The following is a 65,009-nucleotide window of genomic DNA, read 5'->3' on the forward strand; positions in this document are numbered from 1 at the left end:
CTGTGCAAGAGAGGACAGAGCCAACTATACTTCCTGAGAAGGCTGGCGTCCTTCAAAATCTGCAATAAGATGCTGCAGATGTTCTATCAGACAGTTGTGGTGAGCGCCCTCTTCTAAGCAGTGGTGTGCTGGGGAGGCAACATAAAGAAGAGGGACACCTCACGCCTGGACAAACTGGTGAGGAAGGCAGGCTCTATTGTAGGCATGGAGCAGGACAGTTTGACATCTGTGGCAGAGCGACGAGCACTGAGCAGGCTCCTGTCAATCATGGAGAGTCCACTGCCTCCACTAAACAGTATCATCTCCAGACAGAGGAGCAGCTTCAGCAACAGACTGCTGTCACTGTCCTGCTCCACTGACAGACTGAGGAGAACGTTCCTCCCCCACACTATGCGACTGTTCAATTCCACCCCAGGGGGGTAAACATTAACATTATACAAGTTATTGTCTGTTATACCTGCATTTTTATCACTGCTGCTGGAGTATGTGAATTTCCCAGTAGCTATTTATCTATCTATCTATCTATCTACCTATCTATCTATCTTTTATTCTGCCGGAATCCAGGCACTTCCAGGCAGGTGCCGCAAGTGCATTGAGAAGGGTGGAGACTACATTGAGAAATGACATTATCAGTTTTGTTAAGGTTCATTCCATTTTCTAATAAATCCCATTTTCTAACTATAGCTTGACTTACCCTCATATATGTATGTATATATATATATATATATATATATATATATATATATATATATATATATATATACACGTATATATATCAAACCTCAACTGTCCTCAGATGTCTGCATTCTACAGTTTTAAAGTAACAGAATCTCTATGATAGCTTATTCCTTCTATTTTGATGCATCTGTAGTGAAAATCACAATTTACCATACCTAATCAACATGTCAGTCGTGTCTATACAGATATGAGCAGAAAACTGGCATACCCAGAAAAACCCCAATACAGACAAAGAAAGGACATCGTTACTATACTCTTGAAAAAATAACCGACCATATGATTCAAACCAAGGATACTGGATCTGTAAGGCATCAGTGCTGATCGCCGTATCACTGTGCTGTCCACCTTTGTATTAACGAATGCATAATATAGACAATACAGATGACATCCACACTTTACACAGGTTCTTTCTGATGAAATAGAGATCATATTTTCAGTATGACCAAATATATGCATCATTTACTCTGCTCATACAAACAGAACATATCTGAATGTAGAGCCCAGTCATACTCAGCTTTTTGCATGTCTTAGCCACATCTTGAGGTGCCAACATCATCCTTGATCTTCCCGTTACCTGCCACACCGTAGGTAAGCCAATAATTAAAGCAGCAGTGTCACTTGTAAATGGAAATACAAATGTATCCCCAACCCTAAAGTCTTTCTCGCAATCTCAACTCTTTTTTTGGGAGAGTGTCCGTGGGATTATAGGGGTGCGTTGTATTCATTACATTCATAGTCTGAATGATGGGGAGTTGTGTCGGCTCAATGCGCGAATGACAGAAGAACATTCTGCTCTAGAATGTGTTATTGGTCCTTTTACCCAACAGTTGAGATATAGGGGCTCAGTAGAGATGGCTATGGCTCGAAGTAAAATTTGGTGGGAAAATACGTCGGTGATTATAATTACAAGAAAATAAAATAATGTGTACTCCTGAAAACATAACGCGCTTGAATGGAAAAAATACGAGCATTGTTTTTGACAGACATCGCAGGTAATGGCAAATTAGACTTCAATTAGGTAAAAGATTTAACTGAAACAATCACCTCTTGTTACGCCAGTATAAGGAATGTAGTCCTTCTGTGCCTCTTTCTGGCAACGCAGGCAACAAATTAAGGAGGCACATCTCGATGGCTCCTACCAAGGAACTGAAGTCTACAACTGAAGCCTTTTAGACTGAGGCAAAATGCGCACGTTTCCTGGTCACGTGACTACATGAGGTTACAGTCATATGATTTGAAAGTTGCAAAGGCTCGTTGACACTTTCATTTGTCTCGCTTTCTCCTCCTTTGCTTCATTTTAGCAAGAAATCCAGGCCGAATCGCGTCCAACGCTCCCGAAAAATATGCTCTGTTGCATTCTTTTGGGTTTCCTTGCGCCCTTCTTTATCCAAGTAGATGCGCTTTATGATCCCGACGAAGTGACATATCTTCCCGGACTGTCATTTAAGCCTAATTTCAGGCAGTGGTCGGGATATCTGCAGGCATCCCCTGGAAAGTACCTTCACTACTGGTAAGTTACGTTCTTTTATTTCAACACAACAAATCAATAACCGAAGGCTCGATTGAGCGCATTAAAAAAAGGAAGTAGCCGAGAACAATCATTGTGTCATTCTTAAGATGATATGTAACGACCTTAAAACTACATTACATTCGCCTAATTTGTTTTATTGTTGTACTTACACTTAACTCTTCAATGAAGTAGTCTGTTCTTGATTTTATGCTAGTTGTTTTTTTCCCAAACATAATTTGATTCATCCTGAAATCGAACTGTGTCTCTTGGGTTGACAGGGACTTGAGGGGCAACCAAACTAGCAGAAATTTGACGGTCTTCAGTATGCATTCTATCGTTGTTATCAATCAGTGTATATTGTTGTAAACAGTAAAAGTCGATTTAGACGTTATCCGCAAATTTTCAACGTTTTTGTTTGTCACTGAATTAACGAAAATTATTTGGGTATGTGATGTTACCCAATCCTGAGCTGGCTCCTCGTACCCAACGCTTCAGTGCTATCGGGATAGACTCTGCGCCCGCGCGGTCCTAAATTGCATTATTATGTTAGGTCACATAAGTTATGTAATAAATTTACTTAAATACTTTGTAATATTGTTTGTAAAAGGTTTTTAATTTTTGTATCAGGGAAGGCATTTTACAAAGTGTGTTGATCAGTTGGGCCCTTGAGCAAGGCCTTTAACCTGCAATTGCTCCGTCCTGGGTATGACGTTAACCTGCCTACAGCCCTTCTGCCAATGGAGTGCAATCACTTCTGGTATTTATGAGATTCGAACCGGCATCTTTCCCAACGCAAATCACTAGCCTCAGAGTTACCACCTTGGTGGGTAAGTCATCCATCCATCCATCCATCCGTCCATCCATCGTCCAACCCGCTGAATCCGAACACAGGGTCACGGGGGTCTGCTGGAGCCAATCCCAGCCAACACAGGGCACAAGGCAGGAACCAATCCCGGGCAGGGTGCCAACCCACCGCAGGACACACACAAACACACCCACACAGCAAGCACACACCAGGGCCAATTTAGAATCGCCAATCCACCTAACCTGCATGTCTTTGGACTGTGGGAGGAAACCGGAGCGCCTGGAGGGGACCCACGCAGACACGGGGAGAACATGCAAACTCCACGCAGGGAGGACCCGGGAAGCGTACCCAGGTTCCCAGATCTCCCAACTGCGAGGCAGCAGCGCTACCCACTGCGCCACCGTGCCGCCCGGTGGGTAAGTCATGATTTCTAAAATCAAGAGTTAATCATCCTCATTATAGATGTATCATTAAAACACATTTTCACGTAATCGTAAGTAACCACTTATTATAAAAACAATGAATGTTTGCAATAACCTTCCATCCATCCATCCATTTTCCAACCCGCTGAATCCGTACACAGGGTCACGGGGGTCTGCTGGAGCCAATCCCAGCCAACACAGGGCACAAGGCAGGGAACCAATCCTGGGCAGGGTGCCAACCCACCGCAGGACACACACAAACACACCCACACACCAAGCAGCCACTAGGGCCAATTTAGAATCACCAATCCACCTAAACTGCATGTCTTTGGACTGCGGGAGGAAACCGGAGTGCCCGGAGGAAACCCACGCAGACACGGGGAGAACATGCAAACTCCACGCAGGGAGGACCCGGGAAGCGTACCCAGGTTCCCAGGTCTCCCAATTGCGAGGCAGCAGCGCTACCCACTGCGCCACCGTGCCGCCCGGTGGGTAAGTCATGATTTCTAAAATCAAGAGTTAATCATCCTCATTATAGATGTATCATTAAAACACATTTTCACGTAATCGTAAGTAACCATTTATTATAAAAACAATGAATGTTTGCAATAACCTTATATACATTAAATAAAAAACGTTACTTATGTCAAAAATATATTTAGTAACTACAGCCTTTTACTAAGAAAACGACCAGCAGTAGATGCATGTGTTGATGGTCCAGAAAAATTCACTTACAGACATGAAAATTCTCAAATGACAGCAAGTTACAGGATGTAAGAGAATGCTTACAAATATATTAATTCTAATCACAATAGTCACACAATTTGTATAAGGGGCCCGACTGATTTGACAAGACATTCTCTTCTACTGCAGACTAAGGAAAAAATATTTTTTTACTAAAGAATGAATCTGATGGCCCTAATTCTCACAAAAATCCAACCTCATTGAAAAATTAATGTACTTAAAAAATGGCGAAAACCACAGTGATGTTCTACATTTAATGCTCTGAAAGGGAGACCTTAGTGCCAGTGTATGAAAGTTGCAGAAGAGCCCAGACAGAAGCATGAGCTGCACTATGGTTTGAGTCTCAAATGTACTTTTTATTATCTTGATCTCACTTATGTTTTCTATCCAAAAAAAGTATGTTGAAGAATAATAATCCATACTACTTAAGTGATATTTAAAATTAAAACATGGCTTATTTTTATAAAATTGTTTTTTTTACCAAGAGAAGAAATATTGTCCCACATTGTTCACACATTTTAAAAAATTTCTCACTATTCAAATTTCACTCTGCAATACCATTATTTATTTTCAGCTTTGCAAACATACCCCTAAGCCATGAATAAAATGTTTTCTCAAACTAGAAGCTTTGCTCCTTTTAAGTAAACATATTCTGAAAGTTTAAAATGTTTTATTTCACAAGTACACTGATGTCTCCTTAGTGTCCATTATAAGAACCTCAATTATACACAAAAGGACCAGAGCTTAAAATTACTTACCTGAGCAAAGCCACTGCTAATACTTACTAGTAAGTAATAAGAGAGCAACACTGCATTTTACTGAATGTTGACATTTACTGGACATAATAATACAGTCTAAGCTAAAGTACTTCTTTTGTGGCATTCTTTTTATTATATAATACCTACACTATCTTGGTTTCACAAACAAATAACCTCTACTTCAAAAACTATGAATCTTACTTAAAGATAAAAAACTATTGCCATATCCAGAATATAAAACATTGCTTTGAGTGATGGCCATCTTGCCAGAAAGAAATAAAGACTATTATTCTGATGTGGGAATTATTTCAATATTTGTATCCTTTAAAATTCTTTCTTTCTTTCTTTCTTTCTTTCTTTCTTTCTTTCTTTCTTTCTTTCTTTCTTTCTTTCTTTCTTTCTTTCTTTCTTTCTTTCTCAGGTTTGTAACATCACAGCGGGATCCAGAGAAAGATCCATTAGTACTGTGGTTGAATGGAGGACCTGGCTGCAGTTCATTGGATGGATTTTTGTCTGAAAATGGACCTTTCTATGTAAACATCTTATAGCATATATACTAACATGATATTGTAGAGAAGGGTAAAACGTGTTTGATGATTGATAAACAAAATTTAGGATATTTGTTAGAAAAAATGGAAATGTGCTTAAAGAAATATTAACCTGAAAGATTAATACATTGGATCATAAACATTTTTTTGGCTAGAGTACTGATATCCACTCAGCCCAACATAGCTTGTGTTGAGATGTAAGGCTCCTAAGGTCCTACTCTGGACTACACTAATTTATTCTATGTATCTAGAGTTATATGTGTGAAGAAGTATCTCATAACAATTGTGAAAAAAATTCTGTTATCCATCATCTATCATTATCTTCATGTTCTTGTTAAAACAAAAAAAGATTTTAAAGGAACTGATGTCATCGACTGTAGTTAATTGATCCATCCATCCATTTTCCAACCCGCTATATCCCAACTACAGGGTCACGGGGGTCTGCTGAAGCCAATCCCAGCCAACACAGGGCACAAGGCAGGAAACAAACCCCGGGCAGGGCGCCAGCCCACCGCAGGTAGTTAATTGATATATACATTTAAACATATCTGCGATCTCACCTCCAAATCACCTCCCTTTCTTTTCTTGTAAGTGATACTCTGCAATTCTAGAACTTGTGTAATAGTTTTTCTCCAGATTTTACATAAAACCATTTGTCCTCCTTATAAAATGGGGCCCAAAACTAGACAATAGCGTGTTTAAAGCTGCAATATAACTTTTTTAACTTGTACTCAACAAAGCATCCTAAATATACAACCCAATATCCTATTAGCCTTTTTAATGCTTCTGTAACACTGTCTGGCTATGGTAAAAGACAAATGTTGTGAGAATCGCCGGTATGATTCAATACATATTTAGACTCCCCACAATGTTGTAATTATAGTTTAGAGGTGCCATTTAGTTCTAGTAAATTCCACTTGCCTCATGTATGCTCACATTATTTCAGATCTACAACTCTTGATTTTTGAATAATTCATCATGTTTTCCCTCTGTGCTGATATCAAGAAGGTTGCCAGTTCAAATCCCATTACTGCCAGAAAAGATCCTACTTGAGCAAGGGCCCTTAACCTGAAAATTGCTCCAGGGGCGCTGTACAATTGCTGACCCTGTGCTATGACTTTCAAAGGTAATGCAAAAAATGATTTTCCCTTTGGGATTAACACAGTATATCAAATCAAATTAAAATCAAAAATTACAGATTCACTAAATTGTCACTCACATGCTTTATTATTATGTACTCCCCTTACTGAAAATGGCAGCTACACCAGCACTGATTACTCTGGGACCCACCTTTTGACCTAACCATAACCACCTTTGACCATAACCCACGATTTTCTGTGCCTAAACTTGTTCTACACTCCTTTGCACATTGAGCTTGTGATCTGTATATTCTGTAATTTGATATTTTACCTTATCCAAATCATTTTGAAAGTCAAGTTTAATTATATTATATGCTTTGTTACAATCAATTAGCCTTGTTCAAGATTTAATTGCATACTAGTGGCTATCTTTTAATGTGCTGAACCTAACTTTATAATTCACTTTTGAATCATATTTAATTGATTCCATTAATTTGTCTCTGATGTACACCACTGAAATATTTTGATATGTAAGCAGTCTCACATAGATTGGTGATAACAGAAAAACAAAATTGTAGTTGGTGGGACTGTAGTGCCAAATAAAAAAATATATTTGAATTGATCCAAGATTTAAGATTCAAGATTTCTTTGTTTGTCAGATACACAGTTATTCATATACAGCATACAGTGAAATGTGAACCTGGTTCACTACTCACATTATGCAAAACAGAATAATAAGATAAATATATAGGGGACTAGAAAGCAAGTAAGACTGAATAAAACAGCTTAAAAGTTAAATATAAAATGGCTGAATAGAAATATCAAGTGTTAAATATAAACTAACAATATCAGAATCAGATTCACAACTATTGGCCAAGTATGCTCGCATATAAGGACTTTGACTCTGTTTCTTGACAATTCCCCAAGTAGAGTTACATGGCAGACATTTGATAAGAACACACCTGAGATAAATACAATACAATATAATATTGTATATCCAAATCATAAATAATACTATGTGTAATTTATTAACCATAAATTATATTGGTATTCAATTACAGATTGACATGCTACAGGACATGCAGGTTGGATGTGTTGTTTAATGACCTGTCTAGGCTTGAGGGGACCAGTTAGTCTTTGAGGTTTTGTATTTCTTTAAACAAAGCAATGGGGTCTTCTATCCATTCTTTACCTTTGGGGTTTTACTAAAAATGTGCCTTTCTAAGTAATAAAGATGTCTATGATTTTTTTGGGATGTCTCGCTCTATATAAACAACATAAGAGTATAAAAAAATGGGAAATAATTTGACTTAATGTTCTAAATTTACATTAGAAGTGCTATCATAGCCTGTGTTGGTGTATTCCTATTTTGTAATTCGTACTATCATCAAAAATGCCTGACACACGTTTTCATTTTATGTGCTGGCAGGTCAGTGAGGATGGAGTCAACCTTTATATGAATCCATACAGCTGGAACAAAATAGCCAATGTGTTGTACCTGGAGTCTCCTGTGGGCGTAGGATTCTCATATTCAGATGATAAAAATTACAGCACCAATGATGATGAGGTACAATTACAACATTTTTGGACTGTAATATTCAGTGACCTGTTTACATAATATCTTCATGATTGGAAAATAATTTGAACTTTCTTTTGGAAGACAGCTCACCTCTTATATTTCATGTTTGATCTTTTGAGTTTTAATACCCTGCATAGTCAGTAATCTTGAAAGCAAGTGATTTTTACATTGGTCTGAAAGAGTAAAATTGAAATCTGTTAACAATGAACCCGTATTACAAACTGAAAGTAAATTCATAATAGTTTTGAATTAGGTGACTTGTAGCTCTGAGATCTATACTCAGAGTGAAGTCTGCAGGATTGCTAGTTTAGTTTATGGCACATTTAGTTTGTTGCTCACCCCTTTGATCATCATGCCGGCACTTTCCCCATAGAACTGTGGTGATTATCAATGCCCGGTCTTTTCCTATCTGGTGCCATCCAGAATGATGGCGTGTCAGTATTGCATTTCTACCATTTTGTTTTGAGAATGTCTTTGAAGCTGTTCCTCCACTGCATTTGCTTTGAGTGATTTGTGAGAGGAAAACTTAATTTTGACTTTTGCATCTGACTTCTGGACAGCTTGGTAGGTTCTGAAAAGCTGATTGTGTTGTAAGGAAGGGATATATTTTAATTTATGGAAAAAGTAAATAAATTCACACAGAGGATCAAATAAACCTATTTCACTTTCTCTCTTTTATGAAATAACAGAAACATGGTCACTTCAATAATCAAAATAATACAATGACTATATAAATGCAGGTATGAAAACAAGACAAACCATAAATTGAAGCTGACGTAGTTTCTCTATCTCTTTTTTTGTTACAAAGGGCTCAAAATTTTATGAATTATATTTCCACGTTTAACTCCAGATAGTGATTGCAGGATATATTGTTCACTGTGGCCAGGCTTTCAGATGCTCTTAAAAAATCTTTAATGTTATTGGTTTGTCATTGGTGGGGTCTTAAGGTGACCCAATTCCCCTTTGTACTCTTTACCATGCAGATCATAACAAAATGCCCCAAATCTCATACTCTTACCACACTGTCAGGATTAAGTCCTGCTGTAGTTCAGTACTTCCCCCCACTTTTTTACATTCTATAACCCAGGCGACTAAATAGAGTAGTAGAACAGGCAGGAGAAAAATTTACAAGTGTATTCATCAAGAGTGGACAAATCAGCAGTCTGGACACCCGAGACTACCAGTTTTTAAACTACAAACTTGCAAAGCCCAGCAGACTACCAGATGTTTTGGATACTTGGTCCATGCAATATTGTCTTAATCACAAACAATTTGATAAAAACAAAAGACTAATTCTTCATCTGCAATGGACTGCTGTAACCCCAGTCTAAATCCTGGTTTATATTTGACACGTCTATTTCGGTTCTGAAAGTAGCACAGCAAAAGTGACATCAGTCACAGTAACATGTGCTGGGTTTTCTGTCTGCGCTGAATTTTTTTCTAACTACACAGCGATGCGGGTGCTGTGCATGTACCTTAAATGGTGAATTCCGAGGAGAGGCTAGTTACATGTTTGCCCCAATGTTGAATGAAGGGCTGAATATAAAGCAACAGGTTATCAAAGTTATTCGAAGTGCTCATCAGTTCTGATGCTTGGCCTTCGATGAGCATCATATGTGGACCCTTGCCTTGGGAGAAAGTGTGCTATATGGGTTGCCTTTGACCCTGAGTGAGTGAAGTGAGATGGAGCTGGGTGGCGTGTATGAGCTTAGGAAGATACCTTTTAGGGCCACGTCCCAGCAGTCTGGCTTAATGCGGCTGGTTCCATTTCTCTTTCTCTCTCACCACAAGTCATTGCAATACATTTTAAGTCCACACCTAATACTACAGTGGTTTTGACATGAAAAGTTAATAATACTAGGAATAAAAGTCGTACATTGCAGTATATGTCAGTAGTGCATATTCTAGTACAATAAAAATAATGCCAATATCAAACATTTTTCAGAGCGGAGTGCTGTGGGCATCAAGTTATAGCTTCACTACCAACTACAAATACTGAAATATTGCTTGCCAATGCTTCCCAATTTGTTTACATTATTGCATGTTACTTCTTTCTGATTCGTTTTTGTGTATTGTATTTGTTTTTTGCGTTTTCTGGTTTATGTTTCAAATTTGTTTTTGTGCTTTCCGATTTCTTTCTGTTTCCAATTTCTTTTTGCATTTTCTGATTGTTTTTGCATATTCAATTTGTTTTGCATATTCCGATTGCCTTTTGTGTATTCAATTAGTTTTTGTGTTTCCAGTTTCTTATTGTGTTTTCTGATTTGTATTTGCATGATTTAATTTGTTTTTGCACATTGCACTTCAGGGCAACCGTAGTAATATGCCCAAAATTAAAAAAAATAAATGATTGTTGATGAAATAATAAAACCTGATAACATGCTACCAGATGGCTGTCTGCATTAATGTCTGTTAGGTTAATGTGGTCCAGCATGGCTCTTGATCCAGCATTGTGCCTGCATAGGACAGCAGAAATGGCTTTTCATCAGGATGGATTAATTCTTATATCAGCACTTAATTTAAAAGAAACCCGTGGCTTCTTCACACATCTCTTGAATCACAGCCCAAATTCTAGTCCAACCTTTCCTCATGGAGGGGGAAGGAGTGTCATAAATTTTAACTAACCAATGCCAGCCTGTTAATTGCCATTTATCTCAGCCCACCTGTATTGCCTCAGGCTTGCTGACCAGTATTCTCCACCCTTGCATCTACAAAAATGTTTATCATGCTAGATATTATCAATTTTTTCTTTGCTTGATTTGTAAACATCTCACAACCACATTTACTTAGTTTGCGTCTGAATATATTTTTGGATGATCTCATAGAAAGCACAGTACAGAGCTGAATTTAGCTTTTGTGAGCTTAATGAAAGGAGCTCATGCTCTTATTAGCTTAGTTTTCCTATTATATTTGGAGAAAGAAACTTCTCCAACATGCACACTTATTTTAAGCTAAAGTAACACCAAATACCATAAATACATATGCTGATATGTTTCCTGGCATTACACTAGAAGAAAGATTACAAGCAGTTTTTGCAATATTAGACTCAGAACCAAATACTTAGTCTTTGTCCATTTCCTGTCATCTGCTTTATTGTTAGATTTGACTGACACACATGGAAGCAGAGTGTATGTTGTAGTCTTTTGTTCGGATCTCTCCATTTAGTCATGGTTGGGGGGTCACGAGTCATGTGGCTTGATTAGTGAGGCTGGAGTTTGCATAGTGGAAGTTTCCTCATAGACGTCACAGACAGATTAACTAAGGCATACAAAATATGGGACCTATAGTCGCCTTCAAGAAGATGAAAAATTTCAGAAAAGTGTGTATTTGACAAGGAGCTGGCAGCAATGTAATCATCAAAATGAAATAGATCTTTTTTGGACTTTGGCTGTCAGTCATTGAATAGCTTTTCATCAAGAGATCCAGACTGCATTCAGAGTCCATTCTTTCATGAGGTTGTACCTGTCGTCTTATAAGATCAAAGAGGTCATTTATTGAGAAATTTCATCCACCTACTACCATGAAGAATGCAAAAGATGTTCAAAGATTTCACACAGCAACTATACTTCATGAACATCCTTCAGTGTATGTCATGACTGAACCATAGGCATTAGCCATGTCAAAAAGGCCCTGTTCACATGCCATGGGGTCAGACACAGGCATATTTATGGTCATGTTGCCTAATTTAAGGTTGACTCTGACCATGCCTACCACAATTGGATTATTTCAAGCCATTTTTTCCACTTTGATTTGTGTGGGACTGCAATCATTTGACAGTCAAAATGGCATCCAGTGACTACCAACTGGTATATTTAAACAGGCTTCTGACACCTTCAGTTATTGACCTCTTTTTTTTTTTAATCTCACTTAGTTCTTTTACTATCATGTTTTTCATGACATTTTTGGTTGTGTTTAAACTTTTGTATTTATAAACTATGCATGTGCTTTCGAAAATGTCCTTACCTACTTCTTGGGTTGGTTTACTTTTCTCATTCATCTAAGGATATTTTAGTCTTTTGAAGTTTTTCAACTTCCATGTTATTTAGGTGTTTCTATAAAATGGTCGATTATTTCTCCTATCTTGGTCTATTCTTTTGTTTGTTTTGGAATTAAGTGTAAATCGTGAGTATTTTCAATGGCCACTCATAAATGAGTATGCTTTCTATGCACTCTCCCCTTATTTAAACTAATAAAAATAACTTTTTTTTTTTGTTTCTATCTCTCTAAAGGTTGCAGAAAATAATTATAAAGCTCTGCAGAGTTTCTTCAACAAGTTCCCAAATTTTACTTTAAACGATTTCTTCATTTTTGGCGAGAGTTATGGAGGTATTTATGTACCAACCTTAAGTATGAAAATTGTAACTGGGAGTTCAAAGATCAACTTCAAGGTAATCCAAATTGATTTAACGCATATCATTTTTAGATGTTTAGTATTTTATAATCAGTTTGGAATCGACTTACTAACACTTTCTGCTTGCATGTTGAGCACATGCCAGTTATGAAGTTCACTATACTCTGTACACATGAAAATAATGACCCAAGAAACCCCATACACCAATAATAATGTCAAAAGGAATAATGGCACTGTTTTCACAGTTTGTTTAAGCAGAAACTGTTGTGTTAAAATATTAGCTGCATCTGAAGGTTTAATGGTTATGAAATATAACAAAAAGGGGACAATAATTGTTGTTTCAGTGTTTATGGTGTATGTTGGAGTCCTAATGCATGTATGATACAAGTGTATGGATTGATATTTATGAACATACAGTATGTGTATTATTATTTTTATGATCCTTTATTTTTTGACTGAATTAGGGATTTGGAGTTGGCAATGGATTAAGTAGCTATGATCTCAACGACCAGTCAGCCATCTACTTTGGATACTATCATGGCCTCTTTGGAGATGAGTAAGTATAATATTAAATTAACTCTAAAACACTCTTAAATAAATCTCTGAGCACTTTTTCACACTTATAAATCTGAAAAATCATGCAAAACCTTTACTTATTTTAAAAGATAAACCATATTTTGTTCCAATGTCATGTAAAATTCCTTTTATATATTGCAAATAAAAATAAAAAACTAATTGAGACTAAAGTTGCCTATGATGCATTCAGGGCAGGTGCCAGTCTTATGTCGATTGATGCTGAAGTAGGCTCTGGCTCCCTTTCACCCCAAAAGGTCGTCTTAACAAATATGGTGAAGAACAAAGTACCGATGACTTTCTCATGGCGTGGTGTGAATAGCTTTTGCCTTAACCTTTACCTTTATTATTCGTCAAGCAAATGTAAATAGTACCCAGTAACTATTTTTATGACGTTGCACAGCGATGCAATAGCTATTGCTGTAGGAAAAGTGAGAATTTAACTTGGTTAATTAAATATCAGCTTTGTCTTTGGCAGTGCCAGTAATTACCATAATTAAATAATTTGGTAAGGCTCTTACTTTATTTTATTTATCTTTCACTGTAGGAAGCAGCCTATAGCCGTTAGACTTGTATCAGGGTAACCGAAGCACACTCATCTTAAGAAACCTAATAATACAATTTATTGATAAACGCAATGATTACAGAAATAAGATAACTGCATGTATACAGTATAGTGACATATGAGATGCAACAAGGCAGACGAGACAAACAAACGTAACACAGTAGAAGCTGGCTGCTTAGAGGTTTAATTTATCTTGACACAGATAAACAGTTTTATAATACCAAGTCTATAAGGATGATGCCTGGTGTTACATGGAGCTGTTGCTGTTGCTGCGCCGGGTTCAAATGGAAGATTCTTCTTGCATTGGAGTGCATGCTTTCTCTTTGCAACATGGTCATTTGTACGTAATATGCTGTGCTTTTCTCAGTTAGGTTTTTTGCTGTGCCCCCTGCAATTTCATAGGGAAAAGTATTACTCTTTCTAGCGCAAGAGTTTAGATGAGGAAGTAGCCTTCTTGAAGTAATGGCTGCCCTTCTCAGCCCACTGGCAAAGGGCTTGGCTTGGCAGAGTTGATCTCAGGTTTCAGCTCGCCAAAGAGGGAGCTGCTCATCAGCTCTTAGGTTTCAGAGAGTGCAAGAGGTCATTTCAGAGAGTGCCCGCAGATTTTCTCCCCAGACAGATGAGTGCAGCTAGTTTTTGAAGGAAGTTGTAACATCTTGTGAGAAGATTAAAGTCACTTCCAGTTACAAAGTCAGTGCCTGCTCATCACTGCATTATTTTGACAATCACAGTTGTCACTTATTGAATTATAGCTCTTTGTTCAAACTTCAGTGTCCATTTAATGCCTTCTGGTTTGAAGGGGCCTCTGCAAAGATGCCAGTTCAAGACTGATTTACACCTTTGTTATCAGATGAAGTACAGGCTGACACTGGTACTGACTCCAGTTGAGCCACATACTTTGGAATATAAATGGGGATGCGGTGAAACTGCATCCTGTTATTTCTGTTGCTTTAACAGGCCTTGTATACCAGTAAAAAGCCAAGTAGAATGGGCAATGCCCACTTTGTCCTAGACTGTCTTTGCCTCATTGGTCTAGGTGACTGAATTTGAATGCAGTATTGGACACTCTCTGTGTGGAGTTTGCACTTTCTTCCTGCATGTGTTTTTTATTTTAGTATAAAGCCTCCCTATGTCTGTGAGTGTTTTCCCAGGGTACTGTGGTTTTCTTCTAACATTCCCAAAAATGTGTGCATTAGACTAATTGGTAGGTGTATTTTCACACTGTGTGAGTGTGTGGGTGTGTATATGGGTACTTTGGTGCTGTGGTGCCCTGCCCATGGCTGATTCCTGCCTTGCAGTTGATGCTGCCAGGATAATGTGAGCCTAAGCAGAATTTAGAATATTAATATTTAATCATACCATGTGACTCTGAAACTTAAAGTTGTTTGGCCAGGGGTTGGGTGGAGAGCTAGAATTAATCAGCCATTTTTTCAGTAGCATATGCAATATTATTACTGAAATAAATAATATTGCTTGAATTGTCTATCAAATTCATTCTTTTTAGGTTGTGGGCTAATTTGAATAAGTACTGCTGCAAAGATGGGATCTGCATTTTCTACAATAGTACCGTAAAAGAATGCATGGATTCGGTAGGTTCACTTTATATGTCAAGAATGAACAACAGTCTTTTAAAGTTTGTGCAATGCTATGGAAAAAATAGTGTTTATTATATTGTCCATTTAGGCACTTCCATCTCTTGGTGATCCAGTCAGCTTTAGCTTATCATATTTTTGCTTTGCGACTGTGTAATTCACTTTCTATTTATTTTTTTTAACTTTTCCAAGTGTCTGTGCATTCTCTAATGGGCTTTCTTTTGCCATAATGTAGCTATTTTATTAACTTTATCTAAGCTACACACAGTTACAAAATGCAGTTTGCCGTGACTGATTTGTCAGTCTTGTGGCCCATGGTATGCACAGTAATCCTTTTGTGCACCATAGCTCAGAAAGGAGTGCTTTTCATTGGCTCTAGTTTGTTAACAGTTCAGTAATATATATTATTGCTAACATGTTCTACATTATTTAGTTTTTGCTTGCACTCTGCTTTGTGAACTGCAGTAGAGTGTCCAATTTCCTAGTGTGCTATTGAGTCAGAATTGTTGATTATTTTGTTACTTAGGCAGTAGGACAGACTCCATTATAAAATCAGGGATGACTTATTCCTTCCTTGAGCTTTTGTTCATTTAATTGTAAACTGGAAGTGAATTCAGTTTTATTTAAGACTAACATGACTCCAATAATTTTTTGCATTCAGGTAATGCAGGGATTCAGCATTTTGTATGATAGTGGCCTAAACATGTATGCTCTCTACTTGGATTGTGCTGGCGGTGTTGGTCCATACATTCGCTACATTAGAGATATGGAGAATCTGTTTAGGAATTACAAATCTTACTGGACTAAAAAACAGGTAGGCATGACTTGCTTTTAATATACTGTAGAGAGTTAAAATTTCACATTATTATTTTAAATAAAACAACTGTATAGTTAACTAGTCAAAGATGGAGCTATTTGTGCTTTATTGTTAAAATATGTTACTTTTTAACATTATAGTGGTTAGTGCGTGTGCCTAAAAGTTCCAGACTCATGAATTTAAAGTTTGGGCCCAGGCAAGGCAAGTGCAGATTTTCCTTGTTCTCAGAAGTCTGCATATGGTTTTCCTAAAGACGTCCATGTTTGGTTAAGTGGCAGTTCAAAAAGAGCTTGGAGTGTGTGTGCCCTGTGAGGGACTGGTGTCCACACTGGTTCACTGGTACATGCAAACCTTCTGGGACATACTCCAGCCTCCAGTAACTCTAAACTAGGTAAGCTGACCAGAAAATAGATGTTTGGATAGTTGTACTGTAAGAATCTACACCAAAACATGGAATATGTGTTTTGTATGTACAAAAAACTTTGTTATAATTGACTGTTGTTCTGAATTCACCATTGACATGTTTTTGTCTCTCTACATCTATAGGCTAATGAAAAACGTCTAAAGTTAATCCCACCTTGCATCAATGCCACTGCCCAAACTAACTGGCTGAACAGAGGCGATGTACAAAAGGCTCTTCATATTCCAGATGTCCTTCCACCATGGGAGCTCTGCAGGTGATGACTTTTTCACAATGATATATGAGGCAGTAAGAATCTTTTTAAATTGAGATTTGTGTAGAAATGTTGCTTTGAAACAATCTGGTTGGAATCTTTACAGTCTTAAAAAAAATCTCAGTTCAGCTTGTATGGTACATATAATGTGATGAACATTAAACTCAACATAACAAGTGTTCATTCAAAAAGTCTTGTGTTTTTCTGACTGCAAATGTGTGGCAGAGGCATGCATTTTCCATTCTACATGTCACTCAAATAAAATGCCTATCTATCTATCTATCTATCTATCTATCTATCTATCTATCTATCTATCTATCTATCTATCTATCTATCTATCTATCTATCTATCTATCTATCTATCTATCTATCTATCTATCTATCAAGAAATCAGAGCATTCATTTTTGAAAGGTAAGTAATGCAGTGATTTGTCAGTGTACCTGATTTGCTTGGTAGAATTCAGAGAAAGTAGTACAACTTCAGTCCTTCTATGTACATTTTGTATCGAATGCCATCACAGTGCAAATTTTGAAAACTGGAAACAAGATAAAAAAAAAGCAAAGCCAAACTCCATTAGTGTAAAATACAGGAGTGTTGCAGGACACAGCAGTCTGCTTGAATGTTATTTGTATTATTATTATTATTATTGTTTCCATTTATTATGAGTATTATTTCTGTTTAGCATAAAATTTTATCTAAGCTAACTCTTAACAGGCCAAATATTAGAAGTTAAGTAGAGTTGTGCTTCTTAACTGTGGTTGCATTGTACAACTGGCCAGCAGGAGGCAGTGTGCCCTTGTTGTCTTCCTGTAGTCTATTTCATGAGCATGTCAGTCGAGAATAACTTGAAAACATAATAAATGAAAAATAAAAATGATCAATAATGATAAATAAAATTTAATTCATGAATGATTACCTATACAGTCACAGATAATAAAGGAATAAAAAGGTGTTTTTAAACATAAATATTGCTTCAAATTTGCCTTTGTTGTGCTATAAAATTGAAAATAACATTTTGCAGCCTTTGAATAAATATTTCTGTTCCCATGATAAAACTGTAGACCTTTAAAATAAAATTATAAGCAGTTTAAAAAATGTTAACCATATAAAAGATCAGGTGTTCCCAATTTGTTCAAGCATAATTAACAGAAGGACTCATATCAGGGATTGCTTTGCTTTTACATGTTAAATTTAGATTATAAGGTCTAATGTATAAAAGTAAAGCACAATGCATGTACAGTTATCCAGCCTTGGCTACCAGGAAGTATAAGCAGCTGACCTTTGGACCCTAGCATGACTCTGAACCTCACCCTTAGCAACGCCATAGCAACTGCTGCAACAAAACAAAATGGTGGCATTCAAGGTCAAACAAAATGGTTTAAGATGGGTTTTTAGGGGCATCTGTGATGTAAATTCATCAAACACGTAAAATAAAAATATTTCTGTTATGTTATTGAATGTAACTTACATTTTTTATAAAATTATTATTGTTTTATATCATACAATTATTGTGAATTAGGGCTGTTTTTTATACAGCTAATGCAGTGAGTAAATAACAATGGGTTTTGCATTGCAAGAAAAACAGTTACAAAGAGGCAGCATGTGGGTTAAGTGGTTGGCGGTGCTGATTTACAGCTCTAGAGTCATTGTACAAATGCTGAATCTGTGTGGTGCACTATCTGTGTAGTATTTTCATACTCTCTCTAGCTTTCTGTTCACTTCCTAAAAATATGCAGGTTAGTCTGATTAGTGATTTTAATTGTCTCACTAATAGTGATTGTTTTCAAGTACATTAGTGTGTCCTCAGATAGACAGAAACCATATACCAGGTTGGTTCCAGGCTTGGGCTCTCTGTTGACAGAATAAATAGAAATTTGTATAAGACTTGCAAACATATTATTGTTTTGTTTTCCCCCTCTGTTATTCTTTCTTCATTATGTAGTGACACTGTTGGAAGCCAATACGTGATAAATTACACAACTATGGGGGACTTCTACTTGAAATTGCTGGCCAAGGGCCTGAGAGTATTGGTATACAATGGAGACACTGACTTGACATGCAACTTCCTAGGGGACCAATGGTTTGTTGAGGGGCTCGACCTAAAGGTAGGAGAAGTTTATTTGAAGTAATGTTTCTGGACTTTAGACGTCATGATAATGTGTTATTCTGACAACAAAAAAACGATTCCATGAGAAAACTATTGAGGGATTATTTGATTACTCATACAGTGCAAGAAATGAAATTTAAGCAATTGAAAATTTTTCATATTAAGCTATCATATCTTTATTTCCTTATTGTAAGATGTATTGACTTATCAAGAATTTGCATTTAGGATTATTTAGCATGTTTTAAGAAATTGTGTCAAGTAAATTTTCCTTAATTAATTGGCAGATTGTTTTGCTAAATACTGGCAAAACAACTTCCATTTCAAGTTGTTTTTATTTTTTCTAGCTTTTGCAAATGCATTATTTGTAGTGTATATTCTAATTGAGACTTTCTAATGCTTAGTGAAATCCTAAGGGCAGACTGAATGGTGCACTTTTTCTTTTTTTCAGAATTTATTATGGATTATATTTACCTCACCAATATTTAAGATAATTTAACAGTAATGGTTATTTTAAAAAGTTCCACATGACCCATTTATATCCGTCTGATTCTCACTTTTACCCCCTGAGTTCTGAGTAGGTCCCCTTCTGGGTATTCAACAGGCTTATCATATTTTTTTAATTCATGGCTCTTGGGGATCACTTTTCAGTCTTTACCACTTTCAGTACTCATTTTATCTTTGAAATGTTTTACCAGAAGCCTAAATTGCTGCTCCACATTCATATTTGCCCAGCTACATGACAGTGCAGTCTAGTGGTGAGGACATTGGGACTGTAAATCATAAAAATGCCAGTTCAGTCCCAATTAATGTGTCACTTAAGCTGCTAGTGGACCAGTTAGAACTATCACAACTGTTGTACTGTTCACGTGTGAATTTTAGGTTACTTTGGAAAACTGATAGCAAGCACATCTTTCAACGTAGTGGACTAAGTGACACACTTTTGAGTTCTTGGCAGACATTTTGCATACAATACCAATAAAAATAGATTCATTACACCTGCATGTTTATTAGTATTTCAAAAGTAGGATTTCAGTATATAATAATACTGTATTTGTTCTATTTGTGAATTATACCAAATGCCTTTTCACTCGGCAGGGAAACTGATAATTTACTTTTTGAGATAAACCAGGAGATTTATGCCAAAGGCAAAACAAATAAAAATAAAATAAAACAAAGCCACCAAAATCCAGATGAGAGGCAAAAATCACAGTCAGTAATCGGGCAAGAAGTCGAAAACCATGCAAGACATGAAAATAACCATAAAGAAAATTCAAAAAAAGGATTAGATGGATTTACCCAGAGATAGGATAAAGCTCAGTACAAACGATGACCTTTTATCCTGTCTACTGATTAATTTGAGGTCATGACCCCAGATACCACTCCCCTAGAAACATGGGACGTGACCCTGACAACAGTATGCTCAATGGCTTCCATTATAGGAAAAGGCTGTTAGACCATAACATTCAGCCCTGATCATGACGTTTCTCCTATGTGAAAAAGAGATTTCTGGATGTGAAGGTGTTTGTGGTTCAGAACAAGTCCTGGAATAGTTTCTCATCTGTCTGTGTTTTTCTTGTTTTTCAGGAAACCACAAAATACCAGGTCTGGCTTTATGACAAACAGATTGCAGGCTATTATCAGCAGTTCGGAAACATCACCTTCCTGACTGTAAAGGTGATTGTCAAGGGCATTTTAATCGCTTGTATATAGCATTATTTATTGTTACAAAGTGTTTTTAATTTTTTTTAATTTATTTTTTTTAAATATTTTTATCGTCACGACAGTGACATCATTGTGTCACCATTTTGTGTATCCGTTTTTTATCAGCACTGCAATTTTGTGTGTCTTTTTGTTATAATGTGTGGTTCCTAGGCATGTCATGAATGTACCATGTAACCTATGACATCATGGTGGCCATGATATATAGGATGAACTTTAAGAATTTAAAAAGAAGAAGATTGCTCCAGAGTGCTCTACAATGACTGACCCTGGGCTCAGACCCCCAAAGATCATTCGAAAAGACAATTTCCTCTTGGCATTAATAAAGTATATCAAATCAAAATACTTTACAGGAGATTAGTGCTCATGCAATCAAACTGGCTTATTAGGGAAAGGTGCTGGTTTTGAATTTATTTTCACTTTGGTTTTGTCCTTTCAGTTTTAGTGAAAGATCCAGTCACTGGCTTGTATTTACTCTCGCTAACTACAGTAACATTTCTATGTTTTTGTCCTCAGAGACAAACCTTCTTCGCTCTCTGCCACTCACTATAACAAACTATCGGCATACATACTTCCTTTGTCCAATATGAGCAAGTTGGAAATTGGAGGAATGTGAATATTTTTTTAAATGGTATTACATATATGAATATGCTCAATATATTTTATATTAAATTTTGTAATTTAATATGTTTAATTTATGTTATATATAAAATTATTTTTGTAGTTTTTTATATATTGAATATAGTACAATACAGTATATTTAGATTTATTAAAGATTTGCCTTATTTATTCCTATAATCACTCATTTCACAGTAATCAGCATCTCCAAGTTATTAGTCCAAATAAGCCAAACCCATTGGTCCACTTTTCCTAGAAATACAATAAAACCTTTAGCAATGCATACTGTATGGCTGATGCCAAAAGCATGCTGAAACTTTAGTAAATAGTCTTCTAGTATTTAAGTTTGCTATCAAAAAAAAAAACTTTTTTTAATTATATTATCTTTACACATGAATAATAAGGACTATTTTCTGTGGCAACATGAAATGAGCCAGGCACACAGAAGAAAATCTTCAAGCTTTGTTTTTGATAGGCTGTAGCACACAGTTGTCCTGTGTCATAAAGGTGGACTGACTCCATTAGAACAGCTTTAAGAGCACACTGCACAGACTCCCAGAGTCAAGTAAAAACTCTGCTAATGGAAATATAGGTTATTTTCTTTTTCAATGTCACAAATTTAAATATTTATTATTTACATAATGCAGTTATCCAAAAATGTACAAAGGATTTTTTTTTTTAAGAATTACACTAGATAGTGTTGTCAGTTGGTCATTTTCTAACTTGCTTAGTCCTGAAAGGGGTCATTTTTTTCATGGTTGGGTTGCTGGAGCCTGTCCCAGCTACCATAGGGCAGAAGGCAGGAACAATTTCAGGACAGGGCACCAATCCATTGCAGGACGAGCACACACACTCCTCAGCTTCACACTAGAACCAGTTTAGTATCACCAATCCACTTAACCCACTTGTCTTTGGACTTTCAGGTGAAAAACACGGGAGAACATGCAAGCTCCATGTAGGGAGAACCTTGGACACAAACCCAGGTCTCCTTACTGTGAGGCACTTATAATGTTTCATTGCTATTTTGAAAGCTGTGGTAATTTAGAGGTGTCTGTTACTGTCTTCACCTATGAACATTAAATGGTCAAGAGGCTGTGATAGGCTGTGGATTAGTTAAGAAAATCAATAAATAGATATTCTAAAGATGAGCTTCTCACTATTGCTTTTTCATTGTGTTTTATTTTTTTTTCAGGGTGCAGGACATATGGTGCCACAGTGGGCACCGGGCCCAGCATTGAAAATGTTCCAGTCATTCCTAACAAATTCTCCCTACTGATCAGAGCTACTTCTTGGAACTTACATCAATTAACTTAGCAACATGAGAATCTAAATTAACTCAAGCTATTTTTGTATTGTTACTAAGTAACTTGATTCTGCATTTCTGTATATTTACTTTTCAAAGCAGCTCTTAAAATTCACTTCTGTAACAATAGCTACTCACACTGTAATCGTTTTGCGGAAATTGCAAGCTTTGCTCAATTCACAGCTCAGCTGGACACTGTCTGTGGTGTGCACATTCTCCCGGTGTGTGAATATTTCCAAGTATTCCCATTTTCTTACACTTCCCAAACCCTGCTGGTTAATTTTAATTTGATTTTTTTTAAATTGACCCAGTATGAATGTTTGTGAGTGTGAGTATTAGTACTGTATATCATTTCCTGTACTTGTGTCTAGTTCAGGAATGGCTTCTGCTTTTTGACCAGAACTGTTGGAATAAGGTATAGTGTCCTGTACCCTCATAATGGATCATACAGGCTTGGGAAAAAGGGATGAATGCATGTAAAGAATGCATTGGTAAGTGCCTTAAGTGAACTGCAATCCTAGTTCTAAGGAAATGTTGTAAAGCAATGAATTTAACTCTGGAAGTAAGAATTAATTTTAATAAATGTAACAATATAGTGAATTTTAAAGAAATTTAGGAAAGGAGTAAAAAAAGGAAATCTAGAATTTTCTTCTGTAATTATTCCTTACATCTACAAATTTTGCATGTTTGACACAGTAACATAACGTGTAATTAATGCAGTTTTTAATTTTAGGTAATACCGGATTAATCTTCTATATTTATAAATTATACATTTTTTTTACTAAAGACACATGTCCTCCATGACTGTTGAGTACTTGAATGTTAAAGTAAAAGTTAAGAAAGAAAACTATTTTTTTACTTCAAATTAAAGAATATTTACTGCCTGTATGATTTTAATAATTTCTATATTTTGATGATTGAATTTATAATCTACTGTATGTGGTCTATCTCATCCTTTTCCTCTTTGTGCCATTATTGAATGGACAGTAGTTATATAATGTAATATTACCACATTTGGCATATAATTTGTTGCTTCTATGTTATGGAAAATGTATTCTGAGGTTTCTCAAGTAAGGCAGACAGAAGTTTAGCGGTAAAATAATTATATTCGCTAATCATGGCACCAGAGAATGGTGATGTGTTGCATGTTGATTAGCACATACAAGTAAGAATTTCATTATACTCTGTACACAGGACAATAATTACCCTACAAACCTATATGTATGATTTATTATGATTATTATTAGTTAATTTATTTATAAATCAAGGGTTGAATTATAAAACAACAAAAGAGGCTGTCATAATCCCCTTGTCAAACTAGCACTTTAGCTAGCATTACATGCTGCCTTGTTTCTTCTCAAGAGTCCAGAGTGTATAATACATTTAATGAAAGAGGATTTTCTCACTGTAGTGCATTGATAATAAACTAGCAGTAAAACCTGAGAAGACATATAAGATGAAATAATGTATGTAGATGTGCTACATAAATAAATATATTTCACAGTTTAAAATAAACAGCTCCCCGTGACCCTGAATTAGACAAAGTGGGTTTGAGAATTATATGCTACTAATCATTCTCACCACATTTTGAAAAGTTTGTAGTCAGTGTGCTGCTAATGACTGTGAACTGATCCGCTGTAAACAGAAATATAGGAAACTGTAAATCAGAATCATTTAACATTCTCAGAGTTCAGGTGAGCTCAGCCTTGTTCTGTGCACATTATAGCTGCATTACTTGTTTGGGGTTTTTAAACCATGAGAGAAATTTGTTTCAGCAATATGGCCTAATGGCACAAACTTGCATGTTCAGTCCCTAGGTTTAACACATAACAATTGATAAATCGCTTTATCTGCTTGTGTTCTAGCTGTAGTTTTCTTGAAATGAAAATTCCAATGTTTGTAAATTGCTTTGAAATGTTCAATAAAATGAATTCTGTTTTCCATTTTAACTTCTAAGCTATTCCACTCTTTTTAGGCTGTGTGGTTGCTGGTGGAAAACACAATTATCTTTCATTCTTTTCTAAGATGAACCAGATTTTTCCATCCATCTGTCTATTTTGTAAACCCACTTATCCAGAACAGGGTTGTGGGAAAGATGAAGCCTGCCCTAGTAAGTTTTGGGAATAAATTAGAAAAAAATCGCTGGATATGGCGGCAGTCCATTGCAGAGTAAACACGCACAAACACACCTCATCCAACCAATTTAGCATCAGCATTCCACCAAACCTACATGTCTTTGGACTGTTAGAGGAAACCAGTGCACCCGGAGGAAATCCACGCTGACATGAGGAGAACATTCAAACTCCACACAAAGAGCTTGAACCCTGGACTTGACAATATGCTTCTCCCACTATTATTTATATTGTGAATACTGTTACAGGGTGCACTGTTTTGGTTTACATAAGATACATTTGTTTTTCCAGTTGTATTATTTGTTATCTGCTTTTGGTAACAATTTTCTTTTGCTGAGAGTCAAAAGGTAATGTATAGTACACACACACCAACTCATTTTGTACCAGTTCCTAACAACTCAACAGCATGTCAGTGGGTTGTAGAAGGAGGCCAAAGGCCACAGGGTGAAAACTCAGGCTCTGCCCAGAAGAAAATCAAAATGGGAACAATTGTCTATGAGACCTCCACACCATGAAAATGCCTAGCACCTCATTTTGAGGAGAGCACAAACATTACCACTGCTGCCCAAGTCTTAAATTTAAATCTGTATGCATTTAGAGTTTACAGGGAGGTAATTTGGTTTCCTTTCACATCCCAAAATGTGCCCTAAATTGGCACATGTAAGTGAGTGGAGTGAGCTCCCTTCCTGCTTGCCATCCAGTGTTGCTAGACTCATTCCCTGACATACATGAACACTCAATTTGGATGGCCCGCCTAGTCTAAGCTGATCTTAATGATTAGCTTGACTGTGCTCTCCTGTATACAGTATTCCATGTCCCTGATAACTTGTATTATCCATTCCCTGATCTGTGCCTTTCCACCACTTTACACTTAAGCGATTTCAGAAGCTCTTTGGCCACACAAGGATACACAAGGTATCATTTCTTTAAATATATTGTTTAGATGTGGGCCCTGAAATCACATACACTCCATCAGGTACTTAAGGAAACAGTTCACATCTAAGCTTAAGACCATCGTAGCAGGTGCATGAATAAACCTCTGCAATAATTAAAACATCATATGCTTTATTTTGTCTTCTCACTCTGAAAACATAGAGTTGCTTTACTGTGTTCTGCATGACACAGAAAAAAATGCATTCACCCCACAAAATGTCAGGGAGCCCTGGCATATCCTAGCAGTATTTGATGCTTACACACTCTAAAAAATAATGGTTCTTTAATGGTAATTTGGTGGGTTGTGTGGTTTCTCATAGAGCCATTGCTTGACAAATAATTATTTAATTCAGGGGAGATTCCTTTGCATACAACATTAGTTCTTTGGGCTATGAAAAGGTTGAAAATAGACATCTTTACTGTACAGTACTGTAGATGTATGAGTCATGTTTTAACCTTTTCAAATAACATAATTCAGAGAAAAGGCTAAGGCCTGAAAGACTTGTCAAGCTGGATAGCAGTGAACTGTGTTCTGGGAAAGCTGAAATGCAAAGCAGGAACTTAAAATGTTTTTGTAGTCCATCTGTTTAGTGCAGCTTTTGATTCCTACCTTGAGTTTGTGTGATAACCTTTTTGTGTTTTGGGAAACTGTACAAGTGATAGTTGCTTTGCTAGCGGATACTAAGCCAGGTGTGTACACTTAATTTGAATGAGAAGAAGGTAAAAGAGCGTTTTTCGATAAAAGTCTCAGTTCAGCTTTTAGTTCAGTTTGTAGTTTAGTTCATTTGGTGTTTTGTTGCAAGAATGCAGTGTTTGGTTCAATTCCTCCCCTTCTGACACTTTGAGAGAAGCCATGGAAATTTAAATGGAGCTAGCACTCTTCTTAGCTACTGGACACTTCCCAAGAAGCTCTATCTCCAGCAGAAAAAAATTCTTTTCACTTTTCAATTAAGGATATGTACTCTATAATCTAAAGAACTGGACCATCAGGGAATTGCCATCTGGGACTGAATGAAGACTGCATAAACCCATACAGATTGTATAATTCTTTGTATTGCTTATACAGTTAGGTCCATAAATATTTGGACAGAGACAACTTTTTTCCAATTTTGGTTCTATACATTACCACAATGAATTTTAAATTGAACAACTCAGATGTAGTTGAAGTGCAGACTTTCAGCTTTAATTCAGTGGGGTGAACAAAACGATTGCATAAAAATGTTTTGCAACTAAAGCATTTTTTTAACACAATCCCTTCATTTCAGGGGCTCAAAAGTAATTGGAGAAATTAAATAACTGGAAATAAAATGTTAATTTCTAATACTTGGTTGAAAACCCTTTGCTGGCAATGACAGCCTGAAGTCTTGAACTCATGGACATCACCAGATGCTGGGTTTCCTCCTTTTTAATGCTCTGCCAGGCCTTTACTGCAGCGGCTTTCAGTTGCTGTTTGTTTGTGGGCCTTTCTGTCTGAAGTTAAGTCTTCAACAAATGAAATGCATGCTCAATTGGGTTAAGTCAGGTGACTGACTTGGCCATTCAAGAATTTTCCACTTCTTTGCTTTAATAAGCTCCTTGGTTTCTTTGGCTGTATGTTTTGGGTCATTGTCCATCTGTATCATGAAACGCCACCCAATCAATTTGACTGCATTTAGCTGGATTTGAGCAGACAGCATGTCTCTGAACACCTCAGAATTCATTCGGCTGCTTCTGTCCTGTGTCACATCATCAATAAACACTAGTGTCCCAGTGCCACTGGCAGCCATGCACGTCCAAGCCACCACACTGCCTCCACCGTGTTTTACAGATGATGTGGTATGCTTTGGATAATGAGCTGTTCTACGCCTTCTCCATACTTTTTTCTTGCCATCATTCTGGTAGAGGTTATCTTGGTTGCATCTGTCCAAAGAGTGTTTTTTCAGAACTGTGCTGGCTTTTTTAGATGTTCTTTAGCAAAGTCCAATCTAGCCTTTCTATTCTTGAGGCTTATGAGTGGCTTGCACCTTGCAGTGCACCCTCTGTATTTACTTTCATGCAGTCTTCTCTTTATGGTAGACTTGGATATCGATACACCCACCTACCCCCTGGAGAGTGTTGTTCACTTGGTTGGCTGTTGTGAAGGGGGTTCTCTTCACCATGGAAATGATTCTGCGATAATCCACCACTGTTGTCTTCCGTGGACGTCCAGGTCTTTTTGCGTTGCTAAGTTCACCAGCGCTTGCTTTCTTTCTCAGGATGTACCAAACTGAAGATTTTGCAACTCGTAATATTGAAGCAATTTCTTGGATGGGTTTTTTCTGTTTTCGTAGCTTAAGGATGGCTTCTTTCACCTGCATGGAGAGTTCCTTTGACCGCATGTTGTCTGTTCACAGCAAAATCTTCCACATGCAAGCACCACACCTCAAATCAACTCCAGGCCTTTTATCTGCTTAATTGATTAAGACATAACGACGGACTTGCCCACACCTCCCCATGAAATAGCCTTTGAGTCAATTGTCCAATTACTTTTGAGCCCCTGAAATGAAGGGATTGTGTTAAAAAAATGCTTTAGTTGCCTCACATTTTTATGCAATCATTTTGTTCACCCCACTGAATTAAAGCTGAAAGTCTGCACTTCAACTGCATCTGAGTTGTTTCATTTAAAATTCATTGTGGTAATGTACAGAACCAAAATTAGAAAAAAGTTGTCTCTGTCCAAATATTTATGGGCCTAACTGTATTTGTAATTATTAGTCATTATTCAAATAAAATGATATAAGCAAAAGCTTAAACTCAATGTCTCTGATTATTGATTATTAGTGTTGCAGAGTGCTAAGATTGTTCATTTCTTGTCTAGCTATAGTTCCTTAAGAGCATGAAGGACACTTTGTGGAATCCCCTGTTGATGGCAAACTGAGTTGAAGTAAAGGAATGAAAATAAAAGACAGTCCCAGTCAGCAAGCAGCCTGCCAATTGAGGTCCCTAGATTTGAAAATGTGGGCTACAATATGGACAGTGAGACAGGTAAGAGGTTACAGATAACAGTTACATAGCTTTGACGCTTCTTTATATCACCATTTAGAAAAGAACCTAAGAGGTTAGTTGGCACCTTTCATGTTAGGAGCATGTCACAGATAACATAATGAAACAGTAGGCCACCTAGCGGGATACTACTAGGTAGTAGTACCCTGCTACATAGAACCATTCTCCACATGCCCTTGTATTTCATAGGTAAAAGATAGATTAAAAATCAGCACTCAAATATTAATACAATCCTTGAAAACCTGAACTTAGCCTGTGATTGTTCTTTTAAAATCAGGAACCCACTGGTATTCCACAAATCTGTTACCATCTATTCATGGTTATTTTTTGAGCCTGTTATGGATTTAATAAATGGTTCTTTCTGGAATCTTCAAGTGGAGGGTTCTTTTGGAGACCAAAAATGTTTCCCCTATGGCATCGCTCTAATGGACTACTTTGGCTCCTTTATTTTAAAAGTATAGGTGCAATCCCTGGATGAGGTGACAGTCTATTGCATAGCACACACTTATACTCACTCCATAAAAAATAGTCCCCATAGGAAAAAACCTGCAAGTGTGAAGAGATAACACAGGGCACCAAGGAACTGGACCGGGGTCCAAGCTCTCCAAGGAAGCAACGGCATCTGCTGCACCACCATAATAAATACATGAAATGCTAACTGTGACTCCATTGATATATTAGCAACAACAGCATGTGGTCTAATGATTATAAATAACTGACACTAATGAAAAAAGTGAATATTTTAATAAATTGATAAAATGCATAAATGTACAGTACATGCTCAGATGATTTTCACTAAATTATACTGAGCAATCAGTCACCACTCTAATATTATGATATTTGGAACAATTTAATTTACAACATAATTAATAATAGCATTGCTGTTACACTATGTACAGGCATTAACATGTACAAAATTAAATTCCTAATGAAGAACAGAGTTGGCTTGGTTATGCTTACACTGGCCATATTTATAAAATTCCGTGATGTATTTACGAGTATTTATTTTGGAGGAAAGACTCAAACAACTGCAGGGCAGGTCCGGGTTTATACTGGGGGACCATGTGACCAGCACCCTGTGGAACAAAGAGAAGAGAATCAATGAATACAGAGGGATGTCACTAACAGATATTCTCTGTTAGTTTGTTCAGTGTCTTGTATGCAAATGTTTGGATGCCCTAGTCAAATGTCATGCTTCACAACATGTGCAGGGCCCAGATTTACTTCTACTTGTTTTAATGTACAACCAGTATTGTTTGCTACATTTACCAAAATATAAAATAAAATAATGAGTGTGACTCTATCATAGGAGGCCACCTTTGCTACAAGTCAGTACTTGAAATTTCTACTCTGCTAGATCTACCGCAGTCAACTGTAAGTACTATTATTGTGAAGTGGAAGCATCAAAGAGGAAAAACAGCTCAGACACAAAGAGACAGACCACATAAACTCACAGAGCAGGGCCACCAAGTGCTGAAGCACATAGCGTGTAAAAATCACATATCCTCTGTTGCATCCCTCAGAACAGAGTTACAAACTGCCTCTGGAAGCAACATCAGCACAAGAACTGTGCACTGGACGCTTCATGAAATGGGTCCATGGCTAAGTATCTGCACTCATGCCTAAAATAACTATGTGCAATGAAAAGCATTAGATGGAGTGGTGTAAAGCATGCTGCCTTTGGACTCTGCAGCATTGAAAATGTGTTCTCTGGGGTGAAGAATCATGCTCACTCTCTGACACTCTGATGGACCAAGCTGGGTTTGCTAATAACAGGAGAACTCTCCCTTCTGGATTGCATAGTGCCTACTGTAAAATTTGGTGGAGGAGTATTAATGATCTGAGGTTGTTGTTAGGATTTGGGTTAAACCCCTTGATTCCATTGAAGGTTACTGTTAATGCTACAACATACAAAGACATTTTAGATAATTGTGCTCTTCCAACTTTGTGCTAAGAGTTTGGCAAAGGTTTTTCTCTGTTCCAACATGATTGTGCACAAAGCCAGATAGATTTGATGAGTTTGGTGTGGAGGAACTTGAGTGACCTGCACAGAGCCATGACCCTCAACCCTTTGGAACAGTTTTGGGATGAATTGGAATGCCAATTGTGTACCAGGTCTTCTTACTCAGCATCAGCACCTGACCTCAGAAATGTTGTTTTGACTGAGTGAACACAAATTCCCACTGACATATCTAAAGTCATGGGAAAAGCCTTCCAAGAAGAGCAGAGGCTGCTATTGTCACAAATGAGTAGGCCAAATCCATACTAATGCCCTTGGTTTTGGAATGGGATTTCCAACAAGCTCATGTAGGTTTGGTGGTAAGGTGACCACAAATGTTTCACCATATACTGTATCTTCTGAGATGTTCAAAATGTGATTGTTCTAATAGTGCATGTTAACTGTGATGAAATGTCCTGCTAAACACAAATTCAAAATATGGCATACTGTAGGTTTAGAGGGTTATTATTGCAACATGTACAGGGAACATAAAAGAGATATCTCTAAAAGCCAAACAAAAATGCACTGTAAAAGTAGTTTACAACAATTCCCCCCCAAAAATTGTATCATTTATAACATTATTGCACTCCAACCCACATCCACAAGCACCAAAAAAGCAGCAAGGTCAGACCGTGTATTACAAAATATTAAAACAGGTTGAAACAGGAAAAAAACAGCAAAATGAACGGTGGGCTTCGGAATTTATGACCTTTAGAAATATACATGAAATAAAAGGTGGCAGGCACAAAGATTTATGGAGCACTGGTAATAAATATATTTTTTCATCCATAGTTTTTTTTCAACAAACCAATGTCAGAATGATGGCTTCAAAAAAAGATACATTCAGAAGTCAAACTGTATATGGTAAATATTAAAAACAAGCATTTTTAGGCAGTTTGCAAGACTCACCTTAACAGTAAGGAAAGTGATACCGTTGTACTGTTCATAGTAACCCGCAATCTGGTTTTGGTAATACCACGGCTGGTAGTCACTCACAAGCTAAAATGCAAAACCAGTCAAATTATTGAAGTTGCAAAGATTTTATCCTCTTCAGGCGTAGGAAATCTAACTTGAACGTTTATAACAAGCTGCACTAGAGCAAATCTTAAAGGATATCTTCATCTAAATGGGTATAAAAGTTATTATATTTATGACCTAGAAATTTTATCAATCTATTTTCAGTACCTACTTTGTCCTACTCAAGGTGGTAGGGACCAAAGCTTATTGTAGTTGCCTGGTGTGGGTATGAGTCCATTTCAGAGTACACTGCATACACACGCCACACATCAAACTCACTTTTTTGGTGCCAATTTAGAGGCTCCAACTACAGTGATTTAACATACATATGTTTGAAATGTGAAAGAAAACCTGGAGTGCCCTAAGGAAAACTTGCTCAGCCTTTGTGAGAACACGAAAACAACATGCATGAGTTCTTTAAAGGTTTAATGGGTCATGATCATTTGAAAATGGCAGGTTATAAATCTGGACACTGAGATATCTTAAGCTGAAAAGCTACAAGCCTAACATCAAGTGTCATGGTCTCACACACCTGTTGATTCAGAGCCTCTACAAACCACTTGCTCCCAATGAAGTTGCAGGCCATGTCTGTGTCTCCGTTGTAAACCAGAATGCGCACATTCGCCCCAAGCAGGTACTTGTAGAAGGGGGTCATGTCGTGGTAGGTCCTCTGGTACAGTTTACGCACTGTAGGACTGCAAGAAAAGGGACAGGAAATCAGTATGCCTTTAGGTATAGACCCCCATCTGTAATACAGTCTTGGCTGAAATAATAGCATTTATAAAAATAAATTATAAGAAAACCTTTTAGTAATTTGTCAAAATCAATAATAGATATAGTTTTTCAATAAAAGTATTCCTGGCTTCCATATCATATGACTCAGAAAATGCTGCATTATCTGTGCTAGGAATGTTATATGTTTCAATTAATTTAGAATTGGCAATTCGCTATAAACTCATGTTCAGAGAGTGAAGGAGGTAATGGAGGAGGAAAGACACATGAAAATATTATCATGTCATGCCTTACCTTAAATCTCCAATTGTAACCTAAAGGATGGCTTACCATTGACAAAAATGAATCATAGAGATCAGTTGACAACAAAGTGAAACTCTTGTTAAATAGCCTGGACACAGACAGAATATTCACACTGGTATTTGGTTGTATCTTTGGCCAGTGGGGTGTGATTCCCAGTATCTACCCCAAGTGGACAGCCCCTTGAGCTCCTGTATGCGTGGCTAGGACTTGGGGTGTGTAGTGGTACATCAAGTAGAGCATTGACTTGTCTCCAGGGCTTTGACCTGAATGAAGTGTCTGAATAGAGTGTAAACAGGCTTTCACTAGCTCAGGGTGGACAAGATGGACTGATTGTTAAGAGCACAAGTCCCAATGTGGGACGAAGAGGAATTTGAGCACACAGTGGACATGATATTTATGAAACACGTCTACCTCTTTGAACGTGAACTTCTCATAGAATACTGAAAGAACCATTTAAGGTTAAATCACACATTGGCAACGATAGTCTACTCAACAAATGTGTACAATGAAATTGAAAATAAATAATGTGGACTGGCTGCGGTGGGTTGACACCCTGCCCGGGGTTGTTTCCTGCCTTGTGCCCTAAGTTGGCTGGGATTGGCTCCAGCAGACCCCCGTGACCCTGTGTTCGGATTCAGCGGGTTGGATAATGGATGGATGGATGGAATGTGGACTGGACTTATTAGCTTTGAGAATGTTATGTGATATGTGCACATTGTGATTGCATATTTTTTCAATCTCAGGTATTAACAATTTCAAAGAGATCAAAGCTATTCAAACATATGTTTTCTTGAATAAAACGCAACAGGCTATATTTCAACAATTCTAAAATACACAAAGCAACTGAAAGTCTCACCTGCACAGCTCCCAGGTCTGCACTGTGACTGGGATGTGCAACGCTTCCCTTACCTCTGGATCATTCAGCCAGGTGTACATTGCTGTGCCATTGAGACAGGCAGGAACTCCAGGAATGGTGGCATCAATCTGAAGGGTGTAACACACAGATCACATTTAAACTGTTTATGGCATAATTTTATTGAATATTTGTCTCATGTCTGTATCATTTCCTGCATAGAAGCACCAGCTTCAGGGGTGTGTCAACTTAGCCAACTTCTAAATAAAATCATATTAGCTACATCTGAAAAGAACAATAAATTACATGTAAAACAATAATTTTACCCAAGTATAGTAAAGTACCCTTAACCATGGATAAGAAATTGAATGCTTCCTTTTACAACATTTGCCTGAGAAGTTTTTTCATCTGCAGCTTAAGTGACAGAAATAGGTGGATGCCTTTCATGAAATAAACTGCCTAATTTAGACTATGACAGTGAGTTCACATTGAAGAGGCCATATGGCCAAAGAGGAAGCACCATGTACTGCAGGAGCAGGTGTGGAGAAGAAACGGTCCACAATTCTTTCAGTACAGAGGACACCAGAACTTGTATAATAAACATTAGAAAATTCTGGTCTCCTGTGTCTTAGTTTGGACCACTCCCCTCAAACATATTCTTGATAATACATCTGGTCACCTAAAATGATTGTTGTATCTTGAAATTATAGTATATTTTACGTATGGAACAAAAAAGCAGTACTGCTTGACTTTTCCGATAAACTCTTGCTCTTACTTTAACTCTGCAGCATACAACACTATTCTGAAGTCCTAAGTATTAGGTGAGGTGATATGTGAAACACTCTGGCTACATTAATTTATGTTTTCTTTTCCACAAAATTAAGTTTATCATGGCACTGGGGAGTGATGATGTAATCATGTTGGGGAGACGTAAGTAAGAGTTCTACTGTACTCTATACAGATGACATTACTACTACAACTACCAGGAGAATGTTATGCTAAGTCACTTCTTACCTCCAAGCTTAATATACCACACATAGCGAGTCCTTAAAAGTGTACCTTTAATAACGTCTGGGTTCAGGAACCCCCTGAAAGTACTGAGGCTGTTCTACCAGAGGTCTGTCTTCCAGACCTAAGTACCCTTGCAATACTGAACCCAAACACATGATAAAAAGGTAGGCGACTTTGATGTTTCTGATGCTCTCCTCCCTCAATAATATGCAGCAGTGCCTTAGCTACTCCATTTGAGAGCCCTCCATCACAACCTGATAATTTCAGGGAGTTATCCAGGCCTTTTGCTTTTACCTCATGACCTCTCTTTTATTTCAGTGCCCACAGAGTAATTACATCTGGATCACACTTAGAACATATACTTCCTATTGTCCTCTGGTATCTATTTACCTACATTGGCACTTGGAGGGGCTGTCCAGTTACTTTTTTGTACTCCTGTTTGAAAGGACAGAGCCTACCAGGCCTGTCCACAGTTGTGTTTCTAAGTTATTCCATTTCTGCCTTTGAAACCTCAATAAAATATAACATAATATCAAAACTGCTCCAATCCAAGGCTATAAGAGTTCAGGGCTGATCCTGGAAACATCAGGCTTAAGGCCTGAACTAGTCTTAGATGCAGATTCAGCCTTTTATGTTGTCCATTGGCACACACACACAGGACAAATTTGGAATCAGAAATTTACCTTACATGCTAGTGTTTGGGAATGTGAGAAGTAAACTGCACAAGCCACACAAACACAGAGACAATAAATGGGTGTGGCCTTGGAATTCAAAACATTGGACCTTTGAGGCAGCAGTGCCACCCTCTCATAACATATCTGTGCATGTGCATACTGTATGCAGCACACATCTAGGTGTCACAAGCAAAGACACATTTATAGTAACACAAACCAGAGATCTGGATACTGAAGTATAGGCAATGAAGCAGTTTAGAGGTATCCAAAATGAACATAAGATGAAAGAATGTGAAGAGTAGTCAATGACGGATATTTTTGAAGACAATTTTACACCAGAAAAACAAAATCATATATAACCATTTTTTGATGAGGAAACAGGTTGTAAGAAGTAGTTAAGGGTTGTTTAAAAGAAACAAAGAAATGAAAATTGCAGACTGGTACTCACAGGAGCAGGGATGTCAAAGTTATACTGCCGGAAAAGATTGGAAACATCAGCTAAGTAACGACTTTGATAGGCCACTCCTCCCCAGCACTCTGAGTACAGGGAGTAGATGTTCAGACCAATGTCCTCAATCAGGTAAGTAGCTTGAGAAACCTAACAAAAGAAATACATTTCAGCTTAATATGAAATATATTTTCAAATGTTCATCACTTTATATGAATTTTTCTTAAATAGGTCATTTCACCTGACTCCTCTGAAAATACTTACAACATAAATGCAGTTGCCATCACTATTGTTATAGAAGTTGCAAGATCCTTCAGAGCAGCAATACTGGTTTAACTGGGCCCACATGCTAGAGAAAATATAAAAGTAAAGAAACACTCAATCTGTATTTGATAGCGTGCTCCATTATAAAATGCAAGAGCAGGCTAGTTATTTTTTAAAACATATAAAATATGCTTCACTTTAAAATGCAATTTCATGTGGCAAATTAACATAACATGATTGAGAAAAAATAACTGACTTGAAAAATACTGAACTTATCATTTAAGATGCTAGCACTCATTGTAAGTTTACACAAGCCAGTATTCGATAGAGCGCTTTCCAAAGAATACATCATCACAACTAGATCTTCTCTTGGCACTGTTTGATATGCTACTGCTGCTTCCTGCGTTCTTCAGATTAGAATAGACAGCCCTGCAGTTGAGGACTTTAAAACAAAGAGCTGCCACCAGTGAACCTCATCTTAGCCACTAACTCTGTGTGAATGTGATCCATATTGCTCCCGCTAACTAATCATCAATAAACGTGATTAATCCAGTTTAGTGTCATAAAGGTTGAGGGCTATGCTTGTAACATTAGGAGTAATGCAGGCACCAACATCTTGTCAAGGAGACAGTCCATTATTAAGGCACACATGCATTCTCTCAAATTGGGCCTGTTTATTAATTATTTATTATTTTTATATACTTGAAGCATTGTGTATTTGTGAAACTCCATCCAAGGCAAATTGCATGATCAGCACTCATTTCATTTACTTTCATTTGTCTTATGGCAGGGGTGTTGAACTCCGGGCCTGGAGGGCCTCAGTGGCTGCAGGTTTTCATTCTAACCCTTTTCCTAATCAGTGACCAGTTTTCACTGCTAATTAACCCCTTTCTCCTTCATTTTCATAGCCCTGTTTTTAAGGATTCAGTCCTCTGAATTGATTCGTTTCTTCCAGAAATGAGATGTGAAACAAGCCAACAGATGACCAGCTAAATTGGAATGTCAGACTCCAGCCAATTTTAATCCAACCAGTTTCTTAATGAGAAGCCAGTTCTTACTGTTAATTAAAGCCATTATTGAATATCAGGACTTGTTGCTGCTCTCATTCTGCCACAGCATACTGTTGATTTTCTGTTTTTTGTAAGATCTCCATCAAGATGTTTTGGTGACCTGAGCAGACCAACATGACCGAAACCTTCACCTTTCGTTATTTTCAGGTGAGCTGGGGCCTCATGTATAAACGGTGCATACGCACAAAAATGTTGCGTAAGCCTGTTTCCACACTCAAATCGCAATGTATAAAACCTAAACTTGGCGTAAAGCCATGTACATTTCCACGGTAGCTCCAACCCTGGCGTATGCAAGTTTTCCGCTTGGTTTTGAAAACTGGTGACACCCAGCGTCAAAGCAGTGCTGCTATTCCCGGATGGTTTCCCGGGTGGTTTCCCGGATCTGGCGCTCTGTTCATGGATCGTTTCTGCCTCGCGCTGTATTCTTGCTGGTGCTGGCGCGACACTGGATGGATAGATGGATGGAATAATTAAACATGTACTACGAAGATATTTCAATGTTCCTTAAAAGTTTTGAAGAATCAGAGTTATAAGCTTACAGATGGCTTAACATATATTACAGAGCTGATTGTGTGGTGATTGGTTATTTGGAGAAAGAAAAGGAAGGACAGGAATTGGAGGTTAGTACGTTTGAAAGAGACAGTACTGCTGCAATAGATTATTTCACCGAAGGTTGCGCACGGCGTAGCAAGCATCTTACGTGAGGCAGGAACAATCTGTGGACGAGGCACCTGCTCGTCACTATCACTGCGCCACCGTGTTCCCATGTTTAATAGCATGCTTTAATTCCTATCATCATGAAAATGATATCAAGTATACATCTCAGTATTTGAATTATTCAGAGAGCTGTAATATCACGAATATAATGGATTCTGTGTCCTGAAGATAAAGTCCGTTTAAGAAGCATGTAGTGATTCACACACATAGAGCACATAGAAGATCAAATACAAAACAAAGCATTTAACGTGCTAGTTTAGTTATGATGGGATTGAGAAACTAGTAAATTAAACAATTTTAAGATGAAGTTTATGATGTTCTACTTTAATTTCAAAATAACCTACGTGATTAAATTGGAAATTTTGAGATTAAAGTTGGCATTTCGAGCTTTTTTCTCACTGTGTTCCTATTTTTTTTTCTCTGTACCCTAATAAGCTTTCATATGACACTCAGACGGTGGGCTATGACTCGCCTTTTCACGGCGACTTTGACATCTGACAACTTCTTTTTTATTTCGGCACTGTGCATCTTTGTGAACTTGAGCTTTCGAGTTTCTCCGACACTCTGTCACTCGATCAACTTCCTTTTGTTGTTTATACCACTGTTTAAACCAACAAATAGTACACTTTTCCTTGCCTCCACTTGGTATTCACTGAAATTCTCCTGTTTTCCCCCATGCTTTTGCCATTGTCTTTTCACAGAAGGCTGAGCTCATGGGCTATTTATATTGATTTGCATATTCAAAGAGGTGTAATTCTAGGAGGAGTTGGGGCGGGACAGCAGGCGCGTGCACGTGCGTTACTTTTCATGCTTAACGGATTTATGTAGCGGAAAAACGTGGAAGTTGGCAATCGCACAGATTTATGCATTTGGATTTTTTTGCATATGAACATTTCCGCTTTTGTCTGTACACCATGTTATAGTGTGAATTTTACGCACGGTGTTATACATGAGGCCCCTGGTCATCTGGTGGCTTGTTTCGTGTCTTGTTATTGTTTGGCTGCTCATTAAGGAAAAAGAAACAGCTAAGGGGTCTGTGTCACGTCAATTAAGGCAAAACAAGTGAATCGGCAGCAAAAAACACTCACTACTTAAGAAGATGGTTAGAATGAAAACCTGCAGCCAATGCGGCCCTCCAGGACTAGATTACGACACCCCTGTCTTATGGGACCACAAGCCGGTGAAGTGAGTTGGTCAGAGTCATGCAGTGCAACAGGGGCAAGAATTGAACTGGCAGCCTTGTGGTTTAAAGTGCAATGCCTCACTCCCTACACAATACTGTCAGAGTTAATACAAAGCCAATGTTCAGCATGAAAAGAATCAGTTGAATATTGGTTATAATGACTTAAAAGGTGTAAGTGAAAACTTTTCTGTGATTTTTTTTATCATGTTTTACAGTTCTTTAATATTTTATGTAAATAATGCATATTAAAATGTAACAGAAGCTTAACATAATAAACATTATGGTGTTGCAAAAGATTGTGCTGTGGCCTTATGGATCTAACATCCTTTGTTTAGATCCCATGCCCTTTAATTGCCTGTGTGAAGTTTGCATACTCCCCATGTTTCTGTATGGATCTTTCTCGGGGTTTCCATATTTTACTCCCATACCCAAAGATGAGTATGTTTAGTGAATTGGAGATCCTAGAGTGGCTCTTGCATATGGGTAAGTGGGCCCGTGGACCAGTGCTTTGTCCAGGGTTGGTTCTTGTCTGTCTTATGCTGCTCAACTCCAGTCTTTGTACTTTATAAAATGACAAGTACAAACTGTTATTCACTTCAGAATCATTGGAGAACAGTCAACTGAAAGGAAGAAAGTAATCTGTTAGGAATTCTAGTCCTTCACAAGAAACACATAAGCACAATCAAAACTCTACAAGGTCAAAGTGTTTTATATAGTTATGTTTATATAAGGAAACATAAAAGTTTCCCTCTTAGATGCATCCAATAACAGAAAAAAGTAAAACACTTGGAGACAAAGAAGTTAACAGTTAGCTAAAAGTTCTGAAACATTCACAAAAAAAACAGAAATATGTTAATTGATTCTAAGAATTAGGCAGTAAGTTTTTACCTAAACAAATACATACCAAAAAGTCTACTGTGATAGAATTTTTATTATCTTTAATATTCCTTATTAAAAGGCCGAATGGGACTAGGAAGAAAGGAATTTCTGGAGCGATTTGTAAGGAACCTTTAACAGCAACTATCCTCTCTAATTTATTGAAGACAAGTTCTGCATTTAATGGGTGTCTATCATCAGTTTGAGATGATCTCCAGTTTTATTTTAAACATTGCTCTCTGAACAATACTTACAAAATCATCTGCATTATTTTTCAGTAGTTTTGGCAGCATGCTTGGTGATCTGCTGGACCTTTTTCAAGTTTTATAATACAATCAGCTCTGCTGCTAGGCTTAGGTATCAAGGCCTCAAGGGACTTGGCCTTATGTATACTATAAAATACTTAATATGTTAAGTAGGATAATCATATGCCAGTTTACAAAATGTATTAAGGACATGTCAATAAAAGCCACTAAGAAGCAACTGAATTTGACTTACTTGTCTCCAAACAGGCCATGGTAGTATCCAAAATACATCAGTGAATCGTCATTCAAGTTATAACTGGCCATCCCATTTCCAATCCCCATTCCCTATAAGAAATTAGCAAGTAGAGAAGATAAAAACTAAAAGTTTTGCTTGTCTTTAGAATACAATTTTCCAAAAGAATAACGGTTGCATTTTACATGGATGTCCGCATCTTCATGGTCTTGTCCTTACTGCTCTTTCACTGAATTACCTTGAAATTAAATGTGGTTGACCCACTGACAATTTTCTCACTGAGTGTTGGTGCATAAATTCCTCCATAACTTTCTGCAAAGATGTAGAAATCATTGCTGGTGAACGAGGGAAACTTGGCAAAGAAATTCAGGAGAGCCTGGTAGTTATCTTCGGCAACCTAGAATAGAAAAAGCATTGCTATTTCACAGACAAAGAGGTATGTTGTGGCAGGTGGTCCTGCAGGAAACGTGTCTACTAATATATATTTTTTTGGTATTTGGTACATTGTATTAATCCCCATAGGGAAACTATCTTTCGCAAGGCCTTTTCAGTACGCTATGCAAAAATACACTTTTCAAGTTCATTCTCATATGTCCACAGTGTAATTACAGTGTACATTATTACTTGCATGTTAGCAAACACAAATCGAAATATCAGGGCTCTCTGTAGACATCAGAGAAATTACAAACATTGGTAAGACTTCTTGATGCTAGCCAGGATGTCACAAGTGAGTATGACTCCAAGAAATTCAAACCTACTGACCCTCTCCAAAACATCCCTTCAAACATGAGAGGGTAGAGTGGCCTGCCTCTTGCTGCCTGATTGAGTATACTGACATTAAGGGAAAGACGGTTGTGCTGGCACCACTGCAACAGAACACAAACCATTTCTCTATAAAGGAGGGCATGCACAAGTAGATTTTCTCACATGTTATGACATTGGGAGATTGAGTGCTCTCTCAGACCTAATGACTCATATCTGGTCAGAAGCAGGCATACACTGTGCTATATTACAAGCCTACACATGGCTGGGGAGCTTTTGAGCAATTTTTCCAGATCGCATGGCAAGACTTTACAAGACCTTAGCAATCTGACACTGTGAAGTATGTTTTTTCTTGTAGCAAATTTAAGTGAATCCAAAAAAAAGAAGAAAAGACCAATGTTATTCCAAACTGTTAAAAATAAAAACACGCACCACTTCCAGAAATTTGTAGTTATGCTGGTCAATATTCCTCAATATTTCTTCTTTCAGGACCCAATCATAATATTTTATGTAAGAAATATGTTACAGTGGATGGTTTGTTTTCCTCATCCTGACCAGTTTGTCCTGCTTCTCACACATCCACAAACACTTTGTGCCCATGCTTCCAAAAGATTCAATACCATCACTGAGTACATTTTAATTGGCCACTTGAAACTGAAATGCAGAATCAGGTCACAAGACCTCTAACATCTGACAAATCAAGCTGATAGAACCTACATTTATTATTTTTACATGCTGAGCGCCTGGAAGGCATTCAGATCATATCTCATACATTATGAGCAGCAACTTTATAACTGTGTGAGTGCTATGCTGCACCCATTCCTGGTCAGGACGCCGTAATGGAGGGATGGTATGGAAGGAGGATGGAACTGAAGCAGCATCCCATTCAAAGAATAAATTAATGGATAATGTGGGGGAGTTGGTGTATCCAGGGTAGTTCCTCCCCGAGTATAATAGATGGCAGTGCACAGGTGGCGTGGACCCAGTAGGGACGCCCACAGAGGTGTATGGAAGTTATAGTTCCAAGGGACAATCCTTTCCGGGTCCTCGTTTGCTGCCAGAGGGTACTGCAGGGAGAGGAATTTCCTACTTCAGGAAGTTTTTGTCTGATCTGTAAGTGCTCTCATCGTGCTATACCCAGGTACCAGAAGTAGTCCCAGGTCTGACATAAAAATGAGCCGTCCACCCTCCTCCGGTGAGTCAGAGTCAGGAGGCAGAAGGCAAAGCTGGCTTGGAGGAGGAAAGGGAGGATTGTGGATTGGAAGATTGTGCATTGATCTGTGCTTGAGGTATTTTGTAAGAGTAAAAACCTTTAATTTGCACCTGGGATTGAGTAGTGTGTTGTATCTGGGGTTTTGGGGCTCGCCTGTCTTTTATACTGTCAATGACTTTCCAGTGATTTTGAGCTGATGGGAATGGAAGATTATTCGTGCCAAAATGAAATGCAATTCAACGTGCATTGGTACCTTTAATTTTGGCACTGTTTTATTGTGTCATAATTAAAAACACATCATCCAATTTATCGATTACTTCTCACTATGACATGGAATGTTCGTGCCAGTCGCAAGCATATTGCATTTTCATTCAAGTCCTTAGATCATATGTCACAACCAAAAGCAAAGCAAACATGCTGCATTTCGCTTAGCAGCAGCTTGAGTGTATTGAATTTCGATTTGTGACCATGCTTTTTTTGTGCCAAATCTAAATGTAATCAAATAACGAATCAGTGCCAAAAAGGGTTACAAGGCGTATCAGCAGTTGGGGTAAGAGTGTGTTCAACCAGAGCTAAAGAAGGCAAATGGGGCAGGGGACCTGCTGTCTCATTGAACAGGTGTAATTTGGTGATGTAAATGACATTTTCATTCCCTTCTGTGTTAATATCTGGGTTACACAGACAGTGTACTGCACTGTAACTGCACAGCTTATTTTAAAATGTATAAAAAGAAAACAACTTTAGACAACTTAACATAAGAGTTTTCAACATTTTGGTCAATAACTCCACAATCCACACTGGCAAAACTTATGCCTGCGGTTCTGCCAGAACACAGAAAAATTTAGAAGTGGAATGCCTCTTATCACAGCTGTTGACATCCCTTTCCCCACCTTTTGATTGGTCTGATTGGTGATTTGATTGCTATTCAGTTTTGGCATGATTAAAGTGTGGTCACAAATTGAAATGCAATAACCTCAAGCAGCTGCTAAATGAAATGCAATACATTTGCTTTGCTTTTAGTTATGACACACGATCTATGGACAGGATTGAAAATGCAATACACTTTTTTATTGTATTTTTAAATTGACACAAAAATTGCATGGTTTAGTGAAAAGCAATTGATTATTTGGTTGATATGTTTTTACATATGACACAATAAAACCACGCCAAAATGAAATGCACCACATGCAAATGCATTACATTTCAACCTAGTTAACATGCTGGATTGCCTTTAATTTTGGCACAAATAATCTTCCATACTTGTCAGCTCAGAAGTTGGCTAAAAGTGCAAAATGTATGCCCACTTTAAGCAGTCTCCTAATTGTTGGTGATCAGCCCCATGATGCTGATATCATGAGCAAATTCAATGACAGAGCTTTGTTTGCTCACATTGTAATAAGTGAACAAGGAGTATGGAGTGCACTACACTGTAGGGTGTGTGAGTTTAGGATCAGTGTGTGGAAAATAATGCTACCAATCCACATATACCGATTCAAACAGTTTGGCAGGCGAAAAATTACAGTTGCAGAGGAGCCAGGCCTAGTAGCTTGGTCATCTGTTTTATGGGCCATTGTCACTTAGCTGGAGTGAAGTTAATCAACTCTTATGAACCACACTAATCTGTCTGACACCGTGGAAAACTAAAGTGCACCAACCTTGTGGAACATGAACCCTGAATTATGTAACTGGGAATCTTCTGCTAATGGAACTCAGCTTATTTATATGGCTTCTTTGCACTGTGAAGCAGAAACACACATTGTCCATTGAGTGGGATAGTGTGGACCAAGGAATGTTTGTCATCAAGTAAAACAAAATCTGCAAACTATGCAATATTGGTGAAATTTGTTCTTCACAAACTCAATGAAGGACCCTAAATGACATGCCAAGCATGTAATCACACTGAATATCCTGATGGACAGTAATCAATGTCCTATATGCCTTACATCACCACACTGTTCACCTCTCATCCTCATTGATTCTAGTGTTTTCAACCTTGGATGCTGAACCTGCATTCTCTTCTGCTACCATATAACATGTCAGTAAAAAAAAAAAGTTGTTTCCAACACAAAATCCCAGTGGCTACTCTACCCTATTGTTTGATCATACAAACCTGTGGGTCATTGATCTGGTAGTTCTGACTTGTTGAGTATGAGAATCCCACACCAGCTGGAGACTCCAAATACAACATATTGGCTACCTTGTTCCAGCTATATTCATTCATGGAGAGGGTTACTTCATCGTTAAGCTGAGAAAGAGATGAAAAAAAAAATAAATGGCAAAGCTGGCATTTACAAACCACAGTACATCACTCTGATGTACCGTACAGTTCTTTTAGTAATCTTTCACCTTAGCAAGGAAGGCCTCTTTCCCTGGACATTGAGTCCTGCCTCCCAGGTTATGCCAAACCATGTATGTTTTAAACAGAAATTTCCATTCCAGTTCAATAAAATGCTATGTCATGATGAAAAGAACTGGATGTTGGACTTTTGTCACTAGGGTAGGCCTGACTACTCTAGTTCTGGTAGGATGAGTGTCACCTGCCGCATTATTAGTGTCCGACATGTTGGAATGTATTCAGTACAGGCTGGATTATTATTATTCTGATGTGTGCCACGTTTTCATGATAATGACTGCTTTGTTGAGGAGTGCTTTGCACTTAAAAAATAGTCATTATTATCTATTCCTCATTGTTTACATATTTTATTGTTACCATATTCTGTGTTTTCAGCATTAACATTGAATGGCGAGATACATGATGCCCATATTATGCATTGTAGGATGTTCTTTTGCGAGCATTATAAAACATGAACATGCTTTATAGAGAGATGGTGGTGGGGCAACTGCAGCGCAGAAAGAAACTGTGAGAACAAACACAGATAACAAGATCTGAGCCAGTTTCTTGGTTCTGTGAGACTGCAAGGCGACACACAATGTCTATAGGCCACCCGAATGCAGTATACACATTAAACTAGAGATGATGGCCAAATTCCAATCATCCACCACACCATACCTTGAACTAGAAGAAGGAAATAAAAGCCATTATATTTAGAGATGTGATATCCTTTGCCACTCAGGTACCTCATCACATCTTGTATATATTCTAGCCCCTCTACCCCTTGAATTTACGTGTCCAGCATGACATATGCACTAAATATTTGTACCCGATCACAAGGACCATAATTTAAGTTTTTGTTAGAAATATGTCAAATCTTGTTACTGATCATTACATAAACGAAAAACTAACCAGTTGTAGGGAGAAGCCATAGTTAGTTTGTTTGTTACCAGCTGATAGGAGCTTTGCTGGGTACAAACCTATACTAAATGAATATTAACCCATTCTGGTTACCTTCTCAGTGTTCTGACCTGGAGGGGCGGTACTCTCACATTGACCAAGCAACAGGTGACAGGAGGACATAGGATCACCATTTGTAGACACAAACATCTTAAGATTCAATTATAATCAAGGAGAGAGGTTTGTACCTCAGTACATTGTAGGCTATCCAAGGTAGAGTTGACCAGCCCTTTGACTTTTCTGCAAGGACTGCTGGTCCCCAGAGATCAACGTATCTTTCTTTGTAGCAACGAAGCTCTTTATTTGGAAATTGTCTCTTGTTTATGGATTGCTTTTGAATGCTAATGTTTAACTTCTGTGTTCCTTTCACTTGCTGAGCAAGTCGAGTTCTTTTATAATGTTTTGTTTCCAAAAGAAAAGAATTACATTTAAAAATTGCTTTCTAATATGTAAAGCTGAATGTGTGTTTGTCTGGTGTATAAATATCCATCAAGTGTTAAGCAGATTTCTCATACATACAGTGAAAGATCACAGACTATGTTTCAACCCCACATCTTTCTCCTTGGGGAGGTTTATTTGGTGGCCACACCTGCACTTTATTACAGATGTGTCTTTAGGGGTATTTCTGAGACTTGGCACAGGTATGCAAAGTTGGTAGCTACAGTAGATTTAGGCAGTGAAATGTTTGTTTGGGGCCAAAATATTTTTCTCAACGGAATTAATTTAGTGTCTGCACCTGTACTTTATTCCACTCCATGCAGCACTAGGTACCCACGTTAATAAAATAAAAGACTAATTGATAATTAATGAGGATGTAAGTAGAGGACTTAGGGTAGAATGGCACAAATAAAAAGCAACGCTCTAAAACACTGAAGACAAGCTGTGACATACAGTACTTTTGGTTTCTGCTACAAACTCATCAGAGTGATGATTATTCTGTTAAAAATGAAGAAAAAAAAATAAAATAAAAATACACATGTAGGATAAACTATCACATGACTTCTGGTAGAAAATGCAACAGGTGTGAACCTCTAAAGGCAGATTGAGGATACCATGTGGAGGAATATTCTCAGTTCTTAATTATTTTGAGTCAGTTTATAAACAAATGTAGCCCCCCTTACATGAAGGACAACAAACCCAAGAATAACACACAGCTGGGCACTTTGGTGCTCAATTTTGCTTGAGACAAATGACCCATTCCTGACAATAAAGATTTAATTTGAACAAAATGAGAGTTGTGTATCACAATTCAGGGTCAGGCCTTAACATTAAGCTTACTTTTTCAAGGTTCAGGTTTTGCATTTATTAATAAAAAACAAATATTTTCATTCAGAGGAGTGACTCTGTATGAGAGCACTGCATTTTTATAGAACTCACAAGAAAAGGTCCATTTTCTGCAAGAAGGCCTTCCAGCGAACTACACCCTGGCCCCCCGTTAAGCCAAAGCACCAGGGGATCAGTGGCAGGGTTATTCTGAGACTCCACAAACCTAAAATCAGAGAAAGACGTTGAAAAGTTTGGAATCATGTCCTGCATACCTGAATACAGAGGCTGAAGTCCTCTGGGATGGACATGAAAAGACATTCCAAGTTACTATCACATAGCAACTGCATTTTACAACAGAATTCAGGCTTCTATTTGGCAGTGGCCCTTTATAACTTGAAATACTTACCTCCGTTTTAAATGGATATGTGAGAAGCTTTCATTATAACACTGTGTTATCCATGTTGAATCAAGGCACCTATCCACAACATGCACCTTCTAAACGTCCCTAAAAATGCCTCCACATCATAATGTTCAAATTTCAGGTTTCACAGTAAATTAAACACAGAAGAGATCCCATAAAGAAACAGAGTTTTTGAAATGTTGGTGCAATCAGATGGGATAATAGTTTCCCAAGTTGTTGTCTTTCTTTAAAAACTCTCTAAATAGAAGTACTAAAATCTTTTTGCTCAAAAAGTTCAAAAATATCTACAATAATGTTTTAACATTTTTATTACTGTTGCCTGTAGCAGTACTTGCATATGTGTGGTTGATCTTTGCCTGTCTAAGTTACTGTAACAGAAGTCCAAACAAGTCCCGTTAACTGTTAACATGGCCGCTCTCCTTTCCATATTCAGCAAAGCAGATGACTATACTGTTGGTGGGCTGAAGGTGTATTTACCTCAGCAAATTGTCTGAAGGAAGACCATAGGTCCATAGCCACTGCAGCTGACAATATTGAACATGCCCATGACATGGTTTTGGTAACTGCTGGACTAAGTATGTTAATAACCTTGGAGACTTTGTCAAAAAATGATGCTCAAATAAACTCTTGCTCTCTTAATTATAATAATAGTTCATTATTATTCGTTACATTTATATAACACTTTTCTCACTACTCAGAGTGCTTTACATAGTGAGTGGGGAGCCACTTCAACCATCACTAATGTGTAGCATCCACCTCTGCACCAGTGCGTTCACTACACATTAGCTATTAGGTGGTGAAGTGTTGTGAGAAAGTTATCTAATTAGAGACAAGCGATGATTAGGGGCTCAGAATGACTAGGTTGTAATGAGCAATTAGGCTAAGACAGGATACCAAAGATGCTCAGGATCAGTCTGGACCTTGGTTTTATGTTCCATCCAACTGACAGCGCCATTTTTATGACACAGTTTCGGTGTCACTGCACTGGGGTATTGGGACCCACACAGAGACCACAGGGTAACTTCTTCCTGATGGCCTCACCAACACCTCTTCCAGCAGCAAGTAAACATTTCTTGGTTGGTCTCCTATCCAAGTACTTGCCGGGCCCAAACATGCTTAGTTTCAGGTGGATTACTTGTTCTGAACTACATGTGGTATCGTTGTTGACATACTCTGCACTCCTCTGCTCTTCACTTTATACAGGCTTGGAGCAACCTTGTGAGTAATCTTGTGAGTGTGATCTGTTTCTGAACTTCTGACTTAATAGAAAGTGGGCAAAAGACACTAAAATTAATCTATTTCTTTAGGTGAGTAGGTAGGTAAGTAAGTATGTCCAGCAACTTTGTATCAACTAGTTGATGCACACACCATTTGTGGTTTCCAGAGGGTGCTATTGAGCTAAACTCAAATGATTCCTATATCGTGAATATAAGTAAAAAAAATGTATTCTGCGTGGTGCAGCGGTAGCACTGCTGCCTTGCAGTAAGGAGACCATGGTTTGCCTCCCAGGTCGTTTCTGCATGGAGCTTGTCCGTTCTCCCCATGTCTGTGTGGGTTTCTTCTGGGTTGTTTAATTTCCACCCACTGTTCAAAGACGTGCCAGTTAGGTAAATTTAGGACGCTAAATTGGCTCTAGTGTGTTGCTGGTGTGTGTGTTGAGCACCCTGTGATGGACTGGCACCTTGTCCAGGGTTTGTTTCTGCTTTGTTCTACCATGATGTACTAAGAAGCGCTTTTGAGGGTCTTTTCTGCCCACTGCTATCAGGCAATTCAATGCTTCCTCCCAATGCCACAAACCAAATGCTGATATTCTTTAAGTTCATTTAACTGTTTTAAATTAATTTTGAAATTTGTGCACAACATAACTTATTTATTGATTTATTGATTGATTGGCTAGCTGTATTATTTGTTCTGTGAATCCTTGTTTTTTATGTTTCGGTTATCATCTAAATTTCCCTATGGGACTAATAAAGTTTCTCTAATCTAATCTAATCAAAAATAATCTATTTCTGAAAAAAGTAAAACTTTTTCCTAAAATAACACCACCTCTACTTCTAGTCCCATTCCCTCAGTGTTCCCTTTTCTGGGTAATTGTTTGGAATTAGTTGACATCTCCACGGCATGTGACTCTAGAAGCAGTACACTTTATGAATGCTAATCAAGATATATATCTCAGAATTCAACAGTCATATATTCATATGTTAAATTTCACTCCAAAAATTAACTTAACTTTCTAATTTACAGAGCTCATTTACAAACAAACATATAAAAAAAAAGCAAATAATTTCTTGAGTGGCACTGGAGCGCAGTGGTTGGTGGTACTGCTTGATAATTCTGGTTCCTTGGGTTTGAATTCCATGCTAAGTTGTGTCTGTGTGGAGTCTTTACGTTTTCCCAGTATGTATGGGTCCCCCAACACCTCCAAAGACGTGTGTTTCTAATTGATAGAGTTGTGTGTATTTGGAACAAACTACAGAGTCATGTATTTGAAGCAGAAACCTTGACAATCTTGAACTATCTGGATGAGATATTAGGACAATTTAGCTGTTAGCTAAACAAAAGAGCCTGACGGACTGAATGAGCTCCTCTCATTTGTCAAATTTCTTATGTTCCTTAAATTAGCCATGTGTGCGTGACTGGGCCATGTGATGCTCTTTTTCCTGCCCAGTGCTGCTAGGATAGTCAGCTTGTGACCTGGAGTTGACTTAACCAGATTTGAAAACATACTGTTTGTGTGCAAACTGCCACTGTACTCTGTCATTTTGGTGGCTACACTGGAGCAGGAATACAGTGTACTTTATTACCAAACTTCCTGGAACAGACACTCTTCTCAGAATTGTAATGCTGCCAGTACTTACTGCCCTTGGCAGTATTAAACGTTTCTTGTTACATTTTTTCTCGTTCATCTTTTCCAAAGACACATAGACCAGGTAAGCACAGCATATCTGAACTGCCACTTTTCTCTCTGTCATCTAACAATAACCATTAAAAGAAAAAAGGTTCAGCATTTAACACTGCTATTTTATACATTTATAGAGCAAATTGATGTTGTCATGAGAAATGACCAAAAGTGTAATCTTCACTTCAAAAGACAAGCACATAGTTGGGACTTGCAAAAGCAGAAATCTTTAATGTCTAGTAAGCTACCAGGCATGATAACAATAAATAAAGAGAACCTGAATTTAGCTTATGAGATTGTCTGCAGCAAAGGTCTTTTTAAAAAAAAAAGAAACAAATTTTGATTTTTATAAATCTGTTATCATCTATTCATGGCTATTTATGGGACCTGTAACAAATCCAAATAAATAAAGATTCTTTATGAAAAGTGGTTCTCCTAGGGCATCACTTGAAAGAATCACTCTAGTAGCTTTCTTTATGAGTATACTTACAGATGGCTTCTTTGCAGAGGTCCCCTAATATTCTTTCTTGCTTTTAAGTGGAAAGAATATTAAAAGTCATTGTCCTTATCTCAAGAAAATGAATGATTATGTACTGAGGATCTCCACAAGGAATAGCTTTTAATGGTTTGTTTTTTCTTCCAGCAAAGACACAAAGACACATGAAATAAACTGGCAAGTACTGTGGCGAAGAGCAGGACTTTAGGGACCTTAAAATCTCAACTTGGTGTTATTTTGTAGAATCTAGTTGATCTTGTTGGGCTGAATGGCCTGTTCTTATCACGGTTGTTCTAATGTAAGTCAAATACTGCCACTGCTCATTTTTAATTTCACTATTAAGCTAAATGGAAAGTGGCACAGAAGTTAGCACTGCCTTCTCAAACCTTTAGCTTCAAGGAATTGTGTTCAAATGCAGGCCTGTTGACTATCTGTTTGTAGTTTGCACTTTCTGTCCACATTTGTGTGGGTATTCCTCCCCAATCCCAAAGACAAGTTAATTGACCACTCAAAATGGGTGAGTATGACGGACAGATGCATTAAAATTTTATAAATGATGATAGCACATTAGAAAAAATGTGAAAATCTTACCAGTAGTATAAATACGTCCCAGGGCTTGCCTCCAGATATCCAGACCACTGCCTAAAACTGAGAGTCTCTGTGAGTCCAGGGAGTGAAGTGATCTGGTCAGGAGCGTATTGACACCAGCTGCCTGTTAGGCAGACGGCTGAAATGAGCAAGCTGAATCTCCACATGGTCACAGTGTGGCAGTAAGATGTGGTTGTGTACCACAGGTACTTACTTATACATACACTGCAAGCTCTTTATCTGCTCTGTGATAAAGGGCTGAATGATACCATATCTTTGGTTGCCATATTTCCATCTAGGAAACTGAAGTGCTTCCAGAAATCTTATTTACTTTTTCAATGAAATGATTTGAAACATTAGACTGCTGTCATGTTTAACAATAGAACTTGCACATGCCTTTGAAAAACATTATATAATCCATGCATACAGTACATAATTCTTTAGAGGTGCAGACCTTCACAAGGGTATCATGGTTTCAGTTTATGCAGGCAAGTTTAGAATAAGAAAACAAGTCACTTAGAGTAGAAAGATGCAAATTACATATTTTGACTAGAGCCCAGGTAGTTTGAGAAAACATGAATAGCTGATTATGATTACAGTAGAGCTCACAATACAAATGATTACAAACATGCATATCACATTCTACCTTGTAACAGAACCTCCGTGTCTGTGATTTGGCCATAGTGTCCTGGTGTTATCCCGATGTAATTGGCAGAATAAATCAGAACAGTCCTAGGGAACAGTTGGAATGCCAACTGGGTCATGCTGTTTATTTTTTGAACTAAAGAAAATAAGTTCTTGTTGACAGAACAGAAGCAATAAAAAGTCAACTTTAAAAGTAGTTGCCTCAGTAGGCTGTTCTTTGGCAAACAAGCTCATATTCAGAGCAGGTCAGATTAGCAACTTCATCCTGATGCAGGCAAAGGTTCGAGAATTCTCTGGGAGCAACATATGCCCTCATTGGGCATCCTCTTGGATTTGCTAAGAGAGGAAACAGTTAGTGACAGTGCCTCCTCGTGTCCCAGAGTGGTATTACATGCCTGGATTGAGTTATGAAGGTGATCCTCAGACACCCATGCATGGCATTGGATAAAGTAGCAGGCGGAAATGGTATGTAGGTTCAGAAAAGACAGCATCAATGTTTGACACGCATACAATAGGCTTTACTGTCCCAACATTGGGCTTGTCCTTCATTCTTGACAAATTTTAAAGCAGTTGGCATCTATACTATGATTTTTTTTTTCGCAGTGATCAAAATTAGGCAAGCAGGGTATCCAATAACTAGTGTTGATCAGAGACATTCGCAAAAGAGCTTTTTACAGTGAATCGGTTACCTTGTTTGGCAAATTACTGTCTGAAAATTCGCTATGCAACCATCTTAGGCAAATTTTTTTCCTAGTGTCCCATGATGCTTTGCAAGACCAGCGTGACATCACAGAACTGTAGCAGTTAAATTTTGGATGAGGATTTCACATCTGCAGTATGTGCTTGGGCTTTGTCACATGTGTCTAGAACTTTAACGCATGCATACTGTAAGCGTACTCCACCTTGTATTTTACAGCGCTGCCCAGTCTGCTGTGTGCATGCGTGAATAGTTTATGGCATACAGTCATATGAAAAAGGTTGGGAATCCATCTCAGCCTGCATAATAATTTACTATACTTTCAACAAAAAAGATAACAGTGGTATGTCTTTCATTTCCTAGGAACATCTGAGTACTGGGGTGTTTTCCAAACAAAGATTTTTAGTGAAGCAGTATTTAGTTGTATGAAATTAAGTCAAATGTGAAGAAAAATGGCTGTGCAAAAATTTGGGTCCCCTTGTAATTTTGTTGATTTGAATGCGTGTAACTGCTCAATACTGATTACTTGCAACACCAAATTGGTTGGATTAGCTCGTTAAGTCTTGAACTTCACGGACAGGTGTGTCCAATCATGAGAAAAGGTATTTAAGGTGGTCAATTGCAAGTTGTGCTTCCCTTTGACTCTCCTCTAAAGAGTGACAGCATGGGATCCTAAAAGCAACTCTCCAAAGATCTGAAAACAAAGATTGTTCAGTATCATGGTTTAAGGGAAGGCTACAAAAAGCTATCTCAGAGGTTTAAACTGTCAGTTTCAACTGTAAGGAATGGAATCAGGAAATGGAAGGCCACAGGCACAGTTGCTGTTAAACCCAGCAGGTCTGGCAGGCCAAGAAAAAAACAGGAGTGGCAAATGTGCAGGATTGTGAGAATGGTTACAGAAAACCCACACATCACCTACAAAGACCTGCAAGAACATCTTGCTGCAGATGGTGTATCTGTACATCGTTCTACAATTCAGCACAATTTGCACAAACAACATCTGTATGGCAGGATGATGAGAAAGAAGCCCTTTCTGCACTCATGCCACAAACAGAGTCGCTTGTTGTATGCGAATGCTCATTTAGACAAGACAGATTCATTTTGGAACAAAGTGCTTTGCATGATGAGACAAGAACTGAGTTATTTGGTCATAACAAAAAGTGCTTTGCATGGCAGAAGAACACCACATTCCAAGAAAAACACCTGCTAACTACTGTGAAATTTGGTGGAGGTTCCATCATGCTGTGGGGCTGTGTGGCTACTTCAGGGACTGGGGCCCTTGTTAAAGTTGAGGGTCGGATGAATTCAACCCAATATCAACAAATTCTTCAGGATAATGCTCAAGCATCAGTCACAAAGTTGAAGTTATGCAGGGGTTGGATATTCCAACAAGACAATGATCCAAAATGCAGTTCGAAATCTACAAAGGCAATCATGCAGAGGGAGAAGTACAATGTTCTGGAATGGCCGTCACAGTCCCCTGACTTGAATATCATCGAAAATCTATGGAATGATTTGAAGCAGGCTGTCCATGCTCGGCAGCCATCAAATTTAACTGAACTGGAGAGATTTTGTATGGAAGAATGATCAAAAATGCCTCCATCCAGAATCCAGACACTCATCAAAGGCTATAGGAGGCGTCTAGAGGCTGTTATAATTGCAAAAGGAGGCTCAACTAAGTATTGATGTAATATCTCTGTTGGGGTGCCCAAATTTATGCACCTGTCTAATTTTGTTATGATGCATATTGCATATTTTCTGTTAATCCAATAAACTTAATGTCACTGCTGAAATACTACTGTTTCCATAAGGCATGTCATATATTAAAAGGAAGTTGCTACTTTGAAAGTTCAGCCAATGATAAACAAAAATCCAAAGAATTAAGAGAGGTTCCCAAACTTTTTCATATGACTGTATATACAGATCCATGATGTCACTATTCAATCGGTACTCCAGCTGGATTAGCACCCCAGCAAACTTGCAGTATTTTCATTTGAGGGGTACATTAGCTGACCGTAATAAGAATATTATGAAAATACTTTGTTGTCCATTTTATGTTGTATCTTCACAGCTGAATTAAACTTGTTATGCTTCTTACTATTGTGGCAAGCGGCCGGGTCAACATATGTTCCATTGGAGCAACCATGGGCCACTCAGGACCTTCCCCAGGACGCTTGGTAGCAACCTCCCTGGCTGACGATGGTGCCTCAGTTTCCTGCAGGGCTCCATGGGAGATGGATTTCTCCACAGCCCTGTTGGGATCCGGGGTGGCCGCCAGGGGGTGCTGCGTGGGTCCCTGAGCCTGCATGGATGACTCTGCATCCCCGAAGTGCAATCGGAAACAGGTCATCAAGCACCTGGAGCACTTCCGGGTGGGCTATAAAACGGGCCAGCAACCACTACTCAATGGCCAGAGTCAGGTGGAGGTGGACAAGGTTGCACGGGAGGAGTGGTGGTGCTAAGAAGGAAAAGAAGAAAGTGTATTGTGTGCTTTACTGTGAGTGCTTTTGGAACTGTGTTGTGCCTGTGGGGTTCACAGGGAAGATGTGCCCCACAGGTGAAGAAGAAAATAAAAGTCTTTGTGTGTTTTTACACGTGCCTCAGTGTGAGTTTGTGCCGGGTCTGGCGCAATATATCTTTATTCACACTATGTAGTTTAGATTAATTAAGTAGTGACAGGGATGGCCACTCAAATATACAGTGGTGTGAAAAACTATTTGCCCCCTTCCTGATTTCTTATTCTTTTGCATGTTTGTCACACAAAATGTTTCTGATCATCAAACACATTTAACCATTAGTCAAATATAACACAAGTAAACACAAAATGCAGTTTTTAAATGATGGTGTTTATTATTTAGGGAGAAAAAAAATCCAAACCTACATGGCCCTGTGTGAAAAAGTAATTGCCCCCTTGTTAAAAAATAACCTAACTGTGGTGTATCACACCTGAGTTCAATTTCCGTAGCCACCCCCAGGCCTGATTACTGCCACACCTGTTTCAATCAAGAAATCACTTAAATAGGAGCTGCCTGACACAGAGAAGTAGACCAAAAGCACCTCAAAATCTAGACATCATGCCAAGATCCAAAGAAATTCAGGAACAAATGAGAACAGAAGTAATTGAGATCTATCAGTCTGGTAAAGGTTATAAAGCCATTTCTAAAGCTTTGGGACTCCAGCGAACCACAGTGAGAGCCATTATCCACAAATGGCAAAAACATGGAACAGTGGTGAACCTTCCCAGGAGTGGCCGGCCGACCAAAATTACCCCAAGAGCGCAGAGACGACTCATCCGAGAGGTCACAAAAGACCCCAGGACAACGTCTAAAGAACTGCAGGCCTCACTTGCCTCAATTAAGGTCAGTGTTCACGACTCCACCATAAGAAAGAGACTGGGCAAAAACGGCCTGCATGGCAGATTTCCAAGACGCAAACCACTGTTAAGCAAAAAGAACATTAGGGCTCGTCTCAATTTTGCTAAGAAACATCTCAATGATTGCCAAGACTTTTGGGAAAATACCTTGTGGACTGATGAGTCAAAAGTTGAACTTTTTGGAAGGCAAATGTCCCGTTACTTCTGGAGTAAAAGGAACACAGCATTTCAGAAAAAGAACATCATACCAACAGTAAAATATGGTGGTGGTAGTGTGATGGTCTGGGGTTGTTTTGCTGCTTCAGGACCTGGAAGGCTTGCTGTGATAGATGGAACCATGAATTCTACTGTCTACCAAAAAATCCTGAAGGAGAATGTCCGGCCATCTGTTCGTCAACTCAAGCTGAAGCGATCTTGGGTGCTGCAACAGGACAATGACCCAAAACACACCAGCAAATCCACCTCTGAATGGCTGAAGAAAAACAAAATGAAGACTTTGGAGTGGCCTAGTCAAAGTCCTGACCTGAATCCAATTGAGATGCTATGGCATGACCTTAAAAAGGCGGTTCATGCTAGAAAAACCCTCAAATAAAGCTGAATTACAACAATTTTGCAAAGATGAGTGGGCCAAAATTCCTCCAGAGCGCTGTAAAAGACTCATTGCAAGTTATCACAAACGCTTGATTGCAGTTATTGCTGCTAAGGGTGGCCCAACCAGTTATTAGGTTCGGGGGCAATTACTTTTTCACACAGGGCCATGTAGGTTTGGATTTTTTTTTCTCCCTAAATAATAAAAACCACCATTTACAAACTGCATTTTGTGTTTACTTGTGTTATATTTGACTAATGGTTAAATGTGTTTGATGATCAGAAACATTTTGTGTGACAAACATGCAAAAGAATAAGAAATCAGGAAGGGGGCAAATAGTTTTTCACACCACTGTATAATGCTGATCACTTGCTTCACAGGCTCTGTGAGTGTTAGTTAGTTATAGTTAAAGGAGCTTGAGAGATGCCGAGAGACAAAGGACTCAGAGTATTGTGGACTCTGAGCATCACTTTAGCAGTAGTTAGCACTGCTGCTTCACACTTCATATCACATTTTTGACCACAATAATCAGTCCAGCATTGTTGCCGGACACTTCTCTAGCTTTCAGCGACACCTAGAAGATCATTGCACCGTCATAATGCACCAAAAACTAGTTCAATTTCTCCTTCCTCAGTGACATCAATGCATCTGGTCAAGTTTACTGAAATTCCCATAATTTCTGGATTTTCAGAGAACTCAAGACAAAACAAATTCAGCGGGGTTCATTCATCACTGCTGACAACAGAGCTAATAAGTTACTTGGGCCAGTGCAGACAACAAGCTGTACTGCATCCACATGCACATGGTGAAATTGTACCCTGCCTTTGGAGAGACAAAATGGAACCTCCAAGGCTTAAAATCAAAAGAACACACATGTGAATGATGCAAGCAAGATAGAAAGACTGGTGCCGTTTGGAATTCTACTACCAGGGGAGCTTCAATGGTGACAAGAATGTATAAAACTGTATATATACAGCTTTATCAGCCTTATTGCTTTATTAATTATTGATTAGGTTGTTGCAAGCATATCCATAGCCTTTAGAAGAAGCTCCGATCTTCGTGAGTGTATTTGGCAGAGACAAATGCAGCTGCTATGACCGAGGTTGACACAAACTTGGCTTTCACAGGCCTAGAATACTTGACATGCTGGCTTTGAGTCTTGTTCCATTAAACAGATAATGCCTACATTTTTTGCTAAGTCCCAGTTGAAGAAAAAAAAACTTGCAACTGTGGGCTATTGTAACCAAGGTGTCCTAAAATGGACAAAAAAGCTTTAGACAAGCAGATTCAAAGCAAGGTTCAAATGATAGCTTAAGCATAAGACTGGTCAGAAATACAGGCACAGGCAGCACCAAAATATCAAAAGAGCCATGTGATGACTGTGTGGCCAGCAGCCTTGGCCTCATCCCTTCTTACACCTAGACATCGATTGTCAAGTACCGAGCTCAACCAGTGCAATGAGAACACACAATATCAAGATAGCTGTAAAGTGGTTTGTGCTTTATTCCATCAACAATGAAAAAGTCATCAAAGCTCCAAAGATGTACAAAGGTGCAGTGCTAACGTTTTCTTTCAATAAATCGGTGATCACATGTCTAGCATCCACCCAATGGCAAAAGTAACAACTCCATGATCATGAATCTCTAAAACAAATTTTTTAAATACTATTTAATAAATGTCGCTTTTAGTACATAAGAAAAAATATACAATTAACATTCAGAAAGCAGTCAAAATCATAAATCAGATTTAGTATTTGAGAAGATAGCATTTAGGGGGTACAATGGGGGACAGTGAGTCTTATATAAGTGTAGCCCTCTCACTGTTGTCCCAATGCAAAAATAACTTACTGATATCTGCAAATAAATGGCCTAAAGACTGCTTTCTGCTAATAACACACACGCTTTCTCATGAATATAAAAAAAATCAAATGCACCAAAATCTTCAGCCCATCCACCTTCTCGTGTAAGATAAATTCATCAATAAACAAAAAAATTATTCAGCAGGCATTCCATTCTTCAATCCAAACCCAAACAGCAATGTACTGAACTTTAATATAACTCTTTAATTAAATAAGACGATGGAATAAAAAAGATAAATATAAATAAATATATTTATCATATAAGAATAATAAAGTGACTGGAGTCTTTAAAGTTTGCGGTAGCTACCTATAGTTAGCACCTGTTTCAGCTCAGATAAAATGAAGACAAAAAAATAAAACCCTTTACTTACGGCCGTATTGTTGCCAACAAGCTGCATCTTGACCATGAAAATAAGGACACATAATTCCTAGTAGAGCTTTAAACTCCGTAAGCTGGTGCCCAGATTTGAATATTTCTGGTATGCCATCTGCCAATTCATCCAGGTTCCCTTTAGCTTGCAACCGTGACGTCGTACCTTTAATCCGTCATCAAATTGGTTCACCACACCATTAAAAACCGCCAAGTCCTTCTTAAGACCCACTTCAGCTTTTTTTGTTTAAACTATTATTCTTCTCGTCCTTTTACATTCACACTCAACTCACGAAGAAAAAAGTATGACCCACATGCCCTCTTTCCACGCCGGCATGTCACCTCCTCACGCGCCACTCCCGCTCTTTTTTTCTTTTCCTTTCCTGCCTTACTAACTAACCGATCCCAAGTAAAAGTTCCTTGAGGAAAAGAAATTACTCTACTAATAAAAATTTACCTCGGTTTTAACAGTAAATCAGGTTCTTTTGAGCTGATGCAAATATAAACTAAGAAATCATTATGCATCTATATGTAAAATAAATAATAATTGAACACTGTGCTTATTGCCTTGTGCCCTCCCCAACCATAACGTATCGTCTATGGGGGAGGAGCGAAGATTAGATTTGTCAAAAATTTCGATCTCCGGTTTTCGACAGATCTTGATGTTTTAGGGTCCCCAGATACTGAAAACATCAATATCTCGATGATGGGTGTGTGTCTGTCCGTCTGTTTGCCACAATTTATTGAGGGCAGTCTAGAGCTAAAACAGCTGGACGGAAAAATACCAAACTTGAAACTTAAGGCTGCTGTGAGATGACGATGTGCTGATTAGTTTTTGAGCCAAATTGTTTAAGAGAAAGAGGCACTCTTGAGGAACCATCAGATACCGTAATTCTGTAATTAATTATGAATTCTTCTCCTCAGTTCCTATCGTAGTGACCTGTTTAATGATCAGAAAGATCAGCATCAGAGCACTAATTACTAAAATGTTATAGAAAAGTTCTGGTAACTTGGTTTGTAGAGCACAAAGCCTACTGATGCTCACATCCGAATATTTTTTTTCATAATAAGGATTCAAATAACATTCTAGTGTGCTTCACTAGCCACTTAGGAATAGAAATGCTCCACCCAAAAGGTATTTTTTTCATGTTACTTACTAAACATATTTGTAATGATAGCTGGGAAAATGTTTTAATCTTGTGCTTTCATGGAGAGTGAAGATTCCAGAGTTAGACAAAAACGAGCAATGTCAAAAACGTTCATGACAAAATCTCATATTACTTATGTTGCATAATCCACATGTCAAGTCATCCAGTCGTATGCTCACAACAAGCAAAACACATTTGTTTCTTTGTTAAATAAATGGTTCTGGAAAAATCGGAGCAGTACACACAGAGGAAATATGTCCACACAGGATCGAGTGTTTGAATTGGACACCCACCTCTTCCCCTCGTTCATTAGTGAAGAGTCCTGACTTTGATACAAAATCTTATTCACATGTGAACGCATTTCCACTGTGTGCACTTCACTTGTTTTTTTCTGGAAGTATTTATTTAATGATATTTTAGCAAAAAAATAAAAGCTTCACAATGGTGAGCATTAAATTCAGTGACATGACATGTGTATTATGCAATATGCATAATGCAAGATTTTTTCATGGACATTTTTGATATTCACCATAAATGCCTATTCTTCCAGAAAACCTGTTATCTCCATACTTCATGAAAACGAAAGATTCAAAATTTTTCAGCCTTCACCACAAAAACTACATGGAGCAAGTAACATATAAAAAATATAATTTTGGTGGAGTTTTCTTTTTGGAATCATCTAACTTGTTACCACTTAACATGGTAGTACCAGGTTGGGTGCTGCTGTCTCACTGCGGCACGGACCCGGGCCACTGTCTGCTGTGAGTCTGCATGTTCACATCATCTGAATGCACTTTTCTGTGGGACAACTAGATATACCCCAAGTCCTATAGACATGCAGGTTATGTTAGGGTCTCTTAACTGACCCAGGGTGGGCATGTGGGTGAGTGGAGGGATAAGTGCACTCAGTGATGGGTTGGTGTTCTTTCCAAGGTTTGTTTCTGCTTAGTTCTACCAACAAGTGTGGTCAAATGAAGAATTGCAAGTCCAAAGGAGAAATGCTGGGGTGCCAAACCAGATGTCCCAGTTGAATCAAACGTAAAATATCAAATAAAACACGCCCTCTGTAGCACAAGATTGAACAAAACATTTCCAAAATTAAAAGGAACCATTAGGCTTTATAAAGGCTTTCATGCCTAGTCACTGGGTAGGAATTCCAGTCCTGCAGTGTGCTCCTTTCACAGAGTGAAACCTCCTTCAGTTGGTCACAGGATTTATAGCAGGTAGACTTGAAGGGGCAGAATCAAATGTTCTCACTGGGCATTTTCTCAATACTGTGGAGGGAACAGTTAGTGCCAGCGCCCCCTCTCAATCGGAGGTTGTAGTGCACACCTCAGATGAACCTGGTGTGTGATCCACTGATATGCATGTGTGACAATAGGCTCTACTTCCCATAATGACCCAGAACTAGATGTGTCACCAGGTTCTTACAGTCATACAATGTAAAGGGAGGCAAAATAATTCAACTTCTTAAGTAAAATGTTACTTCATATGAAATAAGGAGGTCAAATTAGGCTGGAATGATTCATAAGTGCTATTGCATGTGTTGAATTGCTGATTACTGTATAACTTACTTATTATCTTGAAAAATACGTTATCCCCAGATAAAGGTAAAACTGAATCTTTTATTTACCTAAATATATTTTTTATGTTGTGGACATGTCTTCAACTACATCTCTACACGGGCCATGTGACTGCAGTGTAAAAGCAGACACTACACGTTTTTCTTATAACTGTTAAATATTAGCATAACCTCTATTGAAGATAAAATGCACACTAGTTGCCTTAGTCAGACCAAACAATCTGTCTTTCAGAGAAGTACTCAGCTTGGACACAATGTGATTACCTTTCCTAATAGCTTTGTCCTAGATAAAGAGATCTTGGAAACATTTCCTGAGAAATGTACTGTATAATAAACTAAGACTCGTAACCTGAAGGTCAAGAGTTCTGCACTCAGGAGAGGTAAACGTTTCTGTCTGACATGCATGGTATGTGAAGTCTGCATAACACTTTTTAACTGACATGACCTATGCACGTGCGGCTTTCATAAAATTATACTACTAAGATTAATGACATTTCACTTACTGCTGTAAACCAATGGCTTTCAAAGTATAATTTACAAATCACCATTTAAGTGGGTGTATGGTGGTTTGCATGTTGACAGTTATCTCATGTGGACAACGACATTTAAGATGCCATATGTAGTCACACAGTTGAAAAACATAAATGTAACTTCTGGTCATTAAGTAACACTTGATTCATCACCCAGTGCCCAGATCCCAGATCCACCTTACTTGCCACACCATTAAATGCATTGCAGTGATGTCCTTCAGCACATGGTCCATTTCTTGCTCTTGCTCCATCTTTCTCTTTCTCTTCAGTATGGCAATTAATCCTGGCCTGTTTACTGCATCTTCTAGTAAATGCCCAAGATAAAGTCCATCCCAGCTCAAATTTTATCAGTAGGCCATTCTCTGTAATTTTTTACATTTATATCTTGCATCAGGCTAGCACAGTGGTGCAGTGATGGAACTGGTTCATCACAACAAGCTGACCAAGGTTTAAGTAGTAGGTGCTCCCCATATGAATGCTGGTTTCATCCCATGGTACAACGTACAAAGACATGCAGGTTAGGTGGATTGGTGATGCCAAATTTGCCCTGATGTGTTTGTTTTCACTCTTGTATGGAATGTTACCGTGTCCAGGGATTTTTCCTGCCTTCGGCTCTATCCTTGCTGCAATAGACTCCAGCTTCTGTACAAACCTGCTCAAGATAAAGTGGGTTTAGAAAATGGATGGATGAATAGTTTGCATCAATCTGTAGCTTTGTTATAATAGAAGTTGAGTTAATGCTTCTGTATTAACTCCCATTTGACCCCACCATAGTGACACGCTGAGTGTGTTTTACATACTCTTTAATGACCCAGTTATTCACAGAAACCTGGTTTCTAAAATGCTATGTAAACCCTTATGCCAGCTAGAGAAACTGAATTGTTCGTCTTTCTGGGAAGCCTGGTTAACACAGGAAGACTTCTCTGTGAATAACCCTATTTTGTGGCCATGTAAATCCTTAACCGGGTTAAAGTTAAAGATTTCATAGTCTGCACATGTCTGTTGCACTGTGTTTGCCTGCTTAGCTTCACACACACTTTAAGCAGTCACAGGCAAAAGCATCCGCAAGATACATTTTGGGGTAAATGCTTAGGTGATTGCATTATTCCTACTCCTGGTTGAAATGACCTGGCTCAATATTTCAGAAATCACTAAATATATGTTGATGAGCAGAACGAACAGTGCAGTGTTGGGGATAATGCATTAAAAGTATCATACACTGTGTAGTACTATTACTTTTGGTAACAAGTAACCTAACCCAGTACTTATGTTATTGAAGAAAAAATATTATTATCCAATCAAAACAGGGTGTAAGGCAAGAAGCACATGTAATGGGTAATTCGCAGAGTGTAATCGCACATCCAGGAAGGTAATAAATATATATAAACTAGGGGGTTCGCCCCCTGCTTGCTTCGCTTGCCAAACCCCCTGGCCTGCGCTATGCACCAGCCACTTTGCGTCTCTGCTGCTCGTGTTGTGAAGAGGGGGGCTGAACGCACCCAAAGGAGACGTGGTCGCTCCTCCAAAACCCCTTCTTAAATGGTGATACAATGGGAAACAAACAGTGTGGAGATTCAGCCCGGACACAAACAGGCAGACACCGATAGTTTCAACACACACGTATTTATTTACAAAGTCCCGCACAGCACACAGTGCCCCTGCTCCAATCACCCTTAAAGTCCGGGCCTTCCAATGGACCTTCCTTTCTTCACCGCCTCTGTTCCTCTTTCCCGAGCTTTGTCCTCTTCCTCCCGACTCCGGCTAACGACTGGCCTCTTTTATATCCACCCTGGTGTGGCGGAAGTCCCACATGAGCACCCAGAAGCACTTCGGGTGTCCCTGGTATTCCTTCCGGCAGCACTTCCTGCCATCCAGGGCTACTCAATCCTCCGGGCGCCCCCTTATGGTGGCCATGGGCCCCAATGGGGTTGAGCTTCCATACTCGGGTTCCCGTGGCCCCCATACCAACAAGGGTAGCTGCCATCTCATAGTCTGGGGGAGGCATAGTCCCTCTCCCGGTCCTTCCAGGCGTCCTGGCTGAGCACAACCCTCAGCCGACCGCCACAACAGTTTGTTTTTTTTTTTTACCTCCTCTTTGCTCGATCAGGTCCTGCTGCTCCTGGCTGCTGCTGCTATGCTGCATGACCTGCATCTTGTGCAGCGCTTCGAACATTTAAAAGCCTGTATCGCAGCTGTCCCCTAGCGTCATTAAATCTTTAGGCACTCTTGGTAAAGTCTCTTCTTGCGGGATGTGAGTTCTTGTTATTTTTTAGTTTATAATTTAAAAACGGAATAAGAATCTGAAAATCTAACCACATCACATTAAAGTTTGATAAATTCTGAAAAGGATGATACCAAACATATATATGTAGGTTTTAAAATAATTCCAATTTAAAGCGTGACAAAAAAATGACATAAAATCATTGCACTTTAAGGCTTAGGATTTTATATATATAGAGTAGATAAAGTGTCATTTTAATTTTCATCCATCTTTTTGCTATAGTTATGCTGAAACAGTACAATGTATCCCCCTGCTCAGGGGATTGTTTGGGACTATAAGGTGTACTGGAGGACAACAGTCTGAGGGCCAGGTCCAGTCCCCAAGAGAGATGCAACAGAAAGTTCCACTCCTGCCCCTTTAAAAGATTGTGACCAGTCACACAGGCCCAAAAGTGCTACTCAGGAGGTTGATGCCTTGGTCATCTTTTATGAGGACCTCATGTCAGAGGAGCTTGGAGTCAAGAGCAGAACAGAAAGGAGGGCTCACCTGACAAGGTGCTATAAAAGTGTTACAGATGAATGGGAGAAGGACGACGAAGGTGCAACTATATTGCATAGTCATGTCCTTGAGTGGCATTGTGCTCTGTTTCTTCCTTTTGTGTGTAATCTCATGCCCCTTAATTACTTCTTTTGTCCCTTTATCAGCTGCCAAATAAAAATGAAGTGCAAGTGGAGCCAACAGTTGGCTGATTTACTCAATCTCATTCCCATCTATATGTGTCCATTTCTTTAATAAAATATGCATAAAAATGAAAGCATGAGAATA

The 65,009-nt window shown here is 38.3% G+C and overlaps 2 protein-coding genes across 2 annotated transcripts; one reads left to right on the forward strand and one right to left on the reverse strand.

The window, feature by feature from the left end:
• Positions 1-1,943: 1,943 nt before the first annotated feature.
• On the forward strand, positions 1,944-24,452 carry si:ch211-122f10.4 (cathepsin A-like). Its single transcript, XM_051931651.1, has 11 exons — positions 1,944-2,248; positions 5,399-5,510; positions 8,034-8,171; positions 12,413-12,571; positions 12,999-13,090; positions 15,177-15,261; positions 15,926-16,078; positions 16,628-16,758; positions 18,699-18,861; positions 20,448-20,537; positions 22,393-24,452. The coding sequence occupies exons 1-11, from the start codon at positions 2,082-2,084 to the stop codon at positions 22,474-22,476; spliced, it is 1,374 nt and encodes a 457-aa protein (XP_051787611.1). The 5' UTR covers positions 1,944-2,081; the 3' UTR covers positions 22,477-24,452.
• Positions 24,453-29,318: 4,866 nt separating this feature from the next.
• On the reverse strand, positions 29,319-51,338 carry LOC114657135 (lysosomal protective protein-like). The gene is made up of 11 exons (XM_028808887.2): positions 51,175-51,338; positions 46,879-46,990; positions 44,320-44,454; positions 40,473-40,631; positions 40,235-40,326; positions 35,891-35,975; positions 35,627-35,776; positions 33,497-33,624; positions 32,138-32,300; positions 31,498-31,587; positions 29,319-29,665 (listed from the first exon to the last, which is right to left on the reverse strand). Exons 1-11 carry the CDS (start codon positions 51,336-51,338, stop codon positions 29,582-29,584), a joined length of 1,362 nt encoding a protein of 453 aa, XP_028664720.1. The 3' UTR covers positions 29,319-29,581.
• Between the last annotated feature and the right edge of the window lie 13,671 nt (positions 51,339-65,009).

The sequence above is a fragment of the Erpetoichthys calabaricus genome, chromosome 9, assembly GCF_900747795.2.
Source record: "Erpetoichthys calabaricus chromosome 9, fErpCal1.3, whole genome shotgun sequence".
NCBI classification, from domain to species: domain Eukaryota; kingdom Metazoa; phylum Chordata; class Cladistia; order Polypteriformes; family Polypteridae; genus Erpetoichthys; species Erpetoichthys calabaricus.

Excerpts from the sequence above, each read along its gene's own strand:
- si:ch211-122f10.4 (XM_051931651.1), top strand. The coding sequence starts at position 2,082 with ATGCTCTGTTGCATTCTTTTGGGTTTCCTTGCGCCCTTCTTTATCCAA. Across the intron at positions 18,862-20,447 it reads TTGAGGGGCTCGACCTAAAG|GAAACCACAAAATACCAGGT; the intron begins GTAGGAGAAGTT and ends CTTGTTTTTCAG. Across the intron at positions 20,538-22,392 it reads TCACCTTCCTGACTGTAAAG|GGTGCAGGACATATGGTGCC; the intron begins GTGATTGTCAAG and ends TTTTTTTTTCAG.
- LOC114657135 (XM_028808887.2), bottom strand. The coding sequence starts at position 51,338 with ATGTGGAGATTCAGCTTGCTCATTTCAGCCGTCTGCCTAACAGGCAGC. Across the intron at positions 40,327-40,472 it reads CAACCACATTTAATTTCAAG|GGAATGGGGATTGGAAATGG; the intron begins GTAATTCAGTGA and ends AATTTCTTATAG. Across the intron at positions 35,976-40,234 it reads CATGGCCTGTTTGGAGACAA|CATGTGGGCCCAGTTAAACC; the intron begins GTAAGTCAAATT and ends TATTTTCTCTAG.